Source organism: Melopsittacus undulatus, chromosome 1 (assembly GCF_012275295.1).
Source record: "Melopsittacus undulatus isolate bMelUnd1 chromosome 1, bMelUnd1.mat.Z, whole genome shotgun sequence".
Lineage (NCBI taxonomy): Eukaryota > Metazoa > Chordata > Aves > Psittaciformes > Psittaculidae > Melopsittacus > Melopsittacus undulatus.
Genome location: NC_047527.1, coordinates 143,055,983 through 143,128,071, shown reverse-complemented (window position 1 = coordinate 143,128,071; position 72,089 = coordinate 143,055,983). Strand labels below are relative to the sequence as shown.

Here is a 72,089-nt window from a genome sequence, read left to right as displayed (position 1 = left end):
TTACACCAAGAGACACAAGAGATCATTCCCTGTATCAATGGCACTCTCTTTTATAGATTTCTTTGGAATCCTACACCATCATCCCATGCCAAGGTGAAAGCACCTCAGGCTATTTAGCCATTCCTCATACAAAAAAAGTGCCGTTCAAAAGCTACGTCTCACTCTTGACCATCTTTGCCACAATTCCTTTTAACTTTTCAGTTCTACCTTATTCTTTTAAAAGAGCAGGGACTAAAGTTGCAACAACACACATGAGACCAGCACATTCTGGATGTTTAAGATGCTGTACCTGTGTCTTTGGCTTGTCTTCAGTGACATGGGCTTACACTACAATTATTTCAGGTGTGGCAATAACACTGTTACAGTGGCTGAGGGTATACAAGAGTCACAGTGCTAAGTGACAGGACAGATAGTGGAAGGAACTGTCCAGACCAGCAAGGTTTCCTCTCCATTCTGCCTCGTTTGCGTCTTTGCTGCTTTATGATGCCCCACATTTTATTTGTCACCTTGGATTGTTTCCCTCTTATTGTACATTTGCTAGAAAAGCAAAAAGCCTCTCTAAAACTGCTGGACTGAAAATGAAATATAGGATGGCTGCAGGCTATGTTTTTCTTTGCTGGGAAGCACTACCATGGTAATTGTTTCTACAAAAAGAAACTACTACTCTGGCAAAAAGGAAAAAAAAAAGACAAAACAAAAACCAAGAACCCAAACACCCTCTATTTGCTTGAACCTACCATAAACTATTGCTAGTAATTATGGAAGCCGACTGCACAACAGCTTAATTTGACTTAATTGGCAATTTTTTAAAGCTGCGACACAATAAAAATAGAAAAAGAACTCGGTGCACAGGTTTTGGAGATGTTAAATTTCACTTCATGAAAAAGCTGTAAACCTTCATGCAACGTGTTGCCTGGTAATTCACTTCGGTTGGTTATATAGTATTTTCTTCTTTGTTGGTTTTTCAGTTGGGATATGAAAGTGTAGAAATACGCAGCAGTAGCTGAAAGAGAACTAAGCTTTGCTTTTGCTCTCAGTGCTGGATTCCAGTCTGACAAATGTTTCACAGTGAAAGGTTATTGAGGAGAGAGATCATCTGGTAGCCTTATTATTTTGTTAATGGCCACAAGGTTGGGGTTTTCTTTCTTTATTTTTTTTAAAGTGACTAGTAATTCTAGATGGTAATTTCTTTTGTTCTCCCCAAACACTTAAGAAAATAGTGGTCTACTAAAGCGACAAATCCTTTTTGAGCTACAAATCTATCCATTGTGGGTTTAACTTTAAATAGATTAGTAGTCCCCTTTAAGTCAATTGAGGTTTAGTGGGTATTACAGAAAATTAAGCCATCTGTACACACTACCAGTGAGATGATTTAATTACACAATGTTCTAATATGGTAAGAGAACAATTTATATTAAGTCAGTGTTTATTTATTTGAAAGTGAGCTGAGGATTGTCTGTTATAGCATACAGATATTATACAAGTTGATGTGATGGCAGAGTAAATTAGTTTATACTGTAAGTACCTAAAGGTTGCAAATCTATGCACACAGCAAAATACCAAGTAAGGATCTGCAAAAGCCAGGAGTTCAAAACTTACACCCAATACTCTATTTTACATCTCTCCTGTCCCTTACAAAGCATCTAGTCACAACTGGCTGAAGAATGGCCCTGGCCATGAGAGTTCCTCAAAGGTAGGAACCTAGGCCCTTTTCTGAGGAAGGTGCTGTAGATGGAGGGGATTTGAGAAAGACCTGGGGCACATTGCAGCTAGTGGATGGTTTCTACTGGATGTTTTCAGATGGCATCATTTATCACAGCTGCAGAACAGGTAGAAAGGAATCAATTCATTCACACAATGCATGCAGTACTGTGGAGAATCCACTCTGGACTTCGACATTAGTCCTCTGTTGGCATCACAAACCAGACTCTGCACTTTATCTAAAAGAGTTCAAGAAAGATGAGTATGTGAGCTGGTTTTAAGCACATTTGAACTTCCTTAGTACCAGAGTTGGTGCACAGTGAAGGCTCTGTCTGGTTTCATTTGTCTGGTTTCATTTGACCTAACTAATCACGAGGAGGTAAGTTTGCTTTCCTCTTATTTCCTCTGATAGTGGGCAACAGGATCACCAGTTCCCCAGTATAGCTTTGTAACAACGATGGTTTGACTTGTGACTTAAACTGATTCCATAACTGTCAATAGAAACACAACAATCATCCCAGATAATGAGAAAGATGAGCCCTACCTACAATAAAGCACGTACAAGATGCACGCTTCCAGTGTCAAATTTATATACATCCAATAGCACTTAGCTACTCCTAGAAACAGACTTTACAGTTTCATACTTGGAGTGTTCTGTACTTATATGAAAGAATTATGCTGGATCATTAGCCCTTAAATGTTATGGGACTCTCACTTTGGTTTTTATATGAGCTCCCTACCCCCTACCCTCTGATGCTGCTGAGTACTATGCTGGAGTGTGGTTTAGTCCTGAATCAAAGAGGTACTGCAGGTAAATTCTGACATCATGTGGTCATGCATACATATACCCGCCATTACTCTGTGGTTTGCTTTTGGGATTTTTGTGAGTCTTTTTTAAAGTCTCATTGCTTTATACAGAAAGGAACCATTAAAATGTGGAACTAGCTCTCCCATACTGTCCAGTTATCATTTAAAACCTACAGGCCAGATATATCTATGTCTTTATGGCTATAGACTTTTCAATGAGAGTGGCAGCATGCTGTACGCTCTCCACACTAGTTAGAAAAGAAACAGGAGGAGAATATTTGAGACTGGTGCAGTATAAAGCTGTAGGAGTAGAACATGGCAGGAGCTGTCACACAATCTAGCTTTTTGCCATTAGTTTTAGCTCTGTTCCATTGGGAAGAAGTTGCTAGCAACTGGAGCAGAACTGGACCTGCTAAATCATTAACACTCCTAACCTGCATATTTAGTACTTGCCAACTGGCAACAAAAAGTGGTTTGTCTGATGTGTTTGCTGAGCAGCAGAGAACCATGCAGCCACCATGGGGGCATGCTGTTATCTACTGAAATTTGCTGAGGGAGGTATGGGGGGAAATAGCAGAATCCTAGCTTAAGGACTGTGAATGGAGAGGGGCCCACTTCGAGGGTGCCTTTACAGTATTCCCAAGGCAGGTGTAGCATTTACATTGTTTTGTTGAAATGCATCTCAAGGCAGCAGAAAATAGCATACATGATATGGCAGTTACACAATAAATCAGACTTGTTGAGGTCATGAGGATACTCTGTCAATCATAGAACACTCTGCACTATCCAGAATGCCTTCCCTATATGCAGTCAGGTCCTAGAAACTGTGATTCCAATTTAGAGGTTTAAAATGGCAAGAAAAATTGGAACACCCAGATGGGAATTTCTTTGAGACTGTCAGAACCTGGAGTTTTCACCTTAGTTTCATCTTAATACGATTTCAGCCAGCAACTTTATTGGGTTTTTTTTTGTTTGTTTATTTTATTTCTTTTTTTTTTTTTGGGGGGGGGGGGGGGGGTGGAGAGGGTTTTATTATTCCTTCTTCTAAACTGGAAATACCACAAAAGGGGGAAAACAATAAAGAAATCAGTAGTATTTGTGCTTCGGGGGAGTAGAGCCGTATGTACTCCCAGGTGCACAGAGAATCTAATGATGGCATGAATTGTTTTAAGCCTCATGGTAGACTATGGATTTTGTTGAAAGTTCTTGTCAGGTTTTTTATGACCTGGGATGGTTTGATGTCCATAGCTGGGATATTTTGTTTGCCATACAAATGAAACACTGGAAGTTTGGATCCAGGCATGGCTTCATCATAAGTGAAGATTAATTTACAAGCTGATCTGCATGTGCTTATCTTTTCTTTCCCCCAATAACACCTGTCTCCGGTAAAAATTATTCTCTGTGTGTTTAAGTGGTTCCCCTAACCTAAATATTCATTTCTTTTCCCTGAACATTGACATTGCCTCTGGCTAAGACAACTGCATAGAGCCAATGAGTGTTTAAGGTACAGAGAAGAAGCTTTCGGCTTTCTATTCCCCCCCAGACGTCAAGGTTTCATTTCGTATTTCTCCTTGGAGTTGCAAGCACATGCTAAGAGAAAAGCATGACCCCAGCCATAGCAAATTCAGCCCTATTGACTTTGCTACAAGTTTCATTTCACCTCTCCAGAAAACTGGCCTAATTGACCCAAAACCACAGTTGGACTGAGTCAGAGTTGCTCTGCTAGCTCAAGGGATCTATAGCTACAGTATTGCTCTCTGTGACTTATACAGCTGAGGATAGGGCCTCACTGTTTTGTGGATAAATCATTTCAAGATGTTCAGAGCCATACTTCTGCCAGAGAGTCAGCACCGTGGGAAGCATCTAGGACATGTGTTGAAACATCTCTTGTTCCTCTGAAAGGAATGACACTTAAGACTGATCATGCATAGTATGGATAGTATAGCTGTAACCCAAGGAGGTATTGTATAGGTGGAAATGGAATGCAGATAGGGTAACTGTTTGACACATCAGTGTACGGTTTTGTTCTTATTTCCTGGCATATTGCTCTTTTTCTAACTACTTCAGGGTTAATAGTCTTTGACTCAAGGAATTGCTTTGATTTTAACACCAAAGTTCTGGCTTTCTGCCTATACTCTAAACTGGTGGGGTTCTGGGGGAAGGGGAGGATTCAACATAATCTGTTAATATTAAATACTGGTCTAAATTCCCTTGGACTGAAGAAAAATCCAGTCTATTTATTATGCACATTGAGTTTTCCCTAAGCTTTTTTTGCTCTACATAAAGCTTGGCATGATGTGCTTAAACTAATACCACAGCAAGAACCATTGAAAAACTCACTTGTGAGTTGTGGATCATTATTTGTGATTACTTCACCTAGAGTCCCCTAGAAAGCGAGCTGCAATTTACCATGTGTTGTTATACTACTCAGGTGCTGTAAAGAGCTCCATTTTTTAAAAATGCAGAGAATTAGTCCACCTATAAAAGGCAGTATTTCCTATTTAGTTCAAAAAGTTACATGCCTGAGATTTGCTCAAAATGATTAGAAATGCTCTGTAGTGATTTTGTATTCCTTTACATTCATTACCTTACATTTCATGACTGAATTTTCTTTATTCTATTTTCTGTTCTGCTCTGTTCTGTCCTGTTCTACGTATGATCAGAATAGGATACTCAAGGTCTTGTCTTAAATTTCTCAATAACCACATGGGATTTGGAGCTTATTCTTTGAATTTCTGATTTCATGCTGATTTCATCATAACCCAACAGCTTCTGATCACACTCCTCCAATACGCAATCCTTGTTATGAAAGATGTAGCTCCTGTACTTGGGAATTAATTGTAAGTGAACTCTTTGACCATAAAAGATGGTTTGTTCTCAGAGGTACCATGTAAATTTGTTAATGGAGTCAGGTCAAGATGTCTCCAAACAACAAACCTAATAATTTAAAACTCCACACCTCAGAGACAATTCTTTTAATAAACCTTCCACTTTTCTTTCTCTCATCCAAGGAACTCTTGCTTAATCAGATTTCACGTAAAAAATTAGGCCAATGAAAGTTATATTTTTTTTTCTGATCACTGGATTTTAATTGAGCTTTTCTGATTTTTTTTTCATTACCTCTGGATGTTTGCTTCATATGTAACAGATACCCTTTTGTGATGTTCAGTTCATAGTAGACACCTCACTGTTCTTCACCTTCAAGGATGTTCAAAGAGCTTCCAAAGACTGAAGTAGGAAAGGGTTTTCAAAATGTCAGAAGCCACAGTGTACATGCTGATGAGCAAGGAGTTTCTCTTTCAAGTTTTCAAGAGTATCAAAATCAGTTTCCAAGGAGGAATAACTTACCAGTGTTATGATTCTTTTCCCAAACTATGAGCATTTGTAGTAAAATATTTAAGGTAGTGAATAAAACCAAACTGAGATATTCATTAAGTTCTGGAAGTAATACTTTGGTCATGGCTTTAACACATGTATTACAGAAAGTACTGACAAAGTGATGACTTGATGAAGTAGATAATAGTATATCATAGGTTGTGTTCTATCCCAGACAGATGAGGACATCCTGGAAGACCTTGACTTAATTCTTGGCTTTGTGACCATGGACAGGATTTTTCATCTGACAGTGACTCAGGGTTTTTTATTCCATTGATCTATTTTGGTTTCATTTGGTTTATGAACTCTGTAAGGAGGAAATGCCTTGCTCTGTGCTCCACTATGAAAAAGAAACTTAAGAACAATAATGTAATGTAACTAAGCTTTATCATTCAAAGAGGCTGACTCAGTTCAGTGAGTAGAGTGATGAACTCTGAAGGGTATGTACTCCGTGATGCTGCGTGTGGTCTGAAATCTTATGCAGAGACAGATTGAAATACTGGTATTTTAATGAAGCTTTAGGTATGAGGAATAATACACTGTCATATAAAATGACGGTAGTGAGTTATTTTGCCAATTTGCAAGTTCCCATAACACTGTAAACAAAAATTAAAAAGCCCTACCCTTGGAAGACTTTGAAAAAGAATCAAATCACACAAACCCCTTGTATTTGTGAATAGCCTAAATAGAAGAGTTGCAATATTATCACAATAATTTCAAAGTAAAAGGATAAAGCTAGGAAGCCAAGTATTTTATAATGAATGCAACATATAGCTTTTAAACAGGGCTAACATATGGACCACTAATGTGAATGTGAATGCAAATTAGATACTTTTGATTGCTTGAAATAAAGTCAGCAGAATCCAAGCTTCAAAAAGCAAATTGTGTGGATTTAACTACCTGAGTGCCACAGAAAGAATACTGTTCCTACAATATTTCCATATGAAACAAGGTAATGAAGCTAATTAAGATAATTCTAAGACAAGCTGCCCTAGATAACTTGAAGATGAATTGTACAGTTTTCTCTTGCCATTTTTTCCCCCCTTTTGGTTTACCTGGATTTCTCAGCCCTTGTTTCCTTAACCTTTTGAGGCTGTTCTCTGTTAATTTTGTCACCCAAAGCTACAGGTACATTACTGGTATCTGTCATTTTCAGGGTGATACAGCTTGCTGCAAATATGTTGCTTTTGTGGAGAATCATGGAATCAAAAGTAACACAACTGGTTCTGGCTGGGATTGGGAACTCCTCAGCTCATAAAGTATGATTTAGCAGATAGTTTGATTGGGCTTCTAACATGCTCTAGTTCAGTTAAATAAGGGGAGAAGATTAGAGGTTGTTTTAACCTTGAAAGTGCTTGCGTAACAGCACAGCAGGACATACTTTGCATCCACTTTGCATCCAACACTGCTGGGCTGTGAGCAATTGGGAAAACTGGAAAGTAATACTTATTTTCTCCATGAGCCATTGGCCTTCATGCAAAAGCAGTAAGCTGCTCTTGGGGAGAGGGGTAATAAAGTGCCTACTGGGCTACCTCTGGCATGGCTTGTCCCTGTGCAGCAGCTATATCATATTCTTGCTGTGAGCAGCGACTTGCAGGTACTGGATCTCTTGGGTGATGAATACCCATGGAGCTGCAGTCTGCAAGGCAAAGACCATAGAGCCTGGGTGCTGATATCTCCATTCCTGCTCCATGTCCTGCTTGCCTGTTTTACAGCAAAATCCACAACCTTTTTCTGTCAAACCATCTTTCCCTCATCTAGGGACACCAGCTATTCTCCAAACTGCTGTTCCCTGCAGTGAAACCAGTTCTTTAGCTCCCCTCACAGCCAGTGTTGCCTGATCATGGTAAACATGACCACACACACCCCCATTTACTGCTGGTACTTCTGCAGCTGTGCTGGGTACTCCCCTAATGCATTCCTACTGCATCTGGAGATCTTAATGCATTAGCAGCCTGTTTATTAATATCCTTCTCATGCTTAACCCAGGCACATGGGTACCTTAGCCCAAATCCCTGCAAACACTTGCCAGGTTTGGGGCAGTTGCATTAACTTCCTCTCATTGCCGTAACTTGGGGAAGGGTATACTGATCGCAAACTGAAGTTTAAAGGAAGAGGAAAATGACTAAATGAGCTCATTTACATGTTTGCCAATCACTTGCCAATTTGCAAATATGTGAATTAGCGCATTCTGAAATTTGCATAAATTCACACATGGAGCTGTGCAAGACTTGGCAGCTATGAAACAAAAGAGAAAAAAGTGTATTAATGGCTGTGCAAAAAGGAAAGGAAACTGGTTCCAGAATATAAATGCCTTTATGACTATATGAAGAATGGAGAAATGGCTTTTGAACCTAAGATTGCTTGTCAGATTCAGGACTGGTGAAAACAGATGCAACTCTGTTAACATTGCTGTACCCAGTTATTTAAGTCCTGAAATTGGGCTTCATGATTAAGAGCACTGATTTGGGCCCTCTTCTTTCTTGGGAAACCATGAAAAACAGTTATGAAGACTAGGAAAAAGAATTCTTATGAAAAGAAAATTGCTGTGCATGAGGCTTTGTTTAGTGCTACTGAAGGGCTTGGGGGGATTCTCTATCTCCTGCACTTCGCGTTCCACACCAGCAGTACTCACCCCTGGCTGCGCACTTGCACTCTGAAAATGCTTTTGATTAAAGCAAATGATGTTTCTAACATATGGCTGTGTTAGAATTTAAACTGAGCCTGGAGGGCTTCTGGACGTCTGTTTTTGCACTCATGTTCATGTGTGGGACTTAGCTTGTAAGACCACTGAGCATAGGCTGCAACCTGACTTGCAGTTTTCCTTCCTTCCTCAGAGCAAGCAGGTGTGTGGTGTTTGCAGCTTGATAAACCTCAGCTTGCAGTCACTCTACAGGGCTTTGACTCTGGCACATGCATTCACATCCTCACCTATTTCAGGGATGGCTGTGTGCAGGCGAACAGGTAATGTATAATCCTTGTTTTCTGTGCCTTCCCAAGTGCTGCTGTCTCCAGCTAGTTAACTCTCAGCAGGCAAAACTGGCTGATAATATCAGTAAATGTCAATGACATGGGCAGCATCAGTCTAGACCACACACTTTTATTAGCAGAGGTGTAACTCCCACTGATAGGTAGGGCAAGGTGTGAATTATGGCACATATAGGTCTGATTTACAGCTGTACAAGGGGTACATGATAGTATGTTATGCTATCAGAACTGGGCTTTTGTCAGTATATTCTGTTGGATTAATTGCTACCCAAAAAGCATATAGTCACTCCCAAAAAAATATGATTCCTTTTGCTAGTCCCATATCTTGTTATTGTTACACAAGCTGCTTCCATCATTGTAAGTCTGACCTCTGTTGTCAGCACCATGATCTTTTATGAGTTGAAAATTTAAGGCGCAGAGCTGTGTGCAATGCAGTGATTAAGTATCAGTGTAAGGGGTCAAGGAAATCTCTTCTTTAAAAATGCTTTTTCATAAGCAGCTGCTTTTTTGACTAGGATTAAAAAATGTAAGTTTGGCTGGAGTTTCCCAAACTCTTAAAAGCAATATAAAAAAAAGGAAACTCAAAATTGCTGTTATAAATAAACTTATTTTAGACTAAAACTACCTTGTTTTTTCAGAACTGCATTATTTTACAGAAAATGTTTAGGCTTTTTTGCATTGTTAATATGCAAATAATCTTTAGGAAATTTAGGAAAGCAGGAGAACTACTAGATGTTGTAGGTTGACTTTTTAAAATTCAACTGAAAATGACCATCTTCATCCTGAAGTGCCTTGATACCACAGACTTCAGGACCTTGCTAAAGTGTTTTGGATCATTAGATACACAGCTTTCACAGGTTTTTTCCTAGCTAAAAATGGTTGGAATGAGTTAGTCCTTGGTTACCCCTGTTACAGGATATGTCTATTTTATATTTTTAATCAATATATGCAGTGAATTATAAAGAAAATATTTTAATATATTAATGATATGTATTAATGTTTAATATATATGAAATATATTTAAGCAAATATATACATGAAATGTATTAGTTATATGTGATATATTATCAATATATTATAGATTTATACTTCATTATATATTGCTATATGTTACATATAATGAATTTTTATTCATTTTTTTTTATTGCATATTATTGCATATTATTGCATATTATTGCATATTATTATATGTTATATAATATATATATTTCAAGGGCTGTTTATTAGGCAGTATGTGAAGATATGATATACAGGGGAAAGACGGTATACAAGTCAGGACTCTGGTTTTGCTACCAAAATATCTGAAAAGCTTCCTAGTCTTCAAAGTCTCGTAGGTTCTTCCCTCCCTGATTTGATTGTCATCCTCCATGCTGAATATGTTTAGATATTAGGGTCACTGATTACCTTGTAGACTACAGTAATTAATCTAATAATAGTCCCTTTGGTGTGAATGACACAATTGGAAATCTGTCCAGGTAGAGACAATTATGTAGAAGCGGAAAAACATAATCCTTCTGTCCCTGAAGTGACACAGTACTTATCTACCACTGTTCCTACATTTCTTCTTGTGACAGTCAGCATCTATTTCCATTTCCCTCACTTTATTCACTTTCAAGTCATGAATAGATTAGAAAATTCTGTGGTTGCCTCCCTCCCTTAAAATGCAGGAAAGCAGAGCTGAGCTGATTCACTTTTTAAAGATCATTTAATTGCCTTAATGAGTTTGCTTGATTTTTTCAAATCTCCCATGAAGTCATAGTCAGAAGTTGGAATGGTTTTATTTGCCTTGGAGAAAATATATGCACTTTGTACTAGGCAGGAGGTTTACATGTGTAAAAACATGTGCCAAAGCAGTCTCAGCCTCATCTGTCCACAACAACGATGAGGGGACTCTCACACTGCCCTTAGCACCTGATGATGTGCAGATGTAAAATCTAGTTTGTACGCAAGAAATGCCCCAGATTTTCACCAGTGCTAAGTATTCTCAACCTGAAGCAAGGAGGAGCTGAAGGGGTGTAATATCCTGCCAGAATAAGAGTGTGTTATGCAAAACTATCCATGCAAATATTCGTGTTTGGGGTGATCAGGTCTGGGTAATTTGTTCTTGTATAGGTTTTATTTCTGATCCTCTGTAAAGAGATTCTCTGTTCTTCAGAAAGGCAGGGAAGATGTGCCCTGAAGCCATTCAGACTTCCCAGGTGGTCTGAAGCAGGTCATTTATTTTTCCTGAGACTTTATTGTCCACCTACCTAAGAAAAACATAATGCATAAAGATAAATCCCTTAGAGGCTGTGGGGTGCTCAGAAGCTGTTAGAATCAAGAATGGTTTGTGTTGGAAGACATCTTAAAGCTCACCCAGTTCCAACTCCCTGTGATGGGCAGGGACACCTTCCACTATAGCAGGTTGCTCCAAGCCCCATCCAACCTGGCCTTGAACACTGCCAAGGGATGGGGCATAATGGAGGTGATGTGTTTTAAAACTATTGCAGAAGTAAGTGAGGCTGGACAAGGGGTATGCATAATCTCCATACCCTTCAAGTAGGTAGGTTAAATCTGGATAAAGGTTACTTGTTCAATTTCTGAAGCAAATAGATGTCGGTGGGTCTATCTATGTTTGCAGGTTTTAAGAGTTCACTTGCTTCTCCAGGCTTTTTGAATTAAACCACAGGAGATTTGTTTTGTGTTTAGGACTAGGAAGCATCCTATCTGCTAGCGAGGCACATAGCAGACATGGAGCTGCTGTGCAACCACTTAAAATACCACTCTATAATAATTTTGGAAATCCCATCTGTAATCTTATCTGTGAGACAGAATATCATTCTGCTGAGACACAGGGTTTCCCTGCATGTAGACATTACCCTAGCTGAAGAGGGGCATACTGGCTAACCAAGCAAGAAATCGACCCAGTGGATCTAGATAAGCATCTTCCCAGCAAACTTGTGGGGGCAGTTATCAAATACCAGTCTGTGCTCAGGGTTGCAGCTGAGACTGTTTTGTAAAAGACCAGAAGGGCATGAGTGATTAAACAGTGATTTGTTCCCATAGCAGGAAAAAATGGCAGGGACTGAGCAGTGTCACAAGAGTCTCAAAGCTATGTGGGGCCATGTGAGAGCACAGGATCCCCATGGCAAAAGCTGACCCAAGGCAGGCAACCTGAGAAAAGCCTCTAGTGGGCTTTTGTGCTTCCTGGCAGGTGAAACTTATGTGAGACCAGTAACATGAGCATTATTAGCATTTTTTAGAGAGCAAGGGAGGAAAAGCAGTGTTGAGCAATGTCTGCTTTGCCTTTTTACCTGCCTCCTGGCCAGTTATATTACTGGGATTTTGATAGCAGGAGCTGCAAGCTGGGGTGATGGTCACCTTATCTTCATTTGCTTTGGTGTGCTGGGTTGCTGCACATAGGGCCACCAGCAGCCAGGCCTGATGCTTGGGTCTCTCAAAACCCCTTGCTGTAAGCCTTCTGTACTACCAGCTGTGCAACACAAGACCTAAAGCAACTCCTTTTTCTCTCTTTCTTTATTCTGTTTCATCTTGTCTGAGAAATAAAAGACTGCATTTCAAGTGCAATAAAGCGCTTAAGCGTGTATTTACAATAGCTTTACATATTTAATAAAAGCATTTCACAATGTTTTTGATGCTTTATGCTGTCACAGTAAGAACACTTTTAATAATGTTTTCTTCTTTAGTACTTCAGTGCTGGCCCTTTCTGTCTTGATCACAATTAGAGGAAATAAGGGTAAGAAATAAAAACCAATCAAACGCAACCCTTTACACTTCCCCAAAGGTCTGTGATCTGGTTTGTTTCAAGTTCAAATAAAAGTTTGTGTCATTTCTTATTTAACAGCATTGTTTTCCCTTCTCTGAATTAATTCATCCTAGAGGCAGAAGTGTCTTTGGATCTTTCTCGACTGCTTTTTTAGCATGCTCATAGAACATACAGTATTCTAGTGATGCCCTGCCTTTTTGAACAGCTGCCTGTAACAGAGGTCTACTGAGTTTAACCTCTGTGATGTCTGAAATTAATGAGTGTTCACACTTTGCTCTGTATCCAGGTTGGACTAAATGGTGACAGTAGTTGTGATGAAAAAAGTGCATTTACTTTGGTATTTAAATTCCATGTCTAACCATGCAGTGAAGTGCTGAACTGATGTGGGGCATAGAGGACACTAATCAGACTATGATAGCTGTGTTTCATAGCAAGAGTGAGCCTAGCATGTTTCCTTGACAGAAATACTGGCACATGAGCTGCCCAGTAAGTGGCCAGTATTTAGGAACATCAGATCTGTTGCATGCAGTAAACACTGCATGAGTCAGATGTACCCTGGAAGTGACAGATTCAGTATACATGGACTCTGAGGTTTATCTATACTTGCTCATTGCTCTTCACCATAAAAACAACGATAAAAATTTCTGTTTCAAGCAGCAGGAGAAGACAGGTCTGAGGGACCCCAAAACCAGAGCAGCTTTATGCAAATACCAGTTGTATGGGTTTTGTTTGCAGGTTATTTAACTACTTTAGAAATTGTTCATTGGGTGGAAGTGCCTTTTTCATGTTTGAAAGGAATGAAATCACTGTGTGGAGACAAGTGAAAAATGATAAGAGGCTTTGCTTGCGCTGCTCCATGCAATGCACCTAGCATTTTATCTGTGTGGCTTTAAAATTTAATTTAACATCTTTTTAACTCAGATAGAACAAATGTCAAATGAAAAACGATTGGCATCCTTACTGAAAACATAGGATGTAGCAGCCAGAAAGAGTTTCTGCAAATCTTTTGTGTAAATGGTGGCACTGGTGTTGTTGGCATTGCTATTTGAATTATTGAAATGCTTGATGGTTAAGTGGGAGAGACATTTTGATTCCTCTACAGGTATTTAGCAATAAACTTTATAATGTCTATATACTGAAGATTATATAGATCTAATTTTATATACACAATACAAACAAGTATTGTGGTTAGATGAACCCACAGATGGGTAAATTAAGATACTAAGGAGTAATTGCTTTTTTTGTGACCTTTGAAGTGTATCCCTCAGCATTTGCAAATAGCACCTTGCATGCAAAAATGTATATTCTACAGATGGGACTTTAGTTTTTAAAAGCAAGCCAACGGAAAATGACTGCTGCAGTATTAGGGAATCACAATCTCAAAATCTTCTTTCATAGGTGTACCAGTCATTGCTTTCCTTACTGTCTGCTACAAGTTAAACCTATGTCCTAGTTATACCATCTGTGTGGAGGGAGCAAGTTCAGGTAGGTTGCACACAGCTGCAGAATTTGAATTCACTTGTCAGAAGTTGCTGGTACTCATGTTTTCCAAACGATGTGCTTTATTTTTTAACCTAAGTTCAGTGGGATTTGATCCATTGAGCTTGCAACCGGCCTATTTGCTGCCCTAAAAACATAGCATTCCACAAGGACACAGTGATGATGCTGTAACAGGTACCTCATTTAGCACAAGAAGGGAGCTTTCTTCCCCAGAGAGTTCTCCTGAAGGAGGAGGACATGCCAGTCATGCTCAAGCCATGAACAAGCTTAGGCCTGACCAGAATAGGCCATTGCAGTATTGGAGGAAATGTGAAGGCATCCCAGGCTGTGCTTAGAAGAGCCTTGTAGCAGGATGGGGATAGCTATCAAAGTACCTGCTTGTAAGTTGCAGTGCAAGAAGAAAGGATTTTTCTTCCCCAGTGAGCTTATGTTTGGAGGCAAGAAATTTATGCTGAGGAAGAGGAAGCAGGACTGTGTTGGCTGGTGAGAGCTGAATGCTGTAGGCAGAGCTGGAAAGGATGAGTGTTTCTAGAGTTTCCTCCCATCAATTAGAAATGCAGAGGAAAAAATAACATTGTTCTCTCACTAAGTATTTTTATCCCAGAAGAAAATGAAATAATTGTGCTCTCCTTGCTGAACTAAAGTCCTTCAAAACAGTTTTTTGTACCAAGTACTGCAGGTGAAATTACTGGTTCCAGACAATATCAGAGTCCTTTATGATTCCAGTGTGCTCTAACGTAAATAATTATTAGTTATTAGTACTTAATGCCCTGTTTTGTTACAGTATTGAGCAGCTATGGGGGCTTTCCAAACTCTAAAAGTGGAGCTCTTCTATTTGTATGAGAGCATTAGGAGTGGGATGCATCCCATTCACTCCAGCGGTCTAGACTGCAGATTTCTGTGCCTGCGATAGTTAACCTGGATCCCTTTGCAGTCAGTCATTTGGATGAAAGAATCCTGCTCTAGATGTCTGAGATTCATGGGTGTAATATTCCTTTTAGATTTCATGTAGGCAAGATTGGTGGGTTTTATTTTTGCTATTCCACTCCTCCTGTTTTTTGAACTCTATCACTAGGTAAACCCTCTCTCCCATGAGAAACTTGATACTCCCATATGCTGTTATTCACAAGAAGTTTGTACTGATTTAGTTTATAAATATACTAACAGTAGTTTATATGTGCTAGCTGAAATATATTTAGCATTTTTCTAACTCAAAGTGCTCAAATATTTGTTTGTATTGATGGATGAGTGAAAACTACACCTCTTTTCTTCCCCTCATCATTCCCCACACTTTGGGGGGGGGGAAAGGCAAGTAGTTATGCTTCTTAATTTTTGGAAGTTTTATGCCTCTACTGTCACCACAACCTGTAGTGTAGATATTGAGAAGTCTTTTGCAATCTTTGTGATAAAGGCAGTTTTCAATGAGACATTTGCTGGAGCAAAGTGAAGTGCTTGTGTGAATATTCTTAAGTCTGGGGAATGCACAGGAGATATTGTGATGGGATTTGCTTGCAAATGCAGCACCAGATTGGAGGAAGGTGACCTCCCATTTGAGGTAACATCACTTTCTCTTTTTCTTGATCTTCTGTTCTCCCCAGGCGTTCAGAAACCATGAGTCAAGCCTCGGAAGAACACCATGAAAAGGAATGGAAAATAACTGACTTGGCATGCTTTTCATTTCTCCATTCACAGTTGATTTTGCAAGCTTTTTCTTGTAATGAGGACCATAAATTCACTTCCTGTTCTTGTAGAGCAGCTTAGATTCTAAAAGATTCACAGGACTCCAGTAGCTGGAACTTCAGGAATAATATTGTGATACATTCATTATAACTGTGATATATTCATGGGAGCTAGCAGCTGTGAAATAGATTTGGAGCTGAAAGTCTAAGTGTGAGCTTCCACTTTTCATAAGTGGAAGTACTTTGGGCTAATTGATCTGTAGACTCTTTCCCTTGGGGTACTTTACTGGGTCAGGGATAGAGCATAGTCTCCTGCACTGCCGGTGCATCCAAGTCCAGCTCTTGGTTTGAGGTTGTCCTGGAATGTTCCCCCTCATACTGGTTTCTGAGGATCTCTTTTCTTGATTGCACAGTCAAAAAGTCCAGGGCTCCCTCTGTGATGGGAGCTCAGGCAGCCCAAGAAAGGCACAAGTACCGCTTCCAGTTTGGAATGTACACACACACTTACAGGCATGATCTCTGAGCAGCAGTGGGACTTCACATCATAATTTCTTGTGTGCCACGGTGACCATTTACATTTTGCAAAAGGTTGTCCCTACAGAATGAACTTTCAATTTTGGGGAAATATGGGCAGCTTTTTATAGTTTTATAATAATTTATCAGCCTCTCTCCTGCAGTCCTTTGCTGGCTGGCTGGCTGCTCTAAAAGCACACAATCAACAAGAGAGCAGTGAACAGAAATGTTTTCAAGAGCAGATGGGATGTACCTTCAAAACCCAGGATTGTCCCAGTGAAACTGGGACATCTGGCAACCCTAAAAAAACCCAAACTAGATGAAATAAAAATTATGAGATGGAGGAGCAGGAAAATATGCCTTTGCATTGATTAGTAGGCAAAGTAATTAATCTCCTTCAACTCCCCTTTCGGTCCTTGGTGTAAAACAAGGAGAAATAGGGGTATTATTGCTTTGCCAAGCATTAATTCCTGTATAGTGATTGCCGAGCAATGTTTTCAGACTTAGAAGGGCTATTTCACATGATTTCCTCCTTTTTTCTTTATACCCCCACTAACAGTCTTGATGGCATTTGTAAACAAAACCTGCCCCTTGCTGTCTTTGGGGCTGGGTGAATTCAATGTTTTTGTGTTGTGTTTCAGGAACTTTGGACCAAATGCAAGCCCAGCTTTGCTGAGGTGGTTATTGTGCAAGACACCAGCACATCCACAGTCCAGTTTACAATTGACATTCCATCCTGGGACTGCTTTATAACAAGTAAACATATATGAGCCTTCTCAAGACACTAGACAGAGTAGCATCACTTCTGTAGTTTCACATGCATCATTGCATCCCATAGTAGGTTTCGGGGTAGGAAGTTCACCATAATGCTGAATGTGAAAGATGGAGACAATTGATCTGTCCATTCAAGAAATTTCATGTACTTGCTAGAAAAGTGTGCAAGAAGTCCACATTAACTACAAAATTTTGTTCCTTGCATTGCAACAGTTTTGAAGTTATTTCTATGCCATTAGAAGTAAGTACATGCTAATAGCACTTACACAGTGCACTGGGATCCTCGCCCATGTTGGGGTGGGGGGAAAAAAAACCATGTGATTTTACAGATAAGCTCTGCGGGAATGTTAAACAATACTGGTTTGGTATTGTATTTCTTCAGCAGATAGTGCAATATATCCATAGTGGAAAATTGTCATTTCAGTAAAGGGAAATACTACATAGTAGAGAGGTGTTTGGCCAGCAAATGCAGATGCTTTAGTGGCAGTGTGACAGTGTAGAGGGAAATGTTTCCTAGCACCTTGTCTCCCATAAGATGACAAGAGAGTGCAAAAAATCAAAGCTTCTTAATATCCAGCATAAGTGTACTTCCCAGTACAATTATATGAGCAATAGTAAATATTAACTCTTTTCTTATACACACCACTTTACCTGATTATTGTATTACTCTCAATGTTCATTTTGGATAATTGCACATTTTACCATATTTCCCATTTCCCTTTGTTTCTGTTTTTAATTTACTACAGAATTCCCATATTCCTTTATTCCTATTATTAATGTGTTACAGTACAAAAGGGTAATGCTTTCTCAGGTTCATGCCATTGGTGTGCCTAAAGAAGTATTCCTTATTTTTTAACTTTTTTCCTTTTTTTTTTTTTGCTTTTCCAAATAACAGAACTTACCTTTGCTAAAGCCAATAACTTTAAACACACTCCCTTCCTAAAACACACCTGCCAGCATGCATTAGTTCATGGTTTGATCTTCAGGTGAATATTATGCATGTGTATGTCCTTGTGAAAACAGTCTCTTTGTCAGACGCCCCTCATCAACAGCCGTGCCACCAAGGCAGTGTATGTGAGGGTGGGATTTGGCCTTCTGGGAAGGGAGTCACAGATGATGCTGGTACACACGAGAAAGAAAAGGGAGAAAACAGATGGCTCCCATTTGCCCACTGCATTTTTTACTGAGACTTACATGAAGTTTTAGTGTTGCATAGGCAAGTTTTTCCCAGACAAATACAATTTTTCAGGAAAAATATTTCGGGCATCAGGGTTGCTTAAACTGACTGATCCCATACACACAAGTAATGTGAAAGCAGAGATTTTGTTGATATTTGACAGCACAGGCTGAATTTGTTTGATTAAATTAGGAGCATTTGCTTAAGCTTTTCAATTTTCATTATATCCAGCCCCAGACTACTTGCCTTTATGAAGAATATCCTGGGCATTGGGACTGGTTTTAAGATATTCCCTTAGATAAAAAGACAGAGGTTTTTATGAGCTCCTTAACTCATTCTAGAGTGAAAATGACCTCTGCTGGTGGAAATTTGCAAGTCTGTTCAATTAATCAAGTATTATCCAGGTCTTTTCGTAAATGTTTTTGTTCAAATGCTGTTATGTTGCTTTCTCAGCGTATTTTATTGCAGCAGTCTTCAAAGGGGAATTGGAATATTTCAGAGATAATGTATGTTACAAGATTGTCAGCTGTCTTCAGTACCAAAAAGATATAGGCCCAAGGATTATTAAGGAGAATGGCACAAATTCTGCAGCACTAAAGAAAAGACAGAGTGACCCCAGAATATTTATTCTTATGTAAAGCATTTTGACTGTGGGACCCATTCCTGTAGCATTCTCTCCTTAAAAGTAACAAACAGTCTTCCAGCAAGTATAAAATTAGATCACATAAGTAATAGTAGTAGAATTGTCTTACTCCTTTCTCCATAGAATATGGATTTGATTTGGAAGGTAAGCATTCTGCACTTTCTTTCTAATCTTTCTGTAGGATCCTAGCTATTATGATCTGAGTCATGTTTATGAAATATGCAATTTTCTACCTCTTTTTCTACCTCTTATAAAGTACATTTAGCGAATTATAACAACCAACAAACTTTGCATACACAGTGGTATTAATGTGTGTGCAGGTATGGAGATATAGAAGATGATGGCCTTACAGATTTTGTAGATTATGGCAGTTTTGACAATGTCAACTGAAGTCATAGTACCAATTTCTAGATACAAGCTCACTGTTTTATTTATCAGTGTCCACACACTTTTGTTATTGTCAGAGATACGAACACACTCAAGAAAAAAAGTGTGGGGTTTACCCACTCTTTTAGCTTCTGAGCCATGTTTGCCAGTTGTAACACAGTAGCAGGGTGGGAAAAGGGGATGTGAAAGCCCTGTAGTGTCTTTCTAAATGATGTTTCTTTAAAAGCATGAAAACAAACTCCCAGCTTGTGAGAGCTGTATTCTCATAAGAATCTCAGTTTCAACATAACCCCGTTTTTCACTGGGGAAAGAAAGTTCTTCAGAAACTTTCCAACCAGACATCTCTAGGGAGCATGGACAGGGCAGGCCCTGTCATTTCTATGTTTTTTTCCCAAATTGTCTTTAGCACTACGACTTGGACTCTCCCATGTGATACAAAGGATGCAGAAAAGACACAGCAAAAGCTTAGAATGTGCAAGAGAGCACATATTAGTTGTTTCCCCACCCAGATTTGTTCTTTGCCATGTTTCCATCTAACTTCACAGAGAATGCTGGAAAATATATACTTTCAGTACTTCTAATTTTGTACTCTCCCCGTATGCACCCATAGAAAAGCAGACACATGCACACATGCAAATAGCTCCTTATTAATTGCTGTCCTGTTGAAAAATGTTCTCTTCTTTTTTTGTCTAGTATTCTAGAAATAGCTCTGAGAGGAATAGTTTCACTTCAGTGTCACGGGTCACCCACAAAACTTTTCTGTTTGATTTGTACAGACGGCATCTGTGGCTTTAAATATCTGAGGAAAAAGCTGAATTATTTGGTTTAATTATTTGGGGTTTTTTTACAGGAGGTGGGGAAGGAAAATTTTAAAGATTACTGCAGAAAAATTGACACAAAATCTCCTGCTAAAGGGCTGAACCCGGCTTGCTTAGTTTCAAGTGTAAGTCTGTCTTCATCAGCAAAACAGTGAAAGCTAGGCTTAATTATAAGGACACACTTTGCTGCTTCCAAGCCTGAACCCTGGCCAGTTGCTCTAGATTCACTGGGGACACCAGGACATGAGGAGAGAAATTCGGTCATTGGAGTGTTTGTGCAAATCCACTCTGTCTACAGAAAATATAACGTCATATTTGTTGGTGCCATCCCACCTTCTTTACAACGGGTGAGACTGAATCTCCAGGTAATCAATGAGCAACCTTTTAATACCTGGTCTCTGGGGTAGTCCTTTCCTATGGTTCGTATGGAGCTGAGGTGACAGTATATGCCTTTCATTCTCTGCCAAGGGCCACAACAAAGTATATTCACTCTGAAGTCCCAGCCAAGGCTTTCTTTATAGAAAGTCAAAGACTATGTGGAGAGAAGGGCAGGAATGAGCTGTGGTTTCCCACCAAATGCAGAACATTTGCCTGCAAACCTGAGGAGCGGGTTGGGGGAAAAAAAGGAGAAAATGGAAATAATGGAAAGATCAGGAGTATAAACAATAAAAGGATTTTGTATATAGTGAAAGTTCAGAGAGAAACTGAGAATGCAGTTACATGCTGCAGAGTGAGATGTTGTCTTTGAAACCCAGTTTGTGAGTGCCTGATGAAAATCATGCCAAAATGGTTTTCTTGTATAGTCAATAGATTGTGTTCATGGCAACAATAAGTTGCGTCATCCTGGCTGCCACAAAGACACTGAAATACAGACTTGGTTAAAAAGCTGTGGGTAAAAGAGTTAGTTTATTTCTGTTGACATCTTTAATTTGATTCTTCTGACCTCATCTCTCTAGTACAATGGTACATTAATACTCTGAAAATAAAGGGAGAATAAGTGCAAATAAACTGCTAATCTAGGCTGGGTTCTCCTACTTAAAGAAGCTAGGATTTCACTAGGGAAAATAAGGTAATTTTGTGAAGGTGAGTTTGCTTTATGAACATCAAGCAGCATCACTTTGTGTTTAGAGACATCCCTGCAGGCTCTGCTGAGCAATTTGCTGCATCTTGCAGTAATATCAAACTAGTGCTGCTAAGACTTGTTTAGCTCTTGTAAAATGCCACATGATAGTGCAAACTAGTTAGTGCTGTACACCAGGAGTTCACTGGAGCTCAGTGTGATTATGTTGTACTTACTGCTTTTTTACATCCATCCTCAAGCATAAGCAAGGAGGGATAATGAATGGACTGAAGTCACATGCAAAATCAGTACTCTGTGTTTTGGACTTCCTCACTGACAAGATGGGAAGCCAAAAAGTGCAGAATACTGGGAGGAAGAAATTACACTTAATGAAATCATGTGTTATTTATGTGTATTCATGCATGGTGTGTAGTTCCCTTCCAGGAGATCTTACAGAGCTCAGGATTAAATTCCTAGGTTTTGACTCGATTGTGCTTTGCCTTGTCTCGGTATTGGCTTAGTTAACCTACTTGACTACAGTTTCATGATCTGGCTATTTCATGTAGCTTTACAGGTTGTGTTTGTTGTTTTTCAGGCTGTTTATTTTCTTTTCAAGTGTGATGAGAGCAGCTTTGTGAGCTTTGGCTGTGTTGTTGTTTTCATTAGTTTTCAAGTGCTGAGTTTGGTTTGCTTAGTAGGCCTGTGGTTTTTTAAAGGATTGCTTGTTCTTGGGATTGATGTTTTAGAGCACTTTGTGCCATTTTCATGAGTTGTGAAGGTACCAGGAATTTTTAGTGTACTGATGAACCCTGTGGTCATCACCATCCCCAGGCACCTGACTGACTATTGGGCAGGCTGGCTTCTTGCATACATATGAGCCTTCATATCTGTAGAAGATGGCATGGATTGACCACCTTAAGGCAGTTTTGGATGTTGTTGGGACAACAGCCTGTATCTGCCTTACCCCACAGGATTGCCCAGAGTGTTTTCCATTCATGTACAAGACTGTCCACAGATAGTTTGGCTTGTGGCATCAACAGGGCAGTGATGTGGAATCAACAGGCAGAGGTATTGCTGGCCCTAAAATCTGTGCCATGTCAACTTCCTGTGTTGCTTTAAGGAAAAAATCAACAATACAAAACTTCCTGAACACATTTATTCTTGAAGACATGTGACCCAGAGTAGATAAAATGTATTTGCAAAACAGGTTTCTTTTTGTCATGAATGGTTGGGGATTATGAAAGTATCAGCCCAGGTTAGGCAAATGTTTGTCCTCTCTTTTAGGAATGGGAAAGCTGTGAGAGGTTTTCAGAGTTGTTGAGCTCAGATGGGAGAGCTGCTGGAGACTCTGATTGTACATCCTCTGGCTTCTGAAGGGGCTTTAGAGGTTGCTCTGCAGTACCAGGGCTCACCCAGGTAAGCTTTGTGTCCCTTATTCTTTATTGAAGCTGCATTTGTACTGTAAGCCTACCCCAGACAGCCACTGCTGGCTCAAGTGTGATGCCAAGGGAAGTATCTTTGGAGGACAAAATTCCTTTTCTACTGTTCCATTGCATGCAAAAGCATGTAACAGAGAGGGAAGGTGTGTCTAGCACAGCATGACTGTGTCTCTTACTCCGTGTTCATGGGACAATGTAATTACCAGCAGCTAAAGCTTGAAGCTTTTGTCACTGAGTAATTAAATATACAGCGTCTAATGATACCACTATCAAAGATGTTAAGCCGTATAGTTTTATTGGTCCGTATAAAGTCAGATTAAGTTAATGACTTATCAACTATACTCTGTTTTCTCAGACGGAAAGGTAGGATTAGCAATTGTTTAAATGAAATTCCTGTTTGACTAAGGGACATAAAATCTGGCCTACCACACGAAAGATTACATATACTTAGTGTCCCTCCCTGCCCTCCCCTGATATGCAAAGCACACTCTTACCAACACGGGAAAGGAAAATGTTTGCCCTCAGGGTTTCCTGTGCCAGTACACAGATGGAGGAAATTAATGCTTGTGGTGGCTAGCAGGGTTCAATGTGGATGAAGCCTGAACCAAGTGCTCGGTGAGTAAATTTTGATTCACTTTTATAGTCTCAGAACTAGACCTGAAGTAACTGTCAGTTATATCAGGAGTAATTCTGGGCAAAGCCTGCCTACTTCCATATGAAAGAAATTTAGTTGAAACCTTGTACTGAAGAGAAAGGAGCAATTATGGTTAAACACTTGTCAGAGCAATTCTAGTGAATATGTGCCATTTCTAACCTGGGACAGGAGGTCAGCTTCATCTTATTCTTTCTTTATACACTGACACACAGTAAGCATGCTGGCTTCTGACTGAAATCAGCCAGACTGCTTGTGAACTAACCTAAAGCTATCTGAATCTGATCCAAACTCATGGCAAAACTGGGTATGACTAGCTGCAAGCAAGCAGAATCAGTGTTTGCTTCTCTGTGTTAGGACATTATCATAGAATCATAGAATAGTTAGGGTTGGAAAGGACCTTAAGATCATCTATTTCCAACCCCCCTCCCATGGGCAGGGACACCTCACACATTACTGAGATATGAATGAAATACATACCCACCCCATAAATCTGGTACTGGCTTTTTGAACTGTTGTCCAATACAAAGTTTGAGCTCATATATAAGGGTGAGGTGGGGAGATAAAGGTTGGTGAGAATCAGATTCCACTTGAACTGTGTGTCTATAAATAACAAAAAGAAAAGTAAAAATAGTTTGCACTGATGCCATACTTTGAAATGAGCCTTACAAGAATGACATTGCAAGGGCCAATACACTTCACTATTTCTGTATCCTTGATGACTTAATGATCCTAGTTTTATAGAGAAGATAAAAACCAAATGTTCCATATTCCAGTTCTGTAAATTTAGCTTTGTCCAGAAGAGTTAGGATGAGTTATTCCTAGTTCTGACAATGCCAAGAATAAAAACAGCAGGTCGCTTACCTCTTCTGGAGTATCTGTCTGTAACTCCCTTGTAACCAGTGGAAATAGCAAGATATCTACCATTTATAGATTCAGCATTACCATTTAGAATTTGCTGTGGTGCTGATGTGGGGAGGCAGGGAATGCTGCTTTTCCCATCCCTCTTGTGGTTGTGCAGGATGAGTAGAATTAAAGCAACAAAATGTTTCTTACTAAAATAGAGGACTGAACCCACAGAGGAAACAGACCTATTAACTGATGGACTGAGCCCTAGCTTATTTCCAGGCATTAAAGAAAACAGTGCTTTTCACTCCAAGTCATTTTGTCACTCAAGAGACCTAGCATCCTGCCTGCCTCACTACATCTCTACTGGCTTGTGTACTGATTCTTACAGAAATGCCAAGAAAACTGTATCCTAATCAATTTTGTTGCAAAGGAAGGACTCCTTTGGGAGGATAGAACTGAAAATAAACAAAATGCTAAGTTCATATTTCAAGGAGACCTACATATGGTCTGCATTTACATGTGCTTTGGCCTGACAACACAGGCTGGCACCAGCATTTTCTACTCTTTCCTGTTGCTGCTGCAGGATGCACCTGGAAGAGCAGTAAGAGCAGCCCATGGATGACTTCTCCCCACTCTGCACTCTTGCAAGGGAAGGCTGAGGACCTGAAGCTGTGGAGAGCTGTCAGAGAGAGCATGCAGAGAGAGCTGCCTGTCCAGGTATTTGCTCCCATTTCAAGTCCCACCCTTCTCCCTCTCCCTTCTTGACCTGCTTCATAGGCTGATGCAGAAAAGGAGGAGGACATAGTAGACCTAGGGCTTTATTTCATTGCTGGCTGCTCTGAAAGGATAGAAAAAGACTGAAGTGTGTGTGTGTGTATAAAGTCCAATGGTGCTTATGCATGCACCAATGAGACTGAGGCAGCATTTCTGTGGTTATCACTTACCCCCTTCCCCAGCAGCACATTCACTGGAAGGCCAGACAAAATCTGTCCCATCAGTAGTTAACTTAGCATTACGGTTGGTGGAAATGCCTGAAATAATACTCAGGGTACATGAAGGTGTTGGTCTGGTGATGATGCTGCTGTGCACCTCTAGCACCAGTTTCAAGGGTGCATATTGCTGTGTCGCTAGGGGGTCTGGATGTGAGAACTCAAGGCGGGACACCAGAGCAAAAGGCAACTTAAACCATCTGCAGAGCTCCATGTTCTTCTCTCACAGTGTTTGCGCAGGGGTACCATGGCTTGAGCTCCCTGTGAGCTTGGCGATAGAAAATGTATTCATGGCTAGGCATGGTGCCAGCTGCTTGCTTTAGAAGAAAGGGAAAAATCTTCTGGGGCTGATGCTTTTCTCACTTGCAGAAACCATCAGAAAAAAAAAATCCACTGATGTGATTTGGATTATTTGGAGTAAAGCTACTATTTAGTGAACCTTTTGGTGAGCAAATGACTGATGGTGATCATCCTAATTGTCCCCCTGTACCCATAAAGAACAGTGGTATTAGGACAGAGGGAGATCTGTCTCCACCCTCCTTACCAAAGGAAAACTACTTAGATGGTGCTGGTGCCTTGTCACCAGCTGTGGGCCACTCTCCTGGACTGGGAAGCCAAGAAGAGTATCCTGGAATGAAATATAGCTGCCCTGGCCCTATCAGAGATGTGCCTAGTCCAGTGTTAAGGGAGGAAACACTATTTTTGCCAAACGTCTGATCTACTGTCCTGGTTAATCCATGCCTAAAATCTCTTGGAAAGGAAACCCTTGATTCATGCATGTGGGCTAATCATTTGGGATCCAGTTACTTTTTCACTCAAACCGATGGCAATTTGGTTATTTCTATCCATAGAAGAAGGGTCATGCTGTTGTATTCCATGTCAGTTGAAATAAAAATGATGTGTAACTATATATCTGGCAGAGCTTAAAGCAATAATAAAGAATTACTGACAATTAGCAATCTAATAGACAAACAATCATTTGCAATTTGTTATAGGGAAACAAGACAATTTCCTTCTTTGTTGTTAACTGTCTATGCTGGTTCCTACTAGGTCTGCTTAGGGGACTGTTCATGTTTCTCAGCTAACTGGCTTTTGTATAAAATTAAGGTACTTTATAGAGTGCTTCTGCAGAATGAAGAGGACACTTAACTGGATAAAAAGTGTTGCCATCAGAAGATTTGTCTGCTTCCTATTCCATTCCAGCCCTTGTGAAAAACTCTTGTTCCAGATTAGCAGCATATTGATTCAGCTCTAGTACCCCAGGGGGAAAAGCCGTAAAGCTGGATGACCACCATACCTATTTGCTAGCTATTTCTCACAAGAAATGCCATTTCACCTGCAGATGTGCATGATTCTGTCTCTTCCTTCTTCATCTGAAACACAACATCCCTTAGCCTTGTTCTCTTAGTACCAAGCACAGACCCAAAGCTGGTGGTTGTTTCACTTTTCATCAGTCATAAAGAAGAACCTGGAACACTCTGTGGCCAGAATATCAAGTTGGGTGTCCTTCATTGCTTCTGGTCGTTTGCAATGCAAATGGTAGGCTTTGTCTCACATAGTGCCATATCCATGGTAACCAAATGAAGACAAGTTTGCATTACTTCCTTAGCAAAGTGTAATCCTTCCCCTGGTACACGTGCCAAAGAGGCATACGGCGTTAAAGGGACAGCAGTATATTTCTTGGGAATGGAAGCAACCAAAGAAACTTCTGCTTTCTTTCCCTAATCCCTGTTGAGTTATCACTGCCTGTAATCCTTCACCCTCTTTTTCTCGTCTTTAGTTTCTAGAGTTCCTATTCTTAAATCTAGACCTGTCTGTGCTTCTGCTTTGAGGCTGGCAATCAATCATCGGTCTGAACTGTCAACTTAAGCACCACTTCTTGGCAAACAGCCTTTCCTTGCCCTTCCTGGTATCTTTAAACAACAATAACTAATAGGAGTACAAAGCTAAGCCAAGAACAGCAGTTCTTCTCTTTCAGTTTTGCAGACTTTGAGTCGGTGGCAGAGCAGAGGCACAGATGCTCCAGCCTTCAACTATTCCATTATAGTAGCAGCTGGATTGAGCCACACAGGTTGGAGCTTATCAATTTATTTATCTTAGTGGTCAAAAATTTAAGAAAGCCTTTTTTTTTCTATTCTGATCTGTAAGATATGAGGTGGGAAATATTTATGTATTTATTTATTTATTTATAATTTCTGGGTTGAATGCCAGTTAAAAGAGCTTTTATGTATTTCATAGCTTCTTTTGACCAGCCAGGATATGTTTTTTAGCAAAGGGATCAGACTCAAACTGCATGCACTACAGTTGTTGTTTCTGTTTTCACTGTTGTTCTGTTGCCTTGCTTGTGATAACCTGTGTACTGAATTTACACATTTTTACCTTGTGTATCTGGAAGGCTTAAACCACAACTCTTTCTCTTCTTCTTCAGCACAATCTTATGCAGTTTCAAACATAATCATCTTTAGCTACTGTTATTTACCATTATCTGTAATGTTTCTTCTTGGTTAAGAGTGAGTTAAATGCAGCAAGATACCTTCAGCTTCCAATGGGGTTATTCACAATGAGCAACACTGATTTTCTCAACCAGCCTTAGGACTTCTACTTTGAAAAGAACAGAACAAGTTGATATTCTAGCTTCTGAACAAGAATTTTACCAAAGACTTCACACAGACAGAACCCTACACAAATTTATATTTACCAACATATGAGAAGGCTTGAAGTGTTATTACAGCTTTCACTACCTGGCACACTTCCAGGAAGGCTTCATTCCCTTGTGAGTTTTCACATGGATGTTGCAGGGGTGCTTTGAATATCAAACTGAGTGTCCTTCCTTTCTTTCAATGCAAACAAATGGTAGGCATGCTGAGACAAAATAAACTAATACCTTCCTACAGTAGCTGTGATTTCAGTGTGCTTAGCAACTCACAGTTTGATAGGTAGGGAAAGAGGACCTCAACTTCATTCAGTTGTCCAAAGTCAGGTCCTAATGTTAAAGACTGAAAAAGCTTTTGTCATCCTCTTGTGTTTCTGAGTAAGACAGAGTAAAAGCAGGAGACCTCAGTCTTCAAGCAGTAGTTTGTTGCTGTAAATGGAAACTGAAAGGAGTGAATATTACAGACCAGAAATTATGATTACTCCTGCCTGAGGACACTGTGCTAGCTATATCTTTCTTCTCATTTACTGCAGTAGAGATGGGTAGATAGGTACTGTGAGCTTTCTCCCTGATGGAGCTGCCATAAAAAGCATAGCTTTTATGCAAAATGCAGAACACAAATGCATCAAATAAATGACTCCACAGTAATAGTATGAAGAATCTTCTTTGTTGTTTTCCTCCCATTTTTTCTCTTTTTTTAATAGTTACCTAAATGTAGCGGTTGATTCGGAAACTATGTAAGGATTCATAGAGTTGATAATGGAAAAACTTCTCAGCCTAGCTATGGGATCTGAAAAAAACAGGATTTTTTCTCCTATTTATTCCATGTTGCACAAGCATACTTAGTGTTCTGGTATCATGCTGAAACAGACCAGTCACCATAAATATGCTTAGTTACTTTTCTGGATGGATATGGAATGTCCTGGGAATGTAAAGGCTTTCCTAACTCCAAGTATCTGAGACTTGCTGCTAGCTCCTAATTCATGTATGTATAACTGTAAGTTTACTTGCATAGTTCTCAATATTAAAGTTAACTGTAGGCTGTCTACTCAAGTATTGGTGCATATCAATATGGAGATGTTTGCATTCATAAATGTCTAAAGAAAGAGGATAAATATTAACCAAGTGTGACTGAGTAATCACTTGACAAATAGAAAGGGAAGAGTAATATTAACAGCACTATCCAGCAGGTATCATACAGTGTGAGGAATATGGTGTGAAGCTGATGAAGTTCAAGATCCTGTTTCAGTGAAACAAACACACTTTACTGTAGTTGGTGGCAAGGAGAATTGTTCCGTTAAATGCTGGCAACTGAAGTGAGACAAATCTATCTGGGAACCTGCCATGAACTGTTTATGTGTTGATCAGGTTTTAGAAACTACTTATTTCTTGCATTCTGTAGTAAAGAGCTGATACAAATTTCTTGCTGGTGCAGGGTCCTCAGTTTCTACCTTGGAACCTCCTTGGAGGAGAGGGGGGAAAGGAAAAGGCTTAAATAATAATAATAAAAAGAGTATTTCCAATCAAATGAACAAAACACACAGAACATGGAAACCAGCCAGTCATTCATTCCATCGACAGATTTGCAGAGCTAAATTTGCTTCTGGAGAGCAGTTAGAAATTAAAACACACAGATGATGAGTGGTGCTGGCACCCAAACTGTGATCAAGAGGACACTCTTGCCTGAAAAGATGTACCCTATCAGATTAATCATTATGTGTTAATTAATTTGAAATCAAAAGGATGTCTTCTGCTGTCTATGCACAGGAAATTAATGGTGATAGCACTAATTAAATGTAACGGAAGTTACCTCTGTACTTCCCACATCTGGGGCCAAACTCTTTACCGCCCTTTGTGTTCTGTCATTTACAGTTTAGTCCCATTGTAGCATCTTACCCTCATTGTGCCCTTCTGTAAATGGCTGTGCAAAGGAGAATCGGGTGGGTGGATTACTCAACAAGGAAACTAGCTCTGAACTTTGACTTCTAACCCCCAGATGGTGTGTCATTGCATCTCCTCCACTGTGAGTCATCCAAACGTGATAAAATGGTCCTTCTGCCTCACTTTCTTCCTTTATTCCTCCCCAGATACTACTGTTCTTTCTTTGACCTCCTTCTGTTGCACAGGCATTTCTCCTGGCAACTTCTCTAACAGATGGGAGGCTCCATTTCCTTGCAGTTTTTCTCTTTGACCAAATGCAGCAGCAGGTATTTTCTTACCATTATAGTGTAACTGCAATGCTTCTACTGGAAGGACTTTGAGAGGCCAAAGAAAGTAATCAAGACTGGATTCTCTCTGCCAAGGCACTTGGAAATACAGTTCATGCTGCATATCCCATGCTCTGCACAAAGGACATTGATAGCCCATTCTTTCAGTTTTTACAAGCCCTCGGCTTAGTAAAGGAAATTACTAGAGCCTTCTCCCAGTATTTCTCATGCATTCCAGGATCCACCAAAAAAGAAGCAGCACAATAGGGTGGTTAATTGTTATGAACTGATTTGGCAACACTTTACATAAGACCTCTGCTTTAATTTTCAAAAGACTCTATAGAGGAAAATATTAATCACTGGTTGAATTATTGTGTTTGTAAGTTTGAATCACATTAATATTTGTTGTCTGATTTCTCCAATAAGAAATAGAATTTCTGTAATATTAAAGCTTCCAGTAGGAAAATTGTGACCCCTGCTCTGGATGATTTCAACCAAAATATTAGCTTTTTCTTTTGCTCTTTCACAAATCTTCAGCCTGAAACAATATGTCTTATTTATGACCTAGTGCCTCATGAGAAATGTATCTCAGTGCTCTGTTCCTTTCCAGAGTATACTTTGAAGGATAGCATTTCTCATCATGTTTCCGGATAGCTTTCTGATCAAGATATTTGCTATACCATGGGAATTTTGCAATGCTGTGTGTCCCAGGGGAGATATAGCTTGCTGCATAAGCATGATTTATGGTGCAAACTGATTACATGTACCTACCACTCCTTGAGACAATGTGATACTATAGGAAAATACACTTTAACCTTGAACTTACTTAAATTTGGAGGTGTTTTGTTCACCCGAATTATGATGTTTTTAAGCTTTTTGTCCTTCCTCAGGATAAAAATGAAGTCTGAAAGACTGGTTATTTCCCATGAACTTTTGGGTATGACTTCATTCACTCGTTGCTTAAGCAAGTGCAGCTGAAGTGTATTTAAGTTAGATGCAGTGTTTTGCCAGAGGAGAAAAAAGAAAATGGAATGATGTTTGGAAGTAAGATGAGAAGAAAAACAAATAATGGTAATTGTCTGCAACAGTCATATCAGCATTTTCCAGTAGAAGGGTAAGGCCAAGTCAGCTAAACTCATGCATTGCAGGACTGGTGTCATTAATAATTATCATGTCACCATGTGCAGACTCAGTATCATACAGAGAAGCTGCCTCTTATGTGATGCACTGAAAAGGCTTTTGCTTCCATTCTTCTCACTCCTGCCCCAGACATGCTGATTTAATTAGTTACTTGGTAAAATTTAAGTTCAAAAGTGACAGACATATGCAGAATGCTAAAATTTCATCATCTTTGCATCAAGAATTAACTCAAAATTTGAATCACTTAACAGAGGACAATGTATGTTGAGGAGAAAGTAGGTGATGTTTACAGGCAGGAAAGAAGGTTGAGCCTATAGGTCTGTTTATCCACCAGCCATCCCACCCAGCTCATCCATCCCTTAAGTGCCCCATCAAACTGTCTCTCCAACCTCATCCCTTCTCAGGAAAGTGTAACAGTTCTCTTGATTCCATTAATTTCTTTGCCTTTTTTAATGGTTTTCATCTTACAATCTATCTATAAGTGAGGATAAGCTGCAAGGCCAAGAGTAGGCACATAAGATAGAATGCCATTTATCATTTCCAATAAAGACTGCTGTCCTGGGTTCAGCAGTAGCAGTCATTTTTCTCCTTCTCAGTAGCTGGTGCAGTGTTGTTTTGACTTTCTGCCTGGGAACAATGCTGATAACACTGATGTTTTTAGTTGTTGCTAAGTCATGTTTACTTTGACCAAGGACTTTCCGAGTCTCATACTCTGCCTGGGATGAGGGGAAGCTGGGAGGAAGCAGAGACAGGACACCTGACCCAAACTAGACAAAGGGGTATTCCATACCACAGCACTTCATGACCAGGATGTAAAACTGGGGGCAGTTACCCAGCAGGGCTAGATCACTGCTGGGGTCGGGCTGGGTGTCAGTCGGCGGGTAGTAAGCAGTTGTATATTCTTCCCTTGTTATTTCCTTTATAGTTCTAATTATTGGTGGTAGCAGCAGTGGTTTGTGTTATACCTCAGTTACTGAACTGTTCTGATCTCAACCCGTGGGAGTTAAATTTTTTTGATTCTCCTCCCCATCCCTCCAGGAGTGGGAGGGGAGGAAAGGGGGGAGTAAGTGAGCAGGCTGTGTGGCAGCTGGGCTTAAACTACGGCAACTGCTTAACTGTAAATGTCAAACACCACAGATCTCAGGAGGGGGATATTGGGAAAATGTAGTACTCATTGATAAGCAGTGTATTTTTTCCTCCGTTTGATGTCATAGCAAGAAGATTCTCCTATGAGCTCTTCAATAGAAAAGACTTAGGCTCACCTCCACTGGCATGATTTGATTTTCTTCTGCTGAAGGAGTGGAGGTCTCTAGGATGGGTTTGCACAGTCGTTTGGAAGTTACAGTACAAGAGTTTCAAGTGACTGAAATTCTACCTGACCTGAATGCAGAACTCTTTCTTGTTGTCATCTGCTTTTCTGATTTGGTGAATGTAGTGAATTCAGACATTTTTCAGGAAAGGATACAGAAGCCCAAATCACCTCACATGTGACCATATATTCCTGAAAAATTACACATTTTTAGTGCTTTTGGAAGCCCAAAATATTATTTTTGGTGCTTCCATATCCAGACTTTTTGTTTATTGGGTTCTCAAGTAGAAGATGCAGTTCAACAATATGTGATTTAATCTTGCTTCTTGTTAATCAGAGATTACTGAGGCTAAAATGCCTTATCTTCCCTCAAGTATCAGAGGCCATGTTTTGCTTAGAAAAATATATTATTCATAAGCAAAGATATACTTAGATGTGCAGTAAACAGAGCACCAATTAGCACCACAGTTGGTTTACAAAGTATTTTCTGTTTGTTTGTTTGTTTGTTTGTTTTCATAAGGTTTTCTGACAGATTTCTAAAGGGCATTATTTCCCCCAAAGTATCTTCCAGTTTGGTAATGAGATTCAGTGTTTCTTGTGTCAGGAACAAAATACTTACACAGATCAGGAAATGTAAATACCGTACCCTCTCCATTACTATTTCTGTGACCTCTTAAATATGGAGAAAACAAACTCTAATATTTCAAAATGTCAAGCTCTATCCTCATTAGGAACTTCTCATGAGAGTCTTCTCATTAAAGAAAGAAGTGGAGACTAACCATGACTGAAATGGTCCATGCTACACTACCTAGAGGTGCAAAGTTTGTCCTAGTCACAAGGGCTCCTAAGCAGCTCACTACCACTTACTAGGTTAGATGGCTTAGCCTAGGTAACAGTACATTGACATGTTCTTGACCCACAGCAGTACAGGACAATTCAACTTAGTTTAGCCTACAAATGGTAGTTAAAGTTTCACACCTTGTCTTTGACTGGTTTGAGAGTACAGCCACACCAGCTACTGCGTCTTACTCAACTTACCATGTCCTACTAAGTTCTGCACGTTTGACTTTTTGTTGACCTGCTGCTTCCTAAACCTCCTGGAAAAAACAGGTTTCTCGTCATTCAATTATTTACTTCACACCCTGGCCAGTGTTTTACAGTACTAAGAGTTTTATTTGGCAGCCCTTTTGTTCATTCACTTCTGACAATATGAGGTATTGAGAAAATCATAGCAGCAGCCAGTTTGTGGTACAATATTCCATTACAGAGAGGAGTGCCTACGTGCTGCTAGGGAAAAATTGTATTAACTCTCACTTTCAGATCTTAGTTTTTACATTCTCTTGCATTTTTATGGTGAATCTACATCTTCTGTTGGCATGTGAGTAGGAAATAGTATACAACAAGTAGCTGATTCTTATTCAAATTGTGCTCAATTTGCTGCTAGAAAGTCTCGTTTATGTTACCACGGCAAATTACAGGATGTCAGTAACCTTTATGTTCTCAATTTGAATGGATATCCTTGCACTGAGTAAGCCAGAAGGAACTTATGTTAGAATTTATGAGCGGAAGAATAATCCATTAGAGAACATGAAAGGATGTTTTCTCCTTTGTTGACACAATTTTGTTAAATGGAAAAGAAAACTTTAAAAGCTAGGGAAAAAAATATATTAATCTTGTGGAATGCAGAATCGTAGAATAGTTGGGTTGGAAATGACCTTAAGATCATCAAGTTCCAACCCCCCTGCCATGGGGAAGGACACCTCACACTAAACCATTTCACTAAAGGCTTCATCCAACCTGGCCTTGAATGCTGCCAGGGATGGAGCATTCACAGCCTCCCTGGGCAACCCATTCCAGTACCTCACCACTCTTACAGTAAATAACTTCTTCCTTTTATCCAGTCTAAACCTCTGCTGTTTAAGTTTTAACCTGTTACCCCTTGTCCTATCACTACAGTCCCTAATGAAGAGTCCATCCCCAGCATCCCTGTAGCCCCCCTTCAGATACTGGAAGAATGTCTGCTGCTGCTTGCTAGGCAAATGTTACTCCAACTTTCAGAAGGTCAACAAATGTGTTATTGTGCTGTTAAGAGGGAAGTGACAACTACAGGCACTGTATATTTGCATCTGATTAATGCCTATTTCATAATCGTAAATATAGCACATTTAGAGTCCATTAAACAATGTTATTAGTTCTTGGGCAAATATTTCCTCCTTCAGAAACTCTTGCAAGCAACCTGCAACTGTCTTACTCCTCTCAAGCACATTTAGAGCATGATGCGAAGCCTAGAGAAATCAATATTCAAAAAAACTCAAAAAAAAATCAGTGAATTAGCCTTGAAAAACTATTATACACAAAAAAAGTTGTACCAGTTCTGCTGACAAGAATATTTAAAATAATGTATTTTAATTGTTGGGGGGGGGGGTGTTACTAGAAAAGCAGAGATTAATTTTTTTCACTGTATCCGTTCTATGTATATCTTCAGTGTCTCTGCAGCAGCCAGCAAAACTCAATTGATAGTGCTTACTTTTAAATAGGAGGGGTTTGGAGTGTACTGCTACTGGTTTATGAAATGTAGAGACACCTATTTTCACCTTCTTATTGATATGGGTTGCATTTACCTATGACTAGCATACACTGTGCGTTGAGCTTCCCACAATGGCATTGTTCTGCATCTTGGCTGCTTGGCTTAAAATGTTTCCTTACATAACGGAATCAGTCTTTTGGTCTTTTCTTTACTTTGATGCATTGTTGTTTTGTGGGGAAGAAAAGGTAAGAAAATAAATTATATTAATTTCTTCTTATTTGCAGATTCCCTGTCAGTACCAGAAATGGTACAAATGATGGTGCAAAGCTACAGGAGGTAGGTGTCAGACATCAGAGAGGTCTGTTATAAATTATTTGTTCTTCCTTTTCCTTTTGACAGAAGAATGAATTTTAGTTTCTTTATTTTTTTTCCTCCCCCAAATTGATAGCTACAGTGTAGGTTCAAAAGTCTACATATACCTCCAGACCTGTCTAAGAAGTGAGATGATGGATAAGCTGCAATGGTAAAAATATCAGTGCAATACACTGTATGTAAACATTTGCTCCTGACCTTGATAGGTATGTGTAGGTAAAGTTAAGCTTGGGTATAACAAAACCCTGTTGTTTTACAGATCAAGAAATATTCCCATGCTGCAGGAAATTTCTTTAGCAGTGAGCAGGCTCTGAAAAGCAGTTATTTATCTGCAGATTAGTGGATACATACACAATGAGAAACAAAGCACAGAACTGTTCTCAGGTGCCACTCCTGTTGCAGCTAATCATTGTGCCTTGTCTCTCCAAAACTTTGTTAAGAGCAATTATATCTTTTGAAGTAGGTGGCTAGAGAAACCGTGCTCCCTAAAGGTTCCTCAAAGATTCACCATCTGTCAAAAGTGAGCCATTCTGCCACCTTTATAATTAGCATTTACTGGTACCTCACACCTACATTCTCACACCTACTGTAACATACTGTTCTTGAGAATAAGTGTATTGCCATGCTCTCATGCTGACTCTCCTTCTAAGGCATCGCTATTATGTATCATTATAAAAAAAGAGAAAATGCAAATGTTTACTCTAGGAAAAAATCATAATGACATCCCAGAGGAGCACATGAGTAAACACATTTCATTGTTGTTTTTTTCCAACCAGGTCCCTCCAAGAGTTTTCAGAAAGTCCAGTTATGTCAAGATGCAAGAGTCTCAGCTCTTCCAACTCGTTTACTGGTGCACCCCAGAGGTTAGTTATTTCCACATATTTCCAGCTAGGAATAGAAGGCATTATATCATACCTTATATTATTATATATTATATATAATGTATTATACCTTATATAATACCTTATATAAGTGTGTGTGTGTGTGTGTGTGTGTGTATGTATGTATGTATATATAGAGAGAGAGGTGTATATACATAGGTATATATACTATAAGCCCATCTAGGGATCAACAAATGTGAGTATAATTTTGAATACACAGTCAAAGTTATAGTTGTAAAAGTCATGTCCTCATTTATTTAAAGAAGATCAAAATAACCTTCTTAACAGGTGGCTGGTCTCAAATGTGTTTGTACCAGTAAAAAAACAAAACCTACCTGAAACTGCATTGGGCTTTATCTGCATTGTGTCCGAAGAGAAGTGAGCTTGCACAGCTGTGAACCTACACCTTTTATTAGTGTTCTCCTTGCTAAGGTATCTAGATCCAGAGCCCTCCCTCCTTTGGGGGGAGGAATGTGTGTTAATCTCTTAGCAATGTGACTGGGAATTGCTACATTCACTTAAGCAGAAGTCTCTGCAGGAAGGGATAAGAAGGGAAGGTAATAATTTAATAAAAGCAAGACCATACGATAGACACTTCAAGAGAAAAGTGGTACCAGAACAGTAGTGTAAGTAACCCCAATGTTTTCACCACAGCATCACTGAATGGCTGACGCTCTGGGAAAAGGATCCAGTGGAGATTCTGCTTGATCTGGGCTTTGGTACAGAAGAACCTGATGTCTGCACTAAAATCCCTTCTCGGTTCCTCAGTGGTGCTTCTGTAGCGAAAGGGATCAACATCCGAGTCTTCTTGGAAGCTCAGAAGCAGCGGATGGACATTGAGAGGCCAAACCTATATGGTAATGGAAGACATTTTGAAAAAGGAAAAGTTTTAACCATAAATAACATGGGAACTGCTAGAGTCTTCTGAAAGAAAATTTGTGGAAAATGAGCATGTATTCAGGAAACATAGAGGATCCTCATATACCCCTCTCTGGCAATGGTACTTCCTATGTTACAGAAATACTGTGTAGCTCTCCTCAGCTGTGGGCTCTGATTTATGTGCTGAAGCTACCAGCTTGTGGCATTTTAAAACGTAGCTGCCTATTCCCTGTAAGACATACCCCACCACCAGAGATTGTCACTTGTGCTGCAGAGGCTGAAGAATTGAACATGGGCCCATTGCCTCAGCCACTTCACTGGCAGCACATTGGTGTTTACCCATCATCGTTGGTGGTGTAAGCCAATATAGTGGATTTTGAATTCAGCCAGGCCCTTTTCCCCTTTGTGGGCACAGGACCTCTCTCACAGGGAAATGCACAGAGCAGATAAGACCTTAACTTCCCATGACTAGAGCTGCCAAAGCTTGTGCATCAGACCCACAAATCTCTAACTAGAACCTACAGTTTTGTGGTTCAAATATGCCCTAATATATAGACAAGGATCATATTTTAAGTACTGCAAAATTTCACCGTTTAAAACACACTGTCTTTTATTCATTTAGATGGGTTTTGTTCTCTTTTTGCATATTTTGCAGTTGAGAAATGAATACAAGGTCCTCAGGTTAAAGACATATCTGCATTAAAACAGCATAGTTTTTTCTCTGGTATATCACCAATCTGAAAAGTCCAATTTTGACATCATTTCCCCTCATGTTTGTTGCACAGTATAGCCAGATGGCTCTTGAAATCTTCTGTTTACTTAAGATGCTCAGCAAAGCAGGATCTCTCACGTAGCCCATGCATTCCCATTTAGAATTACACCAAGAAAGCAGTATGGATGGAATAAGAATTGAAACAGAAATGTCAGAGCATTGTGGAAAATGTGTTTTTCTCTCTTCCTCTCTTTTTTTTATAGCAAGCTCCATGCACACATTTCAATATTTACAGCAAACTGACACATCAAACAGGTTTCTCTGCTCTCACTCTCTTTTTCTCTCTGCAACTCCTCTGAGACAGAGGGAGAGGGATCAGAGATAATCAGTATGAATGGATAATGGATGGAGACCTCAGGGAAGAAGGTAGAGAACTAGAAGGGAATGAAAGCAAGAGGAAGAGCCTCTGAGGGAAGGCGTTGAAGGCAGGCAGTGGTAAGCCAAGGTGTGAATTTAATGACTCGTCCTGCAGTCATCCTCAATGGGAGCTCTCTTAGTACATGCTAATAGCTTATCTGTACGGGGGAGTTGCTGTGAAGTAAGATAGGATCTGAATTTCTGTTTTGGTGGGTGTGATGTCCATCAAAACATATTATCTTGCTTTTGATAGTCTGGGAGGGGATTTTCACACCATCTGCTTAGGCCTCCCAAGTATGTGCCTGGGCTGAGAACATCAGATCCAGAGAGGTGGAACTGATCCTTCAAGAATACTTACCTCTTCTCTTTTCACAGACTATCTTTCCATATATGTGGTGATTAACATAAGCCTGGTTCATTGCATCATATTATAGGCATTTAGCTGAAGCACCATCTCAAGGAGCTTAATCACTGTGGAGTCTATCTCTCCCCATAGCAAGTGAAGAGAGTCAGCCAGCTCCTGTGGGTGATCGTCCAGATACCACTTAAAACACCTCTCAGAAGAAGCCAGTCTGTCTCAGTGACCATGTAGGTAATCTTGCACAAGTACCTTCCTATAGCTGGTGTGCCAGGAGAGGACTTACAGCTAAAAAGGGACATATCAGGAATATCCTCAAAAGGCATTTGTTTTCAAAATGTTGGATTTTATTTCAATCTTGCCAACCTTAGTTTGTCCAATGATTTTTCAATGATGTGTAGCAAGAAAGAGCAAGTGGCAAATTCATGTTTATTAGATTTTAAAATGGATTGCATCTGAGAGTGGGACCCAATCTATCTGTTTTCAGTACTAAAACTGCACCTGTATTTTCAGGCATCTAAAGAACTGGCTTTTCTAAAGCAGATGCCTACATTGTCTTGTAATGGCAATGAGGAGAAGAGGTGTTTTTGAAGTTCTCCAGAAGATGACTCAGAAAAAGACCTTCGGTAGGAGGTTCAAGTCTAGAGATGTCCCTTGGCATTTACCTCACCATGAACAAATAAGGGAACTCTAGATTCCTAACTGTTGGAGGACTTCCTCACCAGGGCATTGAAATGAAAGTGCCAAAATGAGGCAGACCATGCACCACCTGTAGAGATTCCAATGACTGTTCCCAGAGATGTGCTGAATGAATTCAGTTACTATCACCCTCTGAAGTTTATTATCACTAAGCCATTTCAATGTAAATACAGTCCAAATCCCTCTAATTTGTCTCTAGCCATGGAAAAGGAAGAAATTGCTAAATCTGAGTTAGTGAATACCTGAGAGGTTATCTCGCTGTCAGTTTACTTTCTCCTGTTCTCTGAATCAGCAGAGGAACGTAATTGATTTGGTGCAATGTGTTATTCTGAGAAAGTGAGAAACAAGGAGAAAGATTATAGTTACAGTAGTAAAGACAAGAAACCTGGAAGAAAGAAGGAGAGAGAGCTGAGAGAAACCAAGGACTTCCATAGCAGGGTGTTCCCTCTCCACGTTCATATTTAATTCATTTACCAGTGCAACTCTTTTCTGTTTATGTCTGTCTCTTCTCTCCTGCTGCATATAGTTTTCTAGGCCTCCTTTACTGCTGATTAGACCTCTTAAATACATGTGGATTGTTATAGAGTTACTTATCAGTTGTCACCTCACTTGCTTCTGTTTCTCTGCCATTGTCAGAGAGAGTTTTTAAAAGGTTTCCTTCACAAGAATGAGGTGCATTTTCAAAAACGTCAGTCACCCTTCCGGTTACTCAGCCAGATCCAAAAGAAAAGCTTATCCCCATCATTAGCCAGCAGTGAAAATTTTACTGACCTCATTAGAAGTGATATTTGACTTCCCAGCTGAGGAAATAACCTCTTGACAATCAGAAATGATCTCAAGTGAAAAGTCATTATGCTTCTGAATGTATTGCTCCCCAAATTCTTTGAAAACTTCAAGTTTCTGAATGCCTTAGTTCAGAAAAGTTTAAATGTTTCAGTCTGACACTCAATAATATGAAACCCCACCACATTTCAGTGCCACCTGTCCTTACTGCCATATCTGAATCTATGTGGGGTTTGGTGTCTTGTTCCAGTGGATTTTTCACACTCTTTTTCAGACCCATTTCTGTCTCAACTGCTGCAAGCCCCTCACTGGAGCTGTAGTTCAAGTCTCGCTCTCCTCTGTGAGATGAGTGTATTAGGTGAACATCATTTCCCATGATACATGGCTCTCCTGTGATGAGCACAGGCCACAGATATATACAGAAGCCTGTATATAAAGATAGATGCATCAGCCTGTAAATACACCCCCAGAAGAAAAATGAAATGTAAATCGCTAAATGCATTCTCTGAAGTACAGCTTTGATTCAAGCTTTGATTCAGTATTGCCAAGACTCAAGTTGAAACAGTCTAAAAAAAAAGGAAAAATATTTTAACATATGACAAAGTAGACAGTGCTGAAATTTCATTTTTCCTTTTCCTGAGGAGAAAGAGCAATTCCATGTCTTGATTCCCCCACTGAAAGCTTTGTTTTTTTTTTCTCCAAATTCTATTTGCTGTTCAAAAAAAGATCTGTGGCAATGTTCTATGTTACTTCCTTCTACTGTAGGCCTACTAAAGACTTTTCAACTCTTTCATGCATGTAACTACGTCAGCCTATGTAATGGCACATTTAAGGTAGGAGGAGCAAAATTGTGAGCTTCCCTTCCTGTTATAAAGGGGTTGATTGCAAAGTCGTTAGAAGCCCTATAAAATATACAGATTCTATTGAAAATTCATTGATCTTTTCTTACAGCATGGCCATTTGCTCTTTTGTCTGAAGTTTCTAGTGAAAATAAATCCTAATTTATGTCCTTTAATATGTCACCTGTGCTACAGTTTTAGACTGGTTTGCAAGGATTAAAGAAATCTTATAAGCTTCTATTTAAGGCATGATCCTTGGAGAGCACACCTGAAATCTGAAGGGACTGCTTCCCCAGAGGGAAACAGTCCATGGAGCAAGGCTGCCCCTGACATCATTTCTTTATGACCCATGTATTTATTACAGTGCACAAGAGCAATGGGATTTTTTTTTCTGTTGTTCATTTACTATTTCTGGTGTAGTTTGATTGGTTCTTTGTGTGTCCCAAGCTCTTTGAAAAAACTCACAAGAGCTAAGCAGTGTGTAAAAACTGTTTCAAATTGCAACAAGTCTGGTTCTGGTGCAAGTCCAAAGAAGGACTGGACTGCTGTGCCACTGTCAGTCAAAGGAGATTAGCACTTTGCATTTTTATGGCCTGATGTAGTGGGAACCAGATGAAATACTGAGGATAAAATGTGCTTTACACAGAAAGCATGTGGTAGCACAATGAATGTACAAAACCCAAAATTGCTTACTCTGATGACCCAAATTTATGCAAATGGAAACTACACAGCACTGTGTGTAACTCCTTTAAGCCATATCAGGTGAAACCTTTGCCTGTATCTTAAAAAGCAGTCATATTTTCCATCAGTGTTACAAATCAGGCAATATCTGGGACAGAGACAAAAAGGAATATTCCTGAGATATAGTAGCTATCAGGAGATATATGTCACAGTATTGGTCCCCAAAGCAAAACACCAGCTCAGATCCATGTTAAATATCCCCTTGTTGTCTAATTGTCAGTGAAGCAGCATTAGCAACAGCCTGCATGCAGACTGCGCGCAGTAAATTTGGCTGCTCTCTAAGAGAAATGGCAGCCAAGAAAGTTAGCTTTTGCCATCTACTGTCCTCAATGAATTGCTCAAGGAAGGAGGAGTCCTGGTGACATGTTCATTGCCTCAGGATAGGTACAAACACAACATGTAAGTAAATGCGTTCTGTTTCTTTGTATAACTAACATAATGCTGTAGTGACGGAAATCTCAGCATCCCTTAGAGAAAAAATTATTTTCTTCTCTTTAGATGTTATGCCATGGAAAAAATGACCCTGAAATTACAGGAGGTTAGTACAAGGAAAAGAATCTGGGAACCTTTATTCAACATTGGCCATGAGTTTCTGGGGGATAAGGGTTTTGCTTTGTGCTGTTATGAAAGCAAGAACACAGCTTCTGTGGTCAGTTTTTATCAGTCAATGCCTATATGCATTTTGCAGTTATCCTGGACAGGTGCCAGCTGTAAACACTGGAGATCAGATTTTAATAACTTTATTCACATGAATTTTAATAAGTCCTCAGAAACCAGCATCCAAGTCTGGCCCAGCCAACCGGAGAATTTCAGGCTGGATTCTGTAACCTTTATTCACACAAACCAGCATTCAGCTGCACTTGACCCAACAAATTCAATGTTGTATGTTTGCCTAATAAAAAGAACTATGCAGTGATGTCTGTATATAGCCTGAATGGATCTTCTGAAAGCAAATGGAAAAATTTAGGCACTTTTGAATGATGTACTTGTTATGTTTCTTAGCAATGACAAGTTTCATAATCATTGTACCTGATTATTTCAAATTACACCTTTAAATAACCATGTTGCCTTCCATTCTGCCAAACTTAAGAACGTTTTCGACAGCTGGAAGTACTTGACCATGTAACGAGTGCACTCTCATCGTTGCTGACTGGCATCAATACCCAGCAGACCAATCTCCCGGATACTACAAGAAGCAGACCTGTGGTGACACAAGCGAAGCGGAGAAGAATAGGACAGTTCCTGAAAAGGGCTTCTCAGCAGACACTGCTGCTGAAACAGGGCTCACTGGCACCTGGGGAAGCCAACTTGCCCAGCAGGAAAGAGCAACCCTGTTCTAGTGCAGATACTGCTGAGAGGGGAACAGTCCAGGCATACTCTTCTGCACATGTTACATTGAACTATCTGACCGAAGGGCAAACTCCCAGAGACAAAGGCGCCTCAGCATATCCCACATTCCAGTGTTCACTGACTCCATCAGGGAAAGCCTGGGCTCCATCACACTTAGTTGCAAAACCACTCCGCCTTTCTCCTGCATCTGAGGTACCTTCAAAAGACAGGCCAAGAAAGGAACCACCTTTGCCTGTAGCCCACACACTTAAAAAAGTGGCCAACCTGAACTGCAAGCTGCCAGACTCATTTGAAATGGAAGAGGTGAGGTGTATTTTGCTATCAGTGTATCACTACCCATATTTACGGTGTAAGTTTGGGTTCTCTTTTTGAGGACAGAAGCTAAATTACTTCAACAAGCATCATGCAGCAGCATTATGGGAAAAAGCAGTCGGATTTACACTGCTCATTGGGGTTTTGATTAGTTTAAATTGTCTTTGTGTTAGGAGACAGTCAAAAAAGTTGGCACTGAAGGTACTGAGGTAGGATTCATTTGACCAGTATGATAGTGTGAAGATGTCAATGTGTTTTATGTACTGCTAGGTTGTGGGGTTTTTTAATAGAAAGAGGTTGCAGGAACAGTAATACGTATGGTAAAGGATATTTTTATAGATCCTATCCTATCATTAACCAGGTTTGGGGTATCTTTCCCCTATCTTTTTTTCATCCCCTCAGCTCATTTTCTTGTATGCTCTTTCAGAAAGTTTCGTCACAAGATTAGCCTTGATTTTCTAGGAGTGTTTGAAATACTTTACCGCTCTGTAAGCTGAGCATCTTAGAACCAGAATAACTCAGAACAGCAGCTTGTTCTCATATCCAGTCTGCAAAGTCCATGATACTCAGCTTGCTGTATGTTTTAGCAGCAGTGGGTTGGCAGTGGGTGTTCAACATGAAGTAGCAGAGACAGGATACTTGCCAGTCCCTTTCTGACATCCAGAGTTGTTATAGGAGCAGCAGTTTTTCTGGCCATATACTGCAGATAAGATACTCTCCAGTCATACAGACTCCACTGGGATGTCAACAGGGATACTATTGCTTTTCCAGACATCCTTCTAGAACAAGGAAAAGGAAGGAGTCCAAAAACTAGGCTCTACTGTAAGAATTGAAGAAAGGAGGAGAATGAAACAGTTGGAGGTCCCCTGAAAACATGTGGAGAATGAGAGGGATGGAGGAAAGAAGAAAAGAGAGGGGAAGAAGAAAAGGAAAGAGAGAGCAGCAAGTGACAGGAAAAGGTGGGAGGTTTAAGAAAGTTTTCAATTTCTTAAAGCTTTGGAAAAGGTCAGGTTAAGATGGCATTCTTCTTGAGGAAAGGATATTTATCTTTCCAAGTCCTTCCACAGGTGTATTTTGTATTTTTCTGTGAAAGGTTTGGTGCAGCTTTCAGAGTCAAGAATCAGCACGGGCCTGATTATCAGCCTCCATGGGGAAGAGGGTGTCTTTCAGAGATCTCCAGCACAGTAAATTTATAGTCTCAAAGCAGCCCATATATCTCTGTAAAGCACTTAGCATGCTGGAGACCTCACTTGGAGTATTGTGTGCAGTTCTGGTGTCCTCAAGATAAAAAGGACATGGAACTGTTAGAACAAGTCCAGAGGAGGGCCACGAGGATGATCAGGGGCTGAAGCACCTCTCATATGAAGACAGGCTGAGAAAGTTGGGGCTGTTCAGCCTGGAGAAGAGAAGGCTGTGTGGAGACCTCATAGCAGCCTTCTAGTATCTGAAGGGGGCCTATAAGGATGCTGGGGAGGGACTGTTTGTTAGGGACTGTAGTGACAGGACAAGGGGTAATGAGTTAAAACTTAAACAGGGGAAGTTTAGGTTAGTTATAAGGAAGAAGTTCTTTACTGTAAGGGTGGTGAGGCACTGGAATGGGCTGCCCAGGGGAATTGTGAATGCTCCATCCCTGGCAGCGTTCAAGATCAAGTTGGACAGAGCCTTGGATGACATGGTTCAGTGTGATGTATCCCTGCCCATGGCAGGGGGATTGGAACTTGATGATCTTAAGGTCCTTTCCAACCCTAACTATTCTATGATTCTATGACTCGCAGCTCTGTGAGCAGGGGCTCACACAAATGTGAGGACATTGAGCTGTAAATACTGATGAACATAAATGCCCAGTTTGAATGGGCAGTGAATACAGTGAATGCTGTATGCTCAAATTAGACAGGGTATATATTGTTTAACTTCTGAGTTAAGGCTGTAAGAATAGTGTAATGGCTGAAACAATCAGGACACCTAAACTGCTAGCCTGGCAATGGCCAGTAGGAGATGTATGGGGCACATATAGCACAATCCTTCCCTTGTATTGTTGTAGCCTGTGACAATGAGGGGTTTAGAGATCTCTTGAACTACACAACATACGTGTTCATGTGTTACTTGTATCTAGAAGGTCCCCTTTTCTATTAAGCATTTTTCTGAAGGAGTTTATGCAGCACCATGACAAGATGTTCCCTTGATACTATGAAAAAGTCAAATGGGTCTTCGTTCCTAGAGCAAAAAGAAATCCCAACCTTACATGCACTCTCTGGCAAGAATTTGCTTCCATATGGTTACATTTCCTTGGGTTCCTTCTAGTAACTAATTTTTTTTTTCCTAGGGATATTTCTTTGAGGCTGTTCAAACAAGATTGTCAGTGCATTTACGTGTTGGGAACCTTCATGTATTGATGACTTTGAGCAAGGCTCGGAAAGGTTCTGAGACTAGAGTGTGGTTTATGACAAGAACAAATATTTTAAAGAGGAAGCAAACAAAAAGGAATCATCTGAAAGATTTTACATTTTCACATGGAAATGTCCAGATTTTTTTTTCTGTTTTTTGTCCTGCTCTCCCTCATACTAAGGCATAACAATTGCCATCATTAAAAATTGTTCCTCCTCTCTTCCTTTTCAGATTCAGAGTTTTGAGGATGAAACACTGTATGGAAATGCTCCTGACATCGCTTTAGGTGAGTGTTAAGAAACAGACAGTTTGTCCAGTTTTGTTTTTAAAACACTGTTCCCATGTAGCTGCTTCTAAAGTTTAGCTGAACAATACATTTTCCCTCTGCTTCCATCATCTCTGGCATCTGGATGTATTACTCTAGATGTGGCAGTCTAGAATAATGATGGTATGACCAGATAAATCATAGGGGTGTAAAATATACTCAGCTTGTCAGGCAGACACAATGAGTGCACATGAAAAGGATACCTGGCATGTACAGCTTTGAGTGTGTGGGGTCCCTGTCTGATACTCTAAGCAGAGCTTTCTACTCTTCCAAGCAATACCAAAGCTTTGCTCCTGCTTGGTGAATTAGTTGTGAGATTCAGATGACCCTTCATCTGTCAGGTCTCAGACCCCTAGGAGATAAGTCAACCAGGAGGCTGGAGATAGTGGCTCTGCAACTGCTCTGTACCCAACTCAACCAGGACCATGCAAACAGGTAGTTGTGGTGTCACCATGGCCTCTATCCCATCACCTGAGTATCCAATATTACATAGACTATCACCCCATGAGCTGACATAGCACTGAATCATGTGCTACAAAATAAATGATTTGAGGCGTCTATGAAAGGATTAAGAGCAAAGCTGTCAGACCAGATGTTATGCTGTCATTTGGGGCAATCTGAATTTGGATCTTGAGTGGCTTTTGCTGTCAGTGGTGGCTAGTTGGTGGTCAGTGGGGAAATGGCTGTTCAGCCTCCAGAGCAGCATTTGCATTGCTCTCTAGGGACCCTTGCTAACCAGTGCTTAAAGCAGGACTGGCATGGGGGAGTGCGTGTGTATGTGTTATTATCTTTTTTAATGGTACAAAAACTGCATGTGAAAGAACTAATGAATAGCAAGAACAGATAGAGAGCAACAAAGGTGAAAGTTTGATGAGCCTCACTTTTTGGGGACTACATTATATTACTTTTGGGGAGCCAACACAGATAATTAAACAACCCAAGTTCATACAGGTATCTAAAAAAAACCAACTCAGATATCCACTGATGCTGGTCATTCACAGATGGAGTACCATTGCAAGAGTGATATTGTGAGCCTGTTGAAGGTAGCGGCATAAGTCCTAGTGATTCCAGTGAGGCCAGTCTTTTCATCAAAGTGTGGAGGGTTTTTCTTAATAAATGCTAGAGTTGAGTAAAGGTGATGGAGTAAATGAAGAATTCCTTAGTTCTGAAGGGCTTATTTTTGTTTTCACATGACCTGTAAGCATACATTTGCTGTTCTGCTAGGGGGCTTTTTAACTGTAATAGATTGCATACCTATGACATTCAGATGTTCTTGCCATCTCTTCTGGCAGGGTTGCATACATTCAGTCTGTCTATGTATGGCTCCAGTGACTTTTGGGGCTTAATGTTAGGTCCTTGCTGTTATTCAGACTGTATGATTTGTCACCTGAGTTCCATGAGGTTATTTGATTTTATTTTCTGATGGATGTCTTGATCTTCATGAACAAAGACAAGCCCCCGTATCAGTATGCTCACAGCAGTATCTATACAAAGAACAGCAATTCTTCAGGACTGGTGCAGTGAAAAACACCATTTGGACAAACATTCAGTGAGAAATTAAAAAAAAGGAGAATGTGGACATAGACCAGTGGGGAAAAAAATAAAAATGTAGTAACATACCCACAAATGTTTCTTTTTAACTTTCTTTGTCCATCTCTAAAACATGGCTGTGCTATTCAATGATGAAGGGCATGAGTTAAAGGATTTGACAGATTGCATAGGTACAGCAATCACAATGTAAGGAGGAAAAAATAAGTATGTGTGCTGAATATTCTTTTAAGACACAGGAATTAGCACATATTTAGAGTAATTTCATGACAGAAAACACAGAAAGTATTTATTTGGTTTGAATTCTGATAAGACTATAATCCACATAAGTGGTCAATCAAAATCATACAAGTCAACTGAACTTTTATAAGGTTTATGCCTTTGCAGAACTATAATGCTATTTCAGAGTTTTGCTTAAGCACTGGAATATTTCTGCCTCCCCCTCTCTCCCTTTCTCTGTTGTTTTAGTGTCATTAATGCTTGGCCTAAATTTAAAGTGGGGATTTCCGGCTGGTTTTTACAGGCTTTCTTTCCATATTCTCTCTCTTTTTCCCACTGCTCTTAAATGGTGCCCCCCTTCAGACCCACGGGAGTTTTGTTGCAGTTTCAACTTGCTCTGCATCATGGAAACAGTCTAAAAATGGCTGTTTGTGAACGTGGTATTGTTGGTAGTGAACAACACCTCTCTCTTAAGAAGGTTCCTACCAAATTCAGCAGAACGTGTCTCAGACCCATAAGAAAGGGTCCCAGACCCATAAGCAGGGGTCCTCAAAATAGGTGTGAGTGGGAAACAGAGCTCATCAGGAGCCTGTACAAGGCAAATTTCAGCTCCCCAGAGATCATGCCTGCATTTAGGGTTTGGCCTCCACATTCCCTTGGGCACAAGCTGCCTATTTTTCAAGGCTCATGCAGTGCCTGATACCATAAGGGCCCACACTTATGTGGTTGTGGGCTCTGTTGGAAAGGGTGTGCTTGATGATGAAGATGTGAGAGCCTGACGTGACCCTGCTGAAATGGGAGCTCACCTGAGCAGGAAAGTGCAAGGTGCTCCCTGTGAGAAGAAATAGAGATCGATAGGAACAGACTGCTTGCCTAGATGGAGCATATTAGAGACGAGTGACTTATGGAAGAGCTTTTCCCAGTGGTATTGTCCCTTGGCTCTGTAGCCTGGCCTCAATTTTAGTCCAATTGCTTAATTTTCTACACTCCCCATGAAAGCCAATTCCCTGGCTGCTGTGTGTCTTCTTTATATTTCTCCATAATGTAGATTCTGGCTGTTTAACTGCAGTAGGCTTTATGATAAGGCTTTTTTTCCCCTCTCTCTTGGCAGAATGCTGAGACTTAATTTTAAAAGACGCTCAAACCCCCAAACATCTCTGAATGACTTACAGGGAAAGCAGAGTGTTTTCTAGCTCTGTTTTAAAAAATATTACAATCTTTTTTATTAGGCAATTTTATCATTGTTATAAATAAGTAATTGTACTGGGGAGAAGGGATAATCCTTATTTAATTAAATTCATCTATACTCCCAGGTTGGCAGCAACCAGACATATGTGAGACTAATACCCACAGCCTGCCTGTATGCATGTGCAATTAAAAATTCACTCTACAGTAGCACTGGCAGTTTAGTGTTGCTTTTGGCATTTACAAATTCTTTTATTTTGTGACTTTTTTTTTTACCATACACATATGCTGGAGCAGATGTTGCTTATTTGTTGTTTATTCAAATCTGTAGGCTCTGGCAGCTAACTCCATTGTTCTGTAATGAAGCTTTATTCACTGTCCTGTATTAGGACCCAGCAAATGCATGACAGGCAGAGTTAGCTCTCAGCAGGAACTACAGTTATTGTCCTTACTTATTGGCTGTTTATATTCTAAAGCTCACAGTTGAGAAAGCTGGCTGGGCAGGGTAAGGGGCTGGGGATGATATGTGCAGAGGAAAATTACTTGACTCCACTCACTGTATCTTTGCCCTGATGAGGTGCAGGCTTGCATGTAAACTCATCTGTTGCAGGATTTCATATTCAGCTCTTGAAAAATAGAGCTGTTCTCTCCTTCCACCCCCTCTTCTGCCTTGTTCTCCCCCACCCCACCCCACCCCTGCTGCTCCTTGCTTTTTCAATTAGCCTTTGTAAAGCACTGGGTTTAACTAAAAGATGTTTCAGTGTTGCTCACCCCTGTTAACTCAGCACGTGCCAGAAAATTCATTAGCAGCAACGCCTATTAGGGAGACATCAGAAGTCGGTGCTATTTCGGTGTGCATTGGAGTCACCCACTCCCCCTTGCTCCTTATTTACTTCCTTCTCCATCTGTGGGACAGCCACATGCCCAAAAGGCAGGAATTCCTGCACGGTGCTGACCCAAGCGGACACACCGCTCCCTGAGTGCCAACAGAAAGGCATTAGCCTTCTGGAAAAGCCCTTGGTAGCCCAAGAGGCAATCAATCAGGGAAGTAACCACCTCCATCTGGCTCACTGTGACATGGTAACTCGCTACCGAAGCACTTGTGATTCATCTTGTCCCAACGAGTGATGCCAGGGATTGCATCCACCCAGTTTTTGCAGCAGCTGGGAACGTCCTATCTTGCCTGCATGCTGAGCTAACACATTAGCTCCTGTGACTTCTCAAGTAGCAATTCCTTCAATTATCACACCTTCACTCCTCCTACTCGCCAACTCCTCTGATGGTTTGGCACCATGGGAATATTTGCAGGATGCAATTGGTATTTCTTTTAATTGACTGAGTGCCAAGAATGTGAATCCTGTTTGTTACCCATTATCCATTGTAACGTCTGCCTGCAACTGAAAGAATAGTGTCTTTAGAAGTGCAAGAAGGAAAGGCACATCTATTTCCTGTGCTTCAACGAGCACAGGGTTTTCCATGTACCTCTCTCCAGTTTCAGAATGAAGAAGTGAACAGCTATTTCATCTTTTGTAATTGCTGTAGTGCCTACACAACACTTTATGTATGATACAGTGACTTTTAGTTTTAAGTACAGATTAACAGAAAGTGAAAGGCAAAGAGATGGCCAAAAGCAAGACTTGCTAAAGCTGCAGTCAGGATCTTAACAATGAAATCCTACAACTGCTCTTGTGTTGAGGCTACCTGACATTTATGTGAACTTCAGCATTGGTTAATGATAACATACAGTCTCCAAATATGTGCCCTCCCTTCATAAAATGTGATGAATTATAGATCTATAAAAGACTGTTTGCAACAGTTTAATTTTCTGCAGGTAAAAAGAGCAAAGGAGACTTCCACTTTCTTTATCTGCTTTGGGTTGCCTCCATTTGTTTTATGATGTTGCAACCCTCATTTTTCCCATCTTCTGCACATGGACCATGGAAAGGCCTTCTTATTCTTTCTTGTTTCTTACATAAGGCATCTGTGAGTGACAGGAAACTGTGCCATCTTAATGCATTTCTTATCCTGAAGTAGTCTGGAGGGAAAGTCCTGTGGTCCCAGTACTGAGCAGAGACCAGGAGAAAGAACAGATTGAGAAGCAAAGTTGTGAAATGATGAGTCATCAAACCTTCCTGCGTCTTTTCGCCTTCTAGAAACATCCTGAGTTGTCTGGTTCCCTCAAAGGAGTCCTTCTAGAAATACAATTTACTTCTTCAGCTCTTGAGAATGCCCTGGCTGCTTTGCTTTGTCACAGTCCTCCTTGGTGTATCTCAAGCACTTGCGTATGTCGACGCTCAGCAATGGAGGTGGTGATGCCACTGTCATCAGTACAGAAACTAGATGGGCAGCAAAGAAAGGAAGTCTGGCACCCACCAGTGGTGCCAGGACACCGTGCCTGCAGTCCTCAGGTCTAAGCATCCATCCCAAGAGCTTTTTGGAGTTGTATGTTTCTCAGTATATTCCTGAAAGTCATTGTACATTCATTTAGTTGCATATACGTGTCATACTTTAAGTCCTACTGCAGCAGGCTGATTCATCTTAGTAAGAGAGGATATGCATACACTGTATACTTAAGGCAGATGGCCTACTGAAGGTTATAAAACCTGCTGTTGTTTAAATCATGGGGGGTAAAAAAAATAAAATACCTTAGGTATTGAGGAGGACAACCAAATGCTTAAGAGACAACAGTTTAGATTAAAAGCAATAATGTCTTACACAAGAAAAGTACTGAAATGAAATTGGATATGCTAAAGTTGTGCTGAGATTTTGAAAGGTCTTTTGTAGTATTTCTTCCTCTGCCTTCTCTTCCCATGCCATCAGCATGGGAGGACCAGAGCCTTGTCAGTGCATTCGCAGATCTCCATGTTGCTATAGTAATTGTTCCAGTTGACAGCTAGACCCTTTGAACCTTCCTGCAAAATTCATGATCCCAACCTCACATCCAGCTCAGGCTTCAAGGCAGCTCTGTGAGAGCATCCACACTTTTTCTGATGGCACCTCATTGCTTTGCCATGGCTGCTATGAGAGGGTTGATTCGCCTGTCAGTGACACCCATGAGAAGGGGATGTTTGGTGTTATCCTGGTTGTATGGTTGCCCAGGGAGGTTGTGAATGCTCCATCCCTGGCAGTGTTCAAGGCTATGTTGGATTAAGCCTTGGGTGATATGATTTAGTGTGAGGTGTCCCTGCCCATGGCAGGGGGGTTGGAACTAGATGATCTTAAGGTCCTTTCCAACCTTAACTATTCTATGATTCTATGTTCTGGAGAACTCTTTACAGGTGTGAAACATGATTCCTGTTCCCCAGATCTTCTACAGACTTGTCAGCTACTCGGTGTAGCTGTGGCTGCCCCATCCCTGGCAGTGTTCAAGGCCAGGTTGGACAGGGGTTGGAGAAACCTGCTCTAGTGGAAGGTGTCCCTGCCTGTGGCAGGGGTTGGAACTGGGTGAGCTTTAATGTTCCTTCCAACACAAACCATTCTGTTTTCTCCTTGGGAAAGTATCACTGGCAAAGAGAGGAAAGCTTACTAAGCCTGATGCTTTTAGACATCCTGCTCACAGTTTGAATTAGAGGTATTATAATTGAGTGTTGATTTCTACAAAGAAGCCAGATACCTTTTCTGGCCTCCTAATTGCTTTGGGCACTGCTGACCAGGCAGAAGTTGCAAGACCCAGCAAAAACATAGGAGTTCTCACTCATTTTTTTCTCCAGGATCTCTGTAAGCACTGCTGGAAGCAATCCCCCCTTTTGTGAGGTGCTCTCAGTTGCAGAAAGCCCTATGAGGCTCCCTGCAATCACTTATTTTTTATTCATTATCTCTGTGCAGCTGCTACTGGGAGAAGTTGTGATGTAACGTGATCTACAGTGTAGGCTGATGACATTCAGCTCTACCTCTCATTTTCATCAGAAGCAGACACAACCATCACCCGTCTCTCCCGACATTTGGCAGCAGCACGAATCTGAATTAATGACAGTTGGCTGAAGCTCAGTTGAAATAAGATGGAAGTGATACTGATTCTCAAGGAAAAGTAGGAGGAGGACCTGGCAAAGTTTGAAGCTGTTTCATCAGCTGAGGGAAGATAAAAGACCATTGTCAAAGTGACTGCAATCTCAGGTTTTGACTAGATTCATCACTACTCCTAACCTCCCAGACTGCAGGAACATCATTTATCACAGAGAACTGCCTACAGTGTTCTCTCTTTTCCTGTCAAATTCAGCCCTTAGATTACTCATTTATACTTCTACCATTTCTAGGGCAGTGTGTTCTTTTGTAGGACAGGCAGGAGATGATGGGAAGCTCTGACTCGTGGGGAAGACAGCTGCCTTGCTCCCGAGCATGGCAGTTTGCAGGGATGCGTCTGCCACTCTCAGCAACAGTGTGGGAGATTCACGATGTTGATCTATATTACCAAACCTGACATGACCTCCCTCCTCACCTACATTAAATGCTTTCTGAAGCTCCAGTGAATCTATTAAGGGAGGTTTACAGAGCTGTGGACCAAACTGTAGTGGGGATATTCTTGAAAGGGGCAAGGGTGGAGACTTCTGAATAGGGAACCTGTGCCACTAGTGCCCACAGACGTCAGTTCTGATCCTCTCTACAGACGCACTGTGTGATTCACTAGTGCAGGGAATTATATCCTTTTTCAGTCATGTACAAAGTAGAGAACATACTTCTTCCTTTGCCCATATTCATCTCTGATTTGAGGAGGGAGGAGAGGAAATGAACGTTAAGAAAGAATTAAATTGTTTCAGTTTTCTTTAATGAGTCGCTTTATGGAATATTACAGCTAATTCAGTCCTCCAAAGCTTCCTTCTACACACGGGCTCTGGACAACCTGTAATGTGAAAGAGTGAGAGCGCCAACCAACCCACCCACCAGCCCCAGGCATTTCACAAAGGAGTATATTTATACCTGCTGTCGTGGCGCTGACTGTAGTGCACAGCAGATGTACTGAAACTAGTTTTAAATCAGTAAATATGTGCACCAGCTTTAAAGCATCCTAGCATGTAGTGTGGGTACCAGTGGCTGTCTAGCCACAGCATTGGGGAGCTGACAGTGTACCCTCTCACCCTGCTTTTCAGACAGGTTTTGCAACCTGGGCAGTGCTCCAGGCTGCTGTGCTCTGCCTGACGGCTCTGCTGTGCCACGAGCATGCTAGACATAACCGCACTCTACACTGAATCTTAAGCCAAAAACTTGGCTGGAACTTTGTGCAAAACTGCTTTTTTTCCTTGGGTGTTCTGGAGGAGGGCTGAAGCTGAATGCTCTGATGATAGATGTAGATTTGCTACCTAGCTATGTCTGTCATAATCTAGGCTGGCACAGTTTGTGTCTTTAATGCTCCCTGACCTGGTTCCTACAAGTGCTAATAACTGCTATCTGGAGAGCATCTAGGCCAATGTCCTCCCAGGGGGACGTAGACACCTACAGGTCTACGGGGAGCCAGGCCCTGGGTGAGGATGTGGAGCACAGTGTGTGCACTCCAGTGCCTATGTCTCCTGCTAATGATGGCTGTGACAGCCAGACACCAGCAATAACCACGTAAAGAACAGCAGGATGAGCATGGAGATGAAGCAAGATATCAGTGTCTGTCACTTGTCATATGTGCCCACTACCTTTCATCCCTCCTGGCCCTGTCTCACCTCCTCGGGGTGCAGCATATGTGCATTCATGTCCCACCTGAAGTGGTTCTGGTTGTGAGGACTGCAGGGCTTTCCCCTCCTTGTTTGCAATGGGTCTGGCTTCACACCCACAAAAAGTATAGCTGGAGTCCTCCATATGCCAGTGGTACCCAAAGTGATGGGGAGAACATTACAGACTGTGTGAGAGCTGGGGGAACTGGGTTTTGACAAGCAGAAGGGAATAACTTCAAGAAGAGTCAGGTTTTGTGCACCTTTAAGCAATTCTGGGCATAGACAGTTCTGTCCCATCCATACAGCACCTATCAACATGGTGTGGCACGATTAATAATAGAAATTGCTTTGTGCAGAGATTTTTAAAGATACATTCCCCCAGTCACACTGCGAAAGATGATTGACATGAAATTCCCTTTCAATTCAAAGGGAGCAAGGGGTAGACAAATTTGATAGCTACGTTTGGTTTTGAATAAGAGTAGGAGCTTTTGCTTCATCTAGTGCATTCTGGGGTGTATTATTTGCTTTACAATAATATGACTATTCTAATAAGATGGTTTATCTCATTTCTGCTCCTTCGGAAACACGATTTGTGGTTTATGTGCTGCTGCCATCTGGTGATTGTTCTCCTGAAATGCAGCACAAAACTCAGATAAGAGAACTACAGAAAGGGGTCAGTGCTGCAGCCCTGCTCCAGGCGCAAGCACGGCTGGACTGCTCTCTCTTACGGACAGGTTATAGAATCGTTTATTGCGTTTGGGTAGAAAATAAATATAAAGTAGATCTTTCTCACCTCAGTTTGCTTGTTCACCATTTCTGCAGTGTGGAAAGTGGATCAGGGTTACAGAATTTGGACAGAAAAAAAGACTTAGGTTTTCCTTTTGAGAGAGCAGTGGTACAAAAGTACATAGTACAAAAGTGCTATGACTACATTCATAGTCAACAGCCACTAACCAGTGAAGCTGGCTATGAGAGAACTACTTAGACTAAGTGAAGACAGTACAGTATGCTGGGAATGAATGTCCCCTAATGGGACACTTACATAGGATCATATTTTTCCGCATACATGGGAACTGGTATAAATAACGTTTCTTTTCACCAAATGCTGACAATTGTACAAAATAATTTCTTCCAGTGCATCAGTTGGGTGATCTGCAGGAAGTCCACTGTTCTGGGTAACAGCACTAAAAAAAGGGCTTATGCAGAATACATACTTTTAGTAGAGTTTTATTAGATCTTAATAGCCATATCATGGAGTGTGTTACTTAAAAATTGGTGGTATCTCTTCTTTGACTAGCAGGAGAGGGGAGTAAGCTGCAGCAGCTCTCCAGTCATAGGACTGGACCACCTGTAACTGTGCTATGCAGCTGACTTATTCTTCTGGAACATAGCCAGCTTGTCCTGCAAGATCATTTTGTATGGTGCTATAGGCAAGGCAATGCTGTTAAGGACAACTTATGGGTTTACCAATTTGCAGAGCAGGCGCAGATAAGAGTGAAACCTGTAAATGAGATGGATCCAGTTAACTACTTAAATGAGCCCATTTCTGGTTTGAAAGTACTGTTTTAAAATGTATTGTTGAAAGTCTCTTTTTGCCATGTAAGACACAAATTCTTGATTTTTTTTTTGCTTTGTGATGGAGAATCAGAACCTTCACATCTTCTGCTTGCTGCCACTAGAGCCATAATGCTGAGCAGCTTTGGTGGACCAAGCACTTCCAGTATGTGATGTCTGTGTTTGACAAGTGAAAACCCAAGACATCCAGGATGCAATAAAATATCTATTCAGTTCTGGCACTTCTGTGGACATGGTGTGATCTTCATTCAGCACATCTCTTAATGCATTTGACTACTACTGAATTCAGCTGTCCTTGAATGGATATGTTTAAGGGAAAATCAGTGAGATATTTGTGTCTCCACTTAACTCTGGGTGTGGGAATATTGCACATTGATTTAAGCCTGAGCCTAGTTTCTCTGCTGAATTTAGCCCAAGTGTTTAAGCTGTAATGAAGTTAATGCCTTGAGAGTTTTGTGTGAGAGACACTGCAAAATACTTCTGCTAATGCAGCAAAGCAGGAAAGACATGTTCTAAGTCCTTCAAGCTTCTTTTTCTTTGAAAAAGCATCTCACTAAATTGAGGCTTTGGTGCATTGTTTAGTCCCATCTATGTAGCAGATTTAAAAATATCTGAAATTTGAGCAGCGTTGCTAGGTTGCAATTGGCCATTCTGCTTTTTCCTGTGACAGGATGAGCAGTCCAGATTTTCATTTGTGATTTTAAAGTTCATATTTGCACAAATGCTCTTGCCTTTGAAGTTTCTGTGCCTGTGCTTCCTCACGTACTCAAATGATGTCGAAAACAAATATTGAAGTACATTCATCAATGTTAATGCGATCCAAAAGACATGTAAAAAAATGTGCTATTATTTACAAGCAGTGTAATAGCTCTCATGGCATCTTCTGCAGTTTGCAAGTATTCTCCAGGCTGGGAACTAGAAAAAGGTTGTGTCGTTTGCAGCCAAGTCCACAGAAAACCAGCTGTGGAGTCTTCAGAGGAATGCAGAACTGTACTCTAGCACTGATTTTATTACTGATTAGGGAATATTCTTTCATTAATGGTAAACCTAGGAGCCTGATAGTTTCAGAAAGTTTCTGCAATGAAGGCTGCTGAAAATGAGAGCCACTGTATCTGCATGCAAATAAGGGGAGAGAAAATGTCTCTTAATGAAATTGGATTGATCAAGTAAAGAGCTGGAAAGCTGTGGGAGCTTTGGGGTTTGGAAGGCATATACTTTCTTATACGATACAAAATGAAGCAGAAACCTGATTAGTAAGTTCCTCTAGCCTATTTTTATTTAAAATTCAGGCAGAACAGAAATGGGAAGCAGGAGCTAAACTATCCCAGTTCAATTAGCACAGAAAGGCGAAGAGCCAAGGTTTTCCTCACCAAGATCTTCTGGGGCAATCCTCAGGTTTCCTCTTTCCAGCATAGCCAGATGTATTCTCCGCACAGGGCTCAGAGTTGTAATTTTTAGTTCATAGTTGAATACGGTCTGCGTCTTTACTTCTTCTCCAAACATACTTTATCTTTCCTTGGTGTGATGCTCTGCATGTATTTGCAGAATCTCTACAGGTTTTGGGTGTCTCTACACACCAGGAGAACTGAGTAGAGCTACATGAATAATAGATACTTTGGTTCAGCGGCTGAACCAAATGGTTGGGGAAAAAATGCAGTTTGGGTAGGCTAGAAACAGAAACATGTTTTGCTTGATGTTCAGGTGATTTAACATGTTTTTTTGCACCATTCTTCAAATTAAAAAAAAAGAAATAAGTTGCTTTCAGAAAAACAAAACAAACCAAATCCCGTTAATTTGAAAGAGAAAGGTGAAAGCATCAAAAAATGTTACTACGTAAATTTTGCTGACCTGACCCCTCTCCCCCATATATTTAGCCAACTTGTGTCCCTCCTTTAGGACAATATTCCAGTTGCTAAAAGGCTTTAGTTCATTTATACATAAGGAATTGTTGCTGTGAAGAAGTGGTGACCTCGTCCACTGCTGAAAGGGCTTTAGGTGCTAGTCTATTCTGGCACAAGCCACCACCAGCATCCAGTCTACACATTTTCAGGTACCTGGTAGATAGAGGAATTTGTCCTAGGAGACATAGCAAAGACCTGCTTTGGACCCCTGCAAAGAGTCAGTCTCCTGCTAGAAAATTGGGCTACGTGTATCCTCACTAGGGAGTAGGGCCTGCCAAGGAAAACTGGACTGTTACCATCGGCAAGCTATTAAAATTGCTGCAAAATTCACGAAGAGGGAGACTCAATTCCTCATCAGGCACGGTCTAATTTGAAGTGTCACTTAACTGCTGTTGGGGACACTAAGAGGAAATGAAGTGATCGATTGGCCCACTCCACACCCAAAACACAGTTTCCCCACTATGCAAATGCTGCCTGCCATTATGCAAACATTACTTGGCTCTGGTATACAGACATTAAACCCAACTATATTTACACAGGTTGAAAGCTAGCTGCCTCAAACTGAAAAGGCTATCATGCTAAATCTGGTTTGGGCACAGCCCCAGCATGCAGTGCATCCTGCCTTCCCAGGGCAGCCCTGCTTCGCATCTCTCCCAGGGCCACATTCTTCAGCATGAAGTCCTTGTGGGAGCATTTTGGCAACCTCTTTGTAGCTTTTTACCCACCTTGAATTGGAGGCCTGCATTCATTTTTACTGAGTCTTCTTTAAAATTCAGGCTTCCACTGAAATCAAGGGAATTGTGACTGGCTTGAATAAAGCGTTACAGAGTCAAAGAAACATCTCGTCTTCCAAAAACCCCTTATCCTCACCTGCCTGCCTTCAACAGGGCTTGGCATACTGGGTAGGATCTTGCAAGTGCATGTGGGATGTAATGATTAAATTAGGCATCTGAATGTATTTGGAAAAGAACTGCAGCTCAGATCCTCAGAGACATCGCTTTGCACTGATTGTATGTGGAATTTCAGCTTTTACTATGTGTTAGGTCATCTTATATCTGCTATGCAAGTAGGTGCAAATGCGAGGCCTAATGCAGTTGAAGGTTATTACTTGGTCTGAGGACCGGAAATCACAGTAACAAGCACAGGTGAACTGTGCTTAACATGGTTTGCCTTCTACTATGCTTTCATAAGTTTCTGTTTTGCTAACATAAAAAGTTTTACAAACTGGATTTATGCTCAGAATGGTCATTAGGTTCTATGATATTGCCATTTTAAAATGAATACACAGCCTTTCAGAGGGCTTTGAACCTTGATTTATTTAGATACCTTGCATGTTTAATCAATGAGAGCCATGAAAACAAAACACACATCACACCTCCTTCCCAGTCAAGTCCATGGAGATACATGGAGGTCTTTCTGTAGCCTAACTGCAGTGATAGTAACTTGATATGCAGACATTTTATCCAGTCTTTAATGTCTCACCTTGTACCTAAAGATCAGCCCTTAGCCCACTGTCACATGTTTTGGGTAGCTCTCTAGCTAGTGCAGGAATGTATATGTAGGTGGGAAGACTGCACTGCTGTTGGAACAGGTACATCATATTTAACTTAATAAATGGCTCAAATCTGGCTGCAGAATATGAATTCTAGCTGCACTTACTCTTCCATCAAAAGCTACAGGGTTTTCACCTACATGTGGTGTGCCAGCTACTTTGCCTGCACAACTAAGGAGAAAAATAGGCACCTTAAAACACTAGGCAAGCAGAATATGTGGTCTTCTAACTGCAAACTTTAAAGCCTGAAGTCAGCTGTTAGGGTTGTAGGATTTTGAGTATTTGAAACTCAAATAGTTTGAGTCTCAGGTTGGTTGGAACTACAGCAGCTGAAGCATTACAGCTTTTCAAATCCTTTCCTAAGCCTTTCTTCATTTTTATGTCTGGAAAACACTAGACCAGACCAGCACACTGGAAGCAACAGCTGGCAAAGATGCAAAGGGTAATTGAAACAGCTTTTAAAAAAGTTTAGAGAATGTGTAGAGCAGCCTCCCTTGGGGAGAAGCTGGACCATGATGTTGTTTGTGGGAAACTGCAAGGATGAGTTTTGAGACCACCCACAAAACTGGGCAATTTTCAGCAGCATCACTGCAGATTTTGTAACGTGTGAAATGGTAACCACATATTTCTCATCCAAAATAAGAAAGTGACTGACTGGCTGGTGTGCTGAAGATGATACCAGGACTAACAATGCAAGTAATTAATTTCAAAACCATAAAATGATAGCTGCTTTTGATTTTACAGTTGCTGCCTACAAATAGATTGTGTGATTTTCATTAACTGATGTCCAAGATACATTTAATTAGAACATAGTCCGTTAATGTGTGAAAATATAATTTGTAGACTGCAGATTTTTGCATTTTCCAGTTCACACAAATGGGAATTAATAACTCAGGTCTCAGAACTGTTTGGTGAATTGTCATTTTCCATGGATACAACCAGAAGATAAAAAGCCCTAGTGTTCAGTAGTGGTTATATATGCAAGGAACAACAAAGGAAGTGTAGCCAGATTGTCTGTCTCCATTCCTTCCATTCCCCTCAGCCTGCTCCTCCACCCCTACCTCTGGTTTTGTGTCAGCTATCTGAGAATGAGGGCACTATCTGAGGATGAAAGTTACCTGAAAGTGTAAGTTATCCAAGGGCTGAGGTATCAGGATGTACAGAATAACTGAGGGTTTACTTTCAAGCATTTGTACTTTTAAAAAGGGTTGCCTTTTATTCATTAAATCAGACAGTTATTGGTGTATAATTTGTCTAATTGCAAAAGCTGGGGTAAGAATTGATTTAGCCAGATGATGGGGGTGCTAAATTAGTAAACTAGATTAGTAAATCTGGAATACCTCCCTCTTCCCTTTTTGTCTTGCCATGCAATACTGTATCATCTCTGTTACTGTGATTTCCTGTCCTCAGACCAAAAAATGGCAAAGATGATACATAGTGCCTCAAAGTAGAGACAAACGGGTTAGGGGAAGGCTGGGGAAGATCCCTTTGCCTGCAGGAGTCACTTGGTTTAAGCCACCAAAACTACATAGATATGAATGAGACTTGGTCTGAGCCAGTTCTAACAATCAGAATTCAACATTTTTAGCAAAACAAGCAGCTGGCTGCTTTATGGGTTATTTACAGGATGTGTGTTGTGTGAATATATTGAAGTCTGAAATCTGTAGCTGATGATTACATTGGTAAGTCAACACTTAGTAATATCAGCAGTAGCTATGCTGTGGTTGTAGCAGTATTGCAGAGTTCTTGCCAGGATCAAGAATACTTCTAGAAACGGAGAGTTTAATGTGGCCCTGCTTAGCTCCACATTCATTTTGGCCTGGTGCTGCTTCCTCTCCGTCTTTCTAATTCTTCTTATCCTTTTGTTTTCCCCAGCAGACGTGATGGTGACAAGAACAAGCAGCTGCCAATCAGACAGCAGTGGGTTCATGGAGGAGCTGCCAGAACCTGCAGGTTTACAAGTAAGAGATGAGCAGTAGTCATCAGTAGGTCTGTACAAATTCAGTAACCCTGGCCCAAGTAACAAATAAATACATAAAAATTCATGGAGTTGTGAAAGCTTCATGAAAATAAATTGATCCTCCTCTGAACCTCAGAAGAACCTTTCTCAGAACTTTGTGTACCCCACTGATGCAAGATTGGTTCAAGGCTAAAGCCATTAGGGAACAAATAATACAAGCACCTTTGATCCTTTGGTTCATGGAGTGTTTAAGATTTAAAGATGTGCTGGGGTGCCCAGGGCAAAATAGTGACAGGCAAACCAGTGTGATAGAATAAATGTAGTATTTCAATTCCTCTTGTTTTGGTTTTTTCCTCCCTTCAGAATGTTTCTTCATCAGGAAAGATTAATTTTCTTTCTGATATCCAAAATCAAGAAAAAGCTGTATCACACAGGACAGGTTTTCCTACATTAAATCAAGATTTTCAACAAGAGCCAGATGATTGTGTTGCTAAGGTCTTTATAGCAGCTTGTGAGAGCATTTTGACAGTACCTGGATCAATGAAAGCATACAGCAATCAGGGAGAAGAGACTCATCTCCTCCTGACCTCAGAAAACAGCACTTATCAGGCATGTAAAACTGAGGCACAGAGTTTTGTCCAAGAAATGGTATGTGACGAGGACAAGAAAGAGGAGAAGACTGAAAGAAAGCAACTGGAAAAAGAGAGGTGCATAGAAGAGCAGAGGCCTTGTTTGCAGGGTGATAGTGAGGATGATTCTGGCTCTTCCAAGTTTGATTATTTATATTTTAGTAAAGGACACAAAAAGGCAAATGTAACCTTTACTGAACTGAGTGATCTAAACCTTGCAGTCATCAATGAGAACAAAATTAGAGGTGAAGATGAATGTAAGAAGTTCTGGACTGAAAAGAACATTGGAGTTACACCCAATGAATGTGCTCATGGAGGCAGTACAGGACATGTTAAAGGACCATGGTGGGATGTGGAAGTTGCCAGCAAAGATGATACCCTTCTTGCAGCAAATGAAGTGACAAACAGGCAGAAGTTGTGCAAAATGGATGTTGATTCAAAAAATACAAGATGCTCCCCCAAAATGGGGGTCCCAGAAAGCCTGCAGTGGAGCTCAGCACCACAGAGTGGGAGCAGTGTGTCTTCTCTGCAAGTATCACAGAGGCATCCCTCCTGCCTAGCACAAAGGCCTGGATTAAGTTCATCTGAAGATCAAGAGACTGGTAGCACAGGGGAGATGTTAGGTGCTAATAAATCAGAACAAGGAGACACTGTCCAAAAAGGTGAAATGTCTTCTGCTCCCCTGAAATCTGTTACTGTTCAGATGTCTTCAAGGCTGGAGTTTACTCCAAGAGCAAAGTGCACAGGGCAGAATGCTCCTCTTGATGAGTGCCTTGATAGGGAAGATCCTGTGGACTTCTCCAACATGTTAGCGCACTGTTCTGAGGGAGCTGCTCTCCTACAGTCAGACCCAGGGGCTTTGAAGGGTGGTGTGAAACAGACCACGGAAGCCTCCAGCCAAACTGACATCCCCGCCAGGAAACCACTATTTTGTTCACCGCATACTCATCTGACAAAATCAGCCTCTCTTGACAGCATGGTTTGTGGCAAATACAGGTCATACTATGGGGGTGAAGCCTCTGGCAGCAGGAGTGTGCAGGGCAATCACTGCTGTCACTGCTGCTGTTGCCATGGCTGCTGCCCATGGACCTTCCCCGTGGCTGTCTCTCCCCAGCACCCAGTAGGCTGCTGCTCAAACCATGTCAGTGCTGAGCTGTACCTCCTGAAAACATTGATGCTCCTACAGGACCCTGCAACACATAACTCTGCTCTGGTGAGTAGCTTTCTCCACACACTTGGATAGCTGACACGCGAGCTAAATGTACAGGATGCCTTTTCCCTTACTCTCCTGCCATGCTTGCTTCTTTAGTGAGACATACTGAGAATGTAACTGAGAAAATGAATGGGGAAAGAAACACTCTTTTCTGGGTAAAAATGACAAATGTATCTGTGTGACTTCAGTTGTGCTTCTTTTAGTAACTTATGTACATCAGTTCAGTCTTAAAATGGTTCCTATGAGCTGGGTGATAAAGTTTACAGGTCAAATGAGGGACTGGAATACAAGAGCGAGTTCCTGTTCGGAACTGCTGAGGGTTCCCCAAAGCTGTGAAAGACTCAGCGTATGTTGTGGAAGAAAGCAAGCAGGGAAGTCAAGAGAAGCCTTTGCATCCTCAGGAAAACGTGGTAGGAGCAGCATACCTCCTGCTAGGTTGCAGGCATTTCCATTTTTCCTCTTCTATTTGCTTGTCATAAGGACATGAAACTATAACTGCTTGTCGTAAGGACATGAAACTTGAACTGCTGTACAAGCTGGGGAAGAAAATTATCAGATAAAAGTTCTAGGAAATTAAATTAATGAATTTTATGCTGCTACATCATTGAATAGATCATCCTGCAATGTCTTTTCTTTGAACAGTGTATTTCAAAATATACCTCTTGTCAGCTGTCTTGCTATTGCCACAAGATGGCAGTGAGTCAGTACCTTATGCTGGACTGGGAGCTTTTTCTCATTCACTACCATTTTAACAGCCTTCTAGTGGGGGCTAATGATAATTTGTCTTCCTAGTCTGTGAACAGGGAATGCGTGAGGAGCAGACTTTGCACTGTGCTGTTATGCAGCCTGGTCTGGGGGAAGTGCAGAGGGGGTTTGGAACTAGATGAGCTTTAGAGTCCCTTGTAACTTACATTCTTTTATGATTCTATGACATGTTCTTAGGGATATGGCTTCACATCCAAGTCACTGTGCAATATGTGCGTGAATTTACCATTAGTCACTGCAGAGATTACATCCGTGCCTACATTGTGCTTTGCATTACAGAGGAGGTACTTTCTACATCTTTTACTGAGACAAGTTTGCTCAGGTTACATCCCCTTTACCGAAGGCATGCATGGGGAATGCAACCACCACAGAGCAACTGGCAGATAGCAGATTTAACCTGCTTACATGCACATTACTTTGAAAAAGGTCTTGCATGAGAGTAGTTCTAGGACAGTTAATTCCCCTTCCATCCCTGCAGAGTGTGAACTCCGAATCCATATGAACTTGTGCCCTGCAATATACTCAAAAGTCAGTGCCAGGAGCGCTGCCTGTATCTCATCTTTAAGGGCTAGCATGACTTTGTACCATGATTATGTGGGCGCTGCTCACTTGCACCCCACACACTTCCATCTAGGAACAAGAAAACTGTCTGAGGATCAAGATTAACATTTAGGGTGGAGGAAAATGGACAATCAGCCAATACTCGGTCTGCAGGTGCTCATTAACACACCAAACTGCCTCACAGGGCTGTGATTGCTGCCCTCATTCACAGCATTAAGAGCTAAGTTGTGCTCCACATGAAGCAGACACATAGGAGCATTCACCTCCACTGCAGTCACACAATTGGCCGTATCAAACTACTGTTAGTCTCCAAGTAGCCTCTTCTGGTGCAAATCCATGGCTGTTGGGCCAAGACTTTTTCATTTGCTGCTATGGGATGGTTTATTCTGGGCCACTTATGTCAAGAGTGTTAGTACATAGCATCTTTATTGAAATGGAGATGGAGAATGAGGTTTTTCAAACGCATGGGGAGCAGCTTTAGCCCTCTGGTTGAAGCTGATCTCCTACCAGGGAGGGCTTCATCATGTCTCAGGTTTTATTGGGAATGAGAGACACATTCAAGCACAAACACAGATGTCATCAAAGGATATGACTGCAGGAATCCAAAGAGACTGGGCATTTCTATGCTTTGCAAACATGCCTCTTTTTCTCTGTCAGTTACAGTGGTCAGTAATGGAGTGCAGGTTATTCACTGTCTTTCCATGGCTTACTAGAGACCAAAATTTGCTAAGATGGGAACATGCCAAACACCTTCTTGCACTTTGAGCACTTTCAGCATAATCGAGGGAGCATGTTTTCAGAAGGCAGACAGTATTGCTTCCCAAATCACTTGGATGATGCTGTCTGCACTGCTGCCCTGGACAAGGTGTGAAAAGTCAAGCAAAAGTTTTAAAGTGGCTAGAAACTCAGACATAGATGGTCTCCAGTTTTATTCTGATGGGCTGCTATCATTGTACTAGTCCTGTGTTGCAATGTAGTAACTTGCAAATCTGCTTATACTTTTTCATGTGCTATTCCTGTTCATTTATCTCCCCTGCCATGGAACATTCCTGGTGTAGATAGTTACATCAGGGTGGATGTAGATGATCAGTCATACAAGATACCTTTTTCTCAGTGAAGAGTAATGGTCACATTTATGGCATAGGTCCTCTGACCTATTATGGATGTCTACTTCTGGATCAGAACAATTGCTCTGTTGCAGCACCTGTACATACGTTGTTGCAGTAAATATCTGCATTTGGTTAGATAAATCCAATGTTAGGTTAGTAACTGGTAATAGATGAGAAATTACCAGTGTAATGTTTGGCAGAAGCCATCATTAAAGACTCTTCTCCTTCTCATAGTTTGTATTTATCTTCCCTCTCTTCCCCTCTCCCTCTTTTGCATTTTAAAAACAGTCCAGTGGACAGTAATTTAACCTATCATTAATCCATAGCAACTCATCCTGTTCAAACATGATGTCGGACAACAGGGTGATAAGATTTTGGCACATTGCATCAGATCTTTGATCAAGGTCCTTTTCCCCTTCAATGGCAAAAGTGGAATAATCAGGTAGTGCCAGGACTTGATCCTACATGCTCTAGGGGAAAAGGTGGTGACTGGGATGTGAGTGAGGCACCCAGAGTAAACTCACTTGAAGTGCCATCTGGACTTTCATGGCAATTGTTCACAGGGTCCCTGTTGTGCAGGTAAGAGGAGGACCCATAAGGTTTGGGCTGTCAGCTTCAAATGCACTCAACATGGAAGTGCACAAAGGAAGTAAAGTGGGATGTCTTCCTTTTCTGTGTAGTGCACCCTCAATGAGATAGAAGTGATGAAGAGCTCCTGCCAGCACTTCCAGGAGAAGCTGGATGAGATTGAACAGCACCTGATAGAACAGCAGGCACTGTTTTCCAGCACTATGCCAGATGAAGGAAGGTAATGGCAGCCCAACACACTAAATCCAAAACTAGCATCAGCAAGAGCCCATGGGTGCATGCAACATGACCGGTCACTTGTGGTACCACAGCACTTCTGGTCAGTGAGGTACAGCTGTGGGCATCCCACAAGTGGAAATGTATTGTGATGTGGGTTTTGCTCAGAGGAAAGTGAGCTGCTCTCTGCATTGTTCAAGACTCTTAAATACAAACATCCTGAAGGGGAAGACTGCTCCATAGATGTAGGCTAGATTTTTAGCATGGAAATACTATGTTTAAATAGCAATAGTAACACAGGAACAAATCTCATTCAGCTGGAGCTTGGTGTCCCGGGGAAGGAGGGGGGGATGATCTCTGACAAATCAGTCCCTTTAGGCCATGTATTTAGCGCTCACAATCACTGCAGGGGCAATGGAGAAAAACTTGAACTAGCTCTTCATGGACTCAGCCCAAGTTCACAGTGATTACCAACAAGCCTCAGGTTCACAAGAAGTCACAAGGGGCTTCCAGTCTCTGCTGCCTGAAAGTAGGACTTTTATGCAGTGTTTGTGCTGGTGATAAATCAGAAGTGATAAACCTGCCCAGATTCAAGCTGGTTCTGCAACTACAGTGTGTTTTACCTTGCAACTGAGATAATCAAAGAAATGAGAGTCTAGCAGAGAAGGGCTGTTGTTTATTGTTTTGTAAGGTATCCTGTGATCATGAGTAAGAAAAAGAGTGCAATGGAAGGAGATAAAGGCATTATGTTAGAGCTGAAGAAGAGGAGGTTGTTCACTGCTCACTTAGGTGTGTTTTCACTGCCGTTCCTACAGGGAGGAAGCCAGACACCTGCAACTCTTACGCCGAGCTGTTCGTCAGGAGGTTGCAGAGCTGGAATTTCAGCTGAGGGATCAAGCTTGCCAGGTCAGGGAGAGCATCCTTATGGTACGTTGAACAAGCCAATGCTCTGGGTTGTGAGAAAAGAATTTAAAGTCTGTCCTGCTACCCATTGATCAAAGTGCTGACTCCGAGGTACAGCTGAACAACCCTTTCACTGCCAGAAAGAGGCTTTCCAGTAACAGACTTCAGCTTACGTCTTTGACCCTCTTTCTCGTTGGCTACGCTGCTTGAGCTTGACTACCCAGGAGAAGTGACAATACTGATAAAAGTGTCTGTATCCTACTCTGCTCTTGGTTGCTAGAATAAGGTAACAGGCAGTCAGCCTACACAATCATTGAGAAACAGTTAACCAGCCTGGGTTTTTTTCTGGTCCAGCTCTCTGGATGATAAGGAAAGGTAAAGAAATGATGGTCAGGGGACTTGTCTTTAATTCTTCCCTGACAAGGTTAGCTTAGAGGGTCAAGATTGCAGTGGCCACAGAGTGAAGTTCATTTGCAGATTTTCCATTACTCATTAGGTCTATTGGTTTGAATTAAATCTCCTTTAGGCTTTTCCTCTTTATGGCAACATCATGTTTGTCAGATATCGCATGTCTTCTTTGGACCAAGCAGAAGAAGCAGGCATGCTTCATAGACTCTTGTGTATCCTGCTTGATTCCTTTTATTATATTTTTATTACTGCAATATGCTTTTCCTTCTATTTTCTCTGCAGCAGCTGGACCAATTACTAGCAGAACAATCCCATCTGTTTTCCGAGCTCGGACTCTCTGATTGGAAGGGAGAAAGGAAAGCCCAGAATAAACAAACGTTTCCAGATGCTGCTGACACTGAGCATCCTCGAAGTGGGTGCTCAGAAATGGTGCTTCCAAGAGCTCCTAGCAAAACCACAACAGCAACAGGCTCACTCTGCCCCACAGCTGGAGGCACCCTCAATGCAGTTTCCCACCAGGACAATGACTGAGTCAAATTCAGTTAAGTCTGCCCCACAGGAGCTCTCTACCAGTGCAAAGGAAATAAAAGGAACTCCCCAAGCAAAAAGGGCCTTTAAGGCATTTATACACAATGTAAGGGGGTGTTTCAGGCTCACCCTCAAGGTTTTAAGTGGAAGGGATTGCTGACCTGCTATGCAGTTTTACTATTCTGTGTCTCATTGCCACAGCCTAGATCAGGACCCTTTCCTGCTGTGCTGTGCATTCATCTGAAGGGATGGAGCCTGTGTTTCAGGGTGCTTTCAGTTTGCATAGGCAACACAGGCAGAACTGGAACTGGACCTGCCTTGATATTTCTCAGTAAGCTCTGGCAATGATCTGGATTCTTCAGAGAGAAGAACATATATATAGGTGGATGGTATTTGGCTTGCTTGGATTTTGAATGCAACTGTTTGACTAACTAGTACATCCAACCCTCTCCTACCATGTGAAATCAGTAATTTATGGCTTCAGATTGCAGAGACAATTACCCAGCTTTACAAGGGCAGTAAAGGCAGTGAACTGGAAGGTTTGTTGTTTTTCTAGAGAAATTCAAAGTCAGCATTTCTGACTGCTCTGATCTCACTGTGTAACCATAAAAAATTGTTTGCCTGCCTTTTGTAATATAAAAAAATCTCTCAAAAATCTCTTAGATAGCTGCCTTATCACTTAATGGTCTCTTCCACCTAAATATTCCTTAGAGGATTTTTGAAGGATTAATCGATTCTCTTAAATTAAAAATAAGCGTTAAATTCTGCAGAAACTTCATGTAGACACCATGGGAGGGGATGCTCTTTATTATAGTCTTATAATACTTTATTGATTTATATTAATATTACCACTGATATTATCAAGCAGAATCAAGTTCTTTAGCACACAATTCAAAGAGTGAGAGCCCTAGACAGTGAGGAACAAAGAATTGAAATGTTTGAGATCATCTTTTGTCATCTTTTGCACCCATTTCCTTTTCAGACTAGCCTTACTAACATTTCTTTCCTTTTTTTTTTCCAGGTGAAGAAATCTTCCCAAAATTCTTTAGGTAATGATTCAGCAGAAGGAAAAGACTGATAGAGGACAGACTTTTGGATTTTGTTTCTAGTAAATGTGATGGTTTTCCTGAAATGCATGGTGTATCTCAGAAACAAAGGAACCAAACATTGCATTATAGAATGTTCTGATCACAGCAGGTTCATTTGCAATGTGATGACTGGCCAAGAAAAGCAGGTATTTTTAAAGGAATTTTGAAAGAGAGGCACTATGTACTTTGCTATTCTGTGACTGCAAAACCTACTATGTGCCCAATTGCAATCACATGGGATAGGGCTGCTCTCTGAAAAGTCATTTAGGAGGAAGAGGAGAAGGTTTGTTTTTAAGGATAAACTTCAGAGCTTGCAGACAGCCCAGGAGATACCACTAGAAACATGTTCTCCTTATAGCCAGTCATTTTAACGCGGTACTTCAACCAATATTAATCCTCAAGCCCACACTACCTTGTATAGTCCTAGTCATGTTCTAACTTTTAACTTGTTGCTAATTTCCTCTCACCAATTTTGTGAAGTTTTTACCTACTGTCAGGATCAAATCAGAAGCTCACTGACAAAACACATGTTAAAAACCTGCTCTGTCAAAATATTGCTGTGAATAGTGTCCCGGCTGTCTTCCTCATATTTGCCTTGTATAAATCCAATTGAAACCAAAATGAGATGAGAGACACAAGATTTTCTATGTTAGAAGCCTTGAATCAGAATCCTGGTTCCATTCACTGGGAGTGCACAGAGCCTGGATGCACACAGAAAAAGCCATAAGAAAAGACTTCTCAGGTTTGGATCACAGCAAAGAAATCCAACCGGTTCATTTCCAAAGCGGTGTAGTTTGTACTACTGCTTTCAATTTAGCACTTCCCAGACTGTGAGATGTCCTACTAGCTTGTTTGTTTAATGCTCTGGAGGGATCTTAGGTGTCGTTTAGGCTTTGGTGTTGCAAATCACAGCTCTGCAAAGGTGCAAATAGAAGTAGCATTTGCACATGTTTAAGGAGAAAATGGAGTCAAGCATGCTGAGCAGCCTCGAGGCTCCCTGCACCTCCACGTTTCTGCAGATGTTCAGGGTAATAAAATGATTGGGGGAGAGAGGTACATAACATAGCAACTGACAGGATCCTCCACAGCCTGCTGGGCCATGAATTTTGCTGGTTGAAATTTGCCCCTTCCTTGAGACCCCGCATGGGATTTGTACACCACTTCCTCCTACCAAGTGTTTCAGAGTTTGTATGTCAAGACTTGTGATTGTGACAGTATCTTCTGGCAGCATGCAAACTGGACCAAAACATCCTTCACCTAAGTTTTGGTGGAACAAGCAAGAAATAAGGCTTAATATTTACTTTCTTCACTGGCTTATGAACTGCGCTTACAGATGTTGTACCTCAGTTTGTGGAGGAAGGCAAGCAAAGAGTATGGTTGAATGACACACAGTGATGCCAGCGCTGAACGTCTCTCAGGAGAAAAGATGACAAAGAAGGTTCCTTGCCTCAACCACACCATGGCTATGATTATTCCCATGAAACAAGGTGTTTTTTGCAAGTGCAGCATGATGCGCAAAGGCTCTGTAGGTATGTGATGCTGCAGCTGCTGTCTCCCTGTCTTATGTCCATGTGTCCTGAAGATGGCATTGGAAGGTGGCGATTGTTCTTGATTAGAAAGATCACACAGGACCTCTGGTGCCATTTGAATTCTACCATTTGTATTCTCAACCAGAACTGAATCTGACTCCTGCTAACAGCTTTGAATGGTCTCTAGACTGGAATGTGCAGTCCAATTCCTCATTTCAATTTAATTATAAAATCAATTCATGCAAGCCATGGATGGGGTAGGATTGTCCCCTGTGCAACTCTTAGACACCCACAAATATTGTTACTGTGAACTTGTTTGCATTTATAGCTAGATGACCTTTCAGGACCCCAGTGTTGTTTTAGCAGTTAAGCTGTAACCTTGTGCAATAAAAAACATCCTAAGCAATGTGAAAGGGAAAAATCTGACTTACCCTAGAGCACAATGAATGATATTTCACTTCATAACTCCTCCGAGCATGTTACAAGGATGTCTGGGCAAAGCTTCATAATGCTACTGTTGAAGATGGGAGAGAAAACAGGCAGTAATTTTGTGATCAGGAAAGTCCAGAGGTAGCACTGGTGACAGCCAGCTGTGTACCCACTTAACCTCACAGTGCTACCAGCCCTTTAAATGCTATCGCTTCTTTCCCTTTAGGGCAGTCATAAGCAAATATGGTGGGAATCTTAATGATAACTCCACAGAATTAATGAAATACTAACATATCTGATTGAGTCTCATAATTGCTCTAGCTAGCTAGAACCATAAAAATTAGCTTGCAGGCTCACAAGGCAGTGGGTCATATCTTGGGAGTGGGGGGGGACTACATTACTTGCAGAAAGCGTTAGTACAAGGCAGTTTGCGAGTTTGAAATGTGAAGAAAACTGGCCCTGTGACACTGAAGGACTTCGGACAGAAAAGGAAGGAGAAAACGGAAAAATAAAAAGGAAAAGAAATGTAAGTATTTGCACA

At 40.9% G+C, this 72,089-nt stretch overlaps 1 protein-coding gene across 1 annotated transcript; it reads left to right on the top strand.

The window, feature by feature from the left end:
- The first annotated feature begins 35,257 nt into the window (after nt 1-35,257).
- On the top strand, nt 35,258-69,742 carry ITPRID1 (ITPR interacting domain containing 1). Its single transcript, XM_013128506.3, is given in 12 exon segments — nt 35,258-35,289; nt 36,102-36,188; nt 36,861-37,063; nt 42,725-43,005; nt 45,913-45,967; nt 61,498-61,583; nt 61,946-63,424; nt 66,540-66,667; nt 67,479-67,590; nt 68,257-68,447; nt 68,449-68,608; nt 69,524-69,742. Coding segments are annotated over 12 exon segments (2,871 nt in total). The 3' UTR covers nt 69,581-69,742.
- Nucleotides 69,743-72,089: the final 2,347 nt, after the last annotated feature.